Raw genomic sequence first — 63,391 nt, 5'->3', positions numbered from 1 at the left:
GAAATCCTGCAGTGCATAGAGAATGCCAGGGCAATAGATTACAGATGTCTCAAAGCAGTTTTCTAAGTTTTCTAAGGATATAATGAGTTCCCAATGTCTAGATAGGATCATAGAGGGGCTTCTTGCTTTAGGCTGGTCTTGATGGCCTCTGAATATTCTTCTTATTCTGAGATGTTATGATTCTATGATAACATTGGGATATAAGGTTATTAAAGGAGATGGGCCAGCCATGTGGTGAGAACAGGAGATATCAAAGTATGCCAAAGGCAGGAAAATTCTAAAAAGTGACCTCAAGGAAGGCCTTAATCAAGTAGGATTGACTTACTTTCTGTGTCAGATATAAGGAAGAATATGAATAGAAATCACAAAGGATGGGAAAGTACAGGTGGGCTGTGATCCACACAGTGGATAAAAAGAATACCCATATCAATGAAACTCTGGATTCACTAAAGAAAGATTAGAGAAAAAGGACTTGAGAAGAAAAATATAATAGAAAAAAGCAGGAGATGAAGGACCTGAGGAGAGGAAAGGAGTAGGAGAAAGAATGGCAGTTGTGATGACACAATGTTATAGAGGATATTATGGTTACTTGTGGAGAATGAGGTGGTCCTTATGACTAGTTAAATGTAAGAGAGAGGTCAGCAAAAGGAAATTTGTTGTTGGCCATCGTTAAGTAGTACTACAGAGCTGCTGATGAAGCTGTCATTGTTGTTTGTCCTTCATTTTTGAAGAGGACTGCTGATATCATGGGTGATAGCTTGACTTGTGTGTGAATTGGATTTAAATGAAGCAGAGTTGCACAAAGTTGTGGACCTTACTATGTCTTCCAGAGTCATCAATGTCCAGTGACAAGAAAAAATCAGGACAACTGTGTTGAGTTAAGGGGTGAACAGAAGGTGTGGAGGAGTTACAGTACTGTGGTAGAAACAACTGACTCTCAGTTTTCCAAAGCAGTTCTTCAGGGGGGCTACAAGCAAGAAAGACAAGAACTAAGGAACTCACTTTCAATAAATATGGAAAATTGGAAGAACTTCTCACTGACATTTCTTGGGTGTGTAAGGTTTGTATTTCTGCATTGCAAAATGATTTCCGTTTATGCTGAAACAGCCAACTGATCTCTGCCTTATTAGGAAAGATAAAAGGTTCAAGGAATATGTCTTTCAACATAGGATTAGGGCCAATGATGTATTCCTTTAAAATACATAAAGAAAGGTTTCCATGTAAAAACAAATAAGAAAAGGTAACTGAAGAGGCAGAGGGGAATACTTACCAATGTTAGAAGATTTAAAGGCGAAAAAAAGGAGAAAGGGAAGAAGAAGGAGCACTAGGCAACCGAAAGAAAAGGAGAGATGACTGATTCATGTTTTACTTCTCTTTGCCACAGGCAATGGCTTTTTGACAGTTCCAAGGACACAGTAGAATGCCCCACCTTTCTCCCCTCAACCCCTTAGCATCATTGACTTCCCTCAAGGTTCCAGTTAGGTGCTAACTCCTATATGAAGCCTTTCTCTCCCCTCCACCCCAGACATTAAGGAGCAGTAACTAAAACAAGTAAGGAGATAAGAAGCCAACTAGCAGTCCTACACATGCTTACGCTACCTGGGCTAGCTGAGCTGTAGCCTGAGTTACTGAAAGAATGAGCAGATATTATTGTTGATCTTTGAGAGATTGTGGAGAACAGGACAGGGAACACAGCACTGGAAAAGGGCAACTTTCCTAATTATGAAAGAAAGGCAAGGGATTGACTCCTTAAAGCTAGAAGTTAGTGAGCTTAATTTCCATTTAGGTACTGTGATTAAAGGAATGGTTACAGCTGGAAAAGGAAGTAGCAAATAACAACTAGAATGACTTCATTTAGAATAGGACATGGCAGGCTTTTTTGTTGGGGTAATTAAACAAGATCAGGAAATGACGTATATATGGTTTGCTTATCACTGAGCAACATGCTTGGTTAATTTTTCTAGTCCTATTCTTATGGAAAAGACGGAAAAAAAGTAGACCAGATGCTTGTTCAATGAGATATATTCAGAACTGGTTGATTGATGTCATTTAAACTATTAATGAGCGGTTAAATGTCAACTTCAATTCAATTCAATAAATATTTAAGTACCCACTATGTGCCAGGCACTGTGCTAAGTGCTGGTTACAAAAAGAGGTAAATGACAGTTCCTGCCCTCAAGGAGCTTACAATGTAATGGAAGGGGAAATATGCAAACAAATATATACAAAGCAAGCTTATGCAAGATAAAGGGGAAATAATCAACAGAGAGAAGGCACCAAAACTTTTTTTTGGTTGCAAAAAATCACCTTTATTTTTAGACAAACAACAAATATTAATGTAATCATCAGTACTCAATATATGCATATTTTGTTCAAAATCCAATAAACTAAAAGATGACCAGGGGAGCTAAACCACGCAAGAAGGCACCAAAATTAAGAGGGATTGAGGAAGGCTTTCTGTAGGAGATGGGATTTTAGTTGGGACTTAAAGGAATCTAGGGAGGACAGTAGTCAGAGTGGAGGAGGGAGAGCATGCCAGGCATGGGGAACAGCCAGAGAGAATGTCCAGAGCTGAGAAATGGAATGTCTTGTGTCGCAGCCGCTGCTGTAGAGAGCATGAGACCAGCTCAATGCTCCGTAACCCGGAGACGCATGGATGAGGCGGGAGACAGTAAGATGGCAGAAGCTCCTGTTTATTGTTAGCTGGGTGTGGCCTTTATAGCCCTCAAGGCACCTTGGGATCGCATGATCAGAGCCCTACAGCCAGTCCTAGCTATCCCACTCCGCATGAAAGCCTCAGGTCCGGGGTGTGTCCGGGGCATGCAGGGAGGCACTCAACCAGTCAGAGGAGGGCCGAGCCAGTCATGATTGCTGCGTGTCCACAAAGGAGAGGTCAGCTAAGACTTCCTTGCTTTCATGCAACAGACTGTGACCCTCAACTCCCCACAGGGAGGAACCCTAACGTGGCAGAGCACCATTCCCAAACGAATCCCGTGACAGTCTTGTTTGTGGAACAAGTAGGAGGCCAGTGTCACTAGATCAAATAGTACATGTTGGGGAGTTAGGTGTAAGAAAACTAGAAAGGTAGGAGGAGGCTAAGGTATGAAGGACTTTGAATTCCAGAGCATTTCATATTAATTCCAGGAGATGATGGGAAGTCACTAGAGTTTATTGAATAGGGACTGTCACTTTAGTGCTTGAGTGGAGAACGAATTGGAGTGGGGAGAAACTTGAGGTAGGCAGACCCACTAGCAGACTATTGCAGTAATCAAAGAGTGAAGTGCTGAGGGACTAAACTAGAGTGGTGGCAGTATTAGAGGAGAGAAGGGGGGATATTCAGGAGATGTTGCAAAAATGAAAATAGTGGAGCTTAGCAACAGCTTGGATATGGCAGGTGAAGGGGGAAATTGAGAGACAGTGAATAATCCAGTATGAAAGAAGTCTCCAGTGGAGTATCCCAGGGATCTGTGCTTGGAACTGTGCTATCTTATTGTTTTATCAGTGAGTCATATGAACACATCAATAGCATTCTTATCAGATTTACAGATGACAGGAAGTTGAGAAGTATATCAAACATACTACAAGAATCAAGATCGAAAAAGAATTTGATAGGCTAGAACAAAGGGCTAAATTAAATTATACGGAACCCAATAATATAAATGCTGTCTTATTTTCAGTGAAAAATGACACAATACTTGATGATTTTTCATTCAATTGGAGATTGGGAATAGCAAGTAAGAAGGTAAATGTAATAAAAGATAACCTGCGACAGAGTCAAAGATAAAATACAACAATACTGCTCAATAAATATTTATGGATATAAATTATATGCAGTGTATATGGACACATTTAATTCAATCCATTAAAATAATTATTAAGCACCTACTATGTTCTCGCTATTGTTATGTATTCTGTGGTTACAAATACAAAACAGCATAAAACAGTGTCACTCTCTAAAAGATGCTATTCTTCTGGGGTGGGGGCAGAATGTAACATAAACATGTAACATTAATACAAAATAATTTGAAGTTAGGAGAGAAAATTAGTTACTGGGGATGAAAAGGAAGAGAAAGATTTCATATAGCACTTAAGTGGAGCCTTGAGGGAAGTGAAGGATTCTAAAGGGCTGAGGTGAGGAGGGAGGGAATTTGTGTGAAGAATACATTTTTGAATTATGCCCAGTCAAGCTAATGGAGAAACTGGCAGACAGTTCAGGGAGTTATGCAGCTGGAGCACTTACACTCCACTGAAGCTCTGAATACTCAGGATACCACCTGCACATACTCATTCCCTAAGTGGGATCTCAGCCTCACTCTTAAAAAGATATAGTTCCTGCTCCTTGGGGATCCTGAAACCTCAAAATTAATAGAACTTTCTTCTTTCCTAGTAGGTGTAGTTCTCTCTTAATTTCAACTCATTATAAAATGCTTTCTTGTTTACAACAATGGAAGGAAGGTAGGCTGACATCAAAATACTTTGTGATTTAAAAAAGTGATGATGAGTATAAAGTCATGGTGGCAGACGGTCCTTCAAATCCAACTTGTAAAGCATTTACTGTATTCTAAATTTGTACTCATGGCAGACTTGTGCACATATATTTAGCTTTCAAAAAAGGGTGGATGCTTTTTAATAATGAGAAATATATTTATAAATTATCTCTATTAAAATATAAGGAATCTTTACTACAGTCAACTACTGTTGGTGTTGTACAACAGATATCTTCTATTTTAGTTGTTAAGAAAAGGCTACAAGTTAAAAATGCATGAAGGTGAACAACCTAAAATGGGAAAGGTAGGGTGGAGAATAATTATGCAGGGAAGTAAAGACTAGGGTGAGGAGTTTATGTTTTATCCTAAAAGAAATATGGAACCACTAACAATTTTAACTGAAATGAGATTAAAGCATGGATTCTTAACCTTTTTTGTGGTATGGATTCCTTTGCCTATCTGATGCACCCTGTGGACTCCTCAGAATAATATTCTTAAATGCATAAAATAAAAGGCATAGGATTACCAAAGAAATTATATTGAAATAGTTATTTTTTTCTTAAAACCCAGACCCCAGGTAAATGACCTCTATCTTTAGGGAAGAAAGGAACATAAGAAATAGCAATGTAGATGGAATGCATTCTAGGCATGGAAATAAGGCAGAGAGAATTGAGATGAAGTGACAATTTGACTTATAGGTAATAGGAGACTTTGGCTAGAACATGGAGTATGTAAAGCAGAGTAACATGAAATGAATCTGGAAAGGTAGTCTGGATCCAAATTGGAAAGGTGTATGAGTTTATATTTAATCCTAGAGGCAATAGAGAGCTACAGACAATTTTTAAATAGGGGGATGGCATGCCTTAGAAAGTTTACTTTGGCAGCTTGGTGGGGGAGAATGGCAATGAGGAAGGAGATGAACTGGAGGTAAGAGGAGCTGAAAACTGATGTGTAGGGCAGAGATTGGGAATTTTTATTTATCTCTGGTAAACATCTCTGAAGATTAAAAACTGAAGAAATGGGTTTGGATGAGATCATGGGGTGGGGGAGAGTGGAGAAGAGAAGATGGCAGAAGACAGAATATCTATTTTTTTCTTTTTACTCTCTCATTCTCATTAAATCATAACATCTCACAATTGGAAGAGAAGTCTAAGGCTGTAAAATCTGATGTGAAACAAGAAGCACTTTCACGACACTCTTGAAAGCTGATCATCCAGACACAGGAAGCTCATCATATCCTTAGGTGTAATTTCCATCTTTGTGGTCTGTTGCCCCAACATTCTCTGCTTATATGCACTATTGTAGGATTAGAATGTGTGCGTGTGAATGCAAGTGCCCAAGTGGAGCATCCTGAACAATTACAGAGGGAAAAACATTCTATATGTCTAACCAAAGACATTTTAGAACTTACATTATTTCTTACAGCCAGATCTCAAAATAGTACTACAAAAATAACATTCCAAGCAAGTTATGCTGACTAAATTCTAATTATTTAGCAAATGAATAGAAATATTTCTTGTGGGCTGTTTTTAAATATAATTGTTTCTCAGACTGTAGAAAAGAGGGCTTCTATTGAGGCCAACTGTGGTGTGCAAGAAAGTCACCCCTTAACCATTATCGGTTCAGGTACCAGAACCCAGAAAAAGCTATATGTACACGATTGTGGCATAATGCATGCTGACTATCTTGAGGTGGGAGGAATAGGTGGAGAATGCTTTCTTTGTCTCCTCTGTGGTACAGATCTTTAGGATGCGAGAGATGATGAAGGCATAAGACACCAGAGTGAGCACAAAACTGAGCACCCCAAAATACATATTTGCAATGACTATCATGATATTCAGGTATGTGGAGCTACAGAATTTCACATAGGGAATTTCACATAGGAGGGGATTTCACACAAGAAGGGTTTAATTTTACTGGGACTGAAAAAGGCTAACTACACCATCAGACCAGAGTGTACTGATGAACTGAGTGTAGCAGTGGCCCACACAATACTCACTAAGAGTGTGCAAGCCATCCTACTCAAATATAGTACTATAATGTAGGGGATGGTAGAAGGCCACACATCTGTTAATCCATGGGTATAAAGAGCAGGAGCTCAGTATCCAAAAACCAAGAGAAGAAAACTAGCTGACTCATGTTACCATCAAAGAAGATGACTTTCCTCTGGACAACAAGGTTTTTCAGTAAATTAGGTAGAGCAGTCTACATACAGCCAACAACTAAAATGGCCAAGTTGGTAAGGAAAATATATGTGGGTGTGTTGAGATCTGAATCCAGACTGATTGCCATGAAAATGAGCTCTTTTCCTACGACAGCTGTAAGATAAAGAAAAAGTGAGGAGCTAAATAGGAAAATCTGGAATAGACGTGTCTCTGAGAAACCTTGAAGGACAAACTCTGTCACCAGTGTTTGATTTTTCAGTGCCATTTGACCATGTTATATGTCTTATACGATTCAGAGGAACTCTTGCTCAACACGGGATTGTAAACAAGTCAATTGGGCTTTATCTGAGAAAGAATGCACAGGTTGTATTGAAGTTTGAAATATGTTTTAATAGTAGACAAAATGGTTATCCTGCCCTAAACAGTAAATGTTCCAATGTTCTCAATCCTCCCCAAGAACCAACTAATGAAGATAATAACAGTAACAACATTCCAAAATGAGGAAATGATCGAAACATTCTCCTTCATCAGTTCTCTTTACAACCAACATTCTTTCTTTTCTTTTTTTTTCACCCTCTTAATTTCTATCCAACATGGTAATTGTCCTAAATGTTTTTGGCTTTGCCTTTTTGTCCTCTCTGAGGAAAAGGTTTGGGTCATATGTCTTTCTCATATCTGTGGTGGTATTAGGGAGCCCCTGGAATTTGTTGAGTAGAGGGGTTATATGATCAGACCTACTCTTTAAGAAAAAATACCTTTGGCATTTGAGTTTAGGATGGATTGGACTACAGGCTTGAGACAAAGGACATTCATTGGAAGGCTGTTTCAATAGTCCAAATGAGAGAGAATGAGGGCCTTAACTAGGGAGTGATGCTAACTAATTAGTGATGATGTAGTAGAGAATGGGGTATATGTGAAAGTACAGAAGCCTCAGAATCACACAGGCAACAGAGAATATGGTAGTATATACTATTTAGGAGAAAGTTTTTTACAAAGATTCAGTAGACAAGAATCAGAAATAATAAAATTAATATCTGACATTCATATAGCTATTTTCTTCTGTTATTTTATTTGATGCACATAAAAAACCTGTGAGATTCATAGGAAAGATATTACTGTATTTATTTTCATTATGAAAAACTGAATAAAATGCAAAGGGATTAAATGAATTTCTGAAGGTCATTTGATTAGTAAATGACAGAGCCAGGCCTTGAAATCCTCTTTGAAAAAAAGTATGGAAGCTGAGAAAGTCACATGTTTTAGAGCAAATATAGTATATATAATATAATATCACTTCAGTTCCATTAAAAACAGGCTGGTTAATAATTTTAGCAAAGTAGCAGGATATGAAGTAAAACCATATAAGTCATCAGCACTCCTATATATCACAAACAAAACCCTAAAAGAAGAGATAGTAAGAGATATTCCATTTAAAATATCTCCAGACAGTATAAAATACCTGGGAATACACCTGCCAAAACAAACCCAGGAACTATATAAACAAAATTATAAAAAAAACCCTTTTTATACAAATAAAATCAGATTTAAATAATTAAAGAAATATTAATTGTTCATGAGTAGACAGGGCCAAAATAATAAATGACAATATAATAAAAATGACAATTTTACCTAATTTATATATTCAATGCAATCCCAACTAAGTTGCCAAAATTTATTTTACGGAATTAGAAAAAAATAATAACAAAATATATTTGGAGGAACAAAAAGTCAAATATATCAATAGAACTAGTAAAAAAATAACTAAAGGAAGGTGGTTAAACAGTACCAAATCTTAAACTATATTATAAAACAGTAATTATCAAACCTATCTGGTATTAAGAAATAGAAACGTAGATCAGAAGTAGATACACAATTTACAGCAGCAAAAAAATATAGTAACCTTGTATTCGACAAGTGTAAAGACTTAAATTTTTGGGATAAGGATTCATCATTTGGCAAAAATTGTTGGGAAAACTGGAAAGCAGTATGGCAGAAATTGGGCACAGACCAATATCTTATACCATTTACTAAGGTAAGGTCACAATGGATACATGACCTAAATATAAAGAGAGATATTACAAGAAAAGTTAGAAGAACGTGGAACATATTACTTATCAGACTTATGGATAGGCAATTTATGAATAAAAAGAGACAGAGAGCACAGTGAAGTATAAAATGGATAATTTCAATTACATTAAATTACAAAGTTTTTGTACAAATAAAAAAATGTAGCCAAGATCAGAAGGAAAGCAGAAAATTGGGGAATTTTTTTTATAGACAGTTTCTCAGATAAAGGTCTCATATCTCAAATATACAAAGAACTTTGGCAAATCTATAAGAATGAGTCATTGCCCAATTAATAAATGGTCAAAGATACGAATAGGCAGTTTTCCAATGAAAAAATCAAAACAATTTGTGGTCATCTGAAAAAAAAAACACTCTAAATCGTTATTGATTAGAAAAATGCAAATTAAAACAACCTTGAGATTTCATTGTATACCTGTCAGATTGGTTAAAATGATTGAAGGGGAAAGTGAAAAATGTTGGAGGGGATGTGGAAAAATTGAGACATGTATTCACTGTTGGTGGAACTTTGAACTGATGCAAACATTTTGGAGAGCAATCTGGGATTATGCCCAAAGAGTTATTAAACTGCCTTTACCCTTTAACCCAGCAATACCACTACTAAGTCAATTTCCAAAGATGATTAGGGAAAAATGAAAAGAACCTATGTGTTCTAAAATGTTTATAACAGCTCTATTTGTGGTGGTAAAGAACTGGAAATTCCAAGGGTACCCATCAATTGGTGAATGGCTGAACAAGTTGTGGTATATAATTGTGATGGAATACTAGTGTGCTATAAGAAATGATGAGCTTGATGATCTTAGAAAAATATGGAAAGACCTGCATGAAATAACAAAGAGCAAAATGAGCAGAACCAAGAGAATGTTGTATACAGTAACAGTAATATTGTTTTAAGAACAATTTTGAACAACTAAACCATTTTGAGTATTGTAAATATCCAAATAAACTACAAAGGTCTTATAAAGGAATTCACTATCTGCACCCAGAGAAAATATTGACAAATAGAAATATATATAGAATTTCTTTATATATATGTGTATATATATTATATACACACACATATACACACACATTCATACATACATATTTGTGTCTAATTGTAGTCATCTCTAGGGAGGGGGGAGGGGAGAAAAAATTACATGATAACAATTATATATTTAAAAGAAATTGCAAGTTGTATACAATAGATTTGCAGTTTCATGAGCAATTTTTTTTTAATTCTACTGTTATGGAAATGCTTGTTTCATAAATTAAAAATAAAATCAATAAAAAAAAAAAACAAAAAAAACCAGGCTGGTTCAGTCCAAGGTGGTTTGTTTTGACAATGAAGAATGTTTGAGTTATTTGCAAAGAAGAAAATAAGTAAACAGCAAGCAAATGATCAGAACATAACATGCCTCCATTCATGGGACTGAAGTCATTTTGATCAACCATTGAATGTTGATGATTTAATCACTTCTGTACTGGCCGCACCGACCTTGTGCCGGCCGCACCGTACACTCTCCTCCTATAAGGAGCAGGCTGCCAGAGTCATACTTACCAGTCTTCGGTGCTTACCCGGAAACACACACAGAGACGACCCATCAGGAGGCTGCCAACACCCGAGCTTTATTCAGAGGCCATCACAGCAAGGCCAAGCAGGAAGGCCAGAGCAACAGAGCAGGAGCAAAGAGAGCGCGCTCCGGACCACGACCGTTCCTCAGTACCTACTTAGCCCCTCCTCCTCAGCCCGCCTACTAGTCAATGATTGTTGGGTCAGATACCAGATACCGGAAGGGACAGTCTGAGTTTAGCGCACCAAGGGAGAGGGAGTGACGCAGGAGGCTAGGACTGGATACAGGAAGGAGGCGTCTGGGATTAGTGCATAGACAAAGAGTACGTGACCCAGGAAGTCAGGCTCAGATACCGGGAGGAGGCATCTGGGGTCAGTGCTACACAAAGGGAAGGTACGTGACCTAGGAAGTCAGGAAAGACACAGGAAGGAGGCGTCTGGGGTTGACGTTGCACTTAGGGAGGGGACTAAGCAAAGGGAACTCGTCCTCTGTCGTCCCACTCCCACATGGCACAGCCCCTTGCCTCAGGAGCGCATGCTCTGGCTACTTCCTTGTATACTGTACCTTCCCCAGCTTATCTCACGTAGCACTGCCCACTGCCTCAGGGCTTCTCCATATCCAGCCCATCCCAGTTCACCACAACTCTGCCTACCATAGCCCCTGCCTCGACTTTCAAATACCCAGATTCTACCCCAATCTTGCCACAATGTCCACCTGGCAGTAGCCAACATCAGACAGTCCCTCACAACTTCTACCAATAGTCTTTAATATATAGGACTTAGATTTGGAAGGGACATTAGACATTATCTAATCCAAACTCCTTCTTTTACAGATAAGGAAACTGAGACCCAAAGAGGTTAAGTTATCTGCCCTAGGCCCCAGAGGTAGTGACAGAGCTTGAATTTGAACCCAGATCATTTGTCTCCATGGACAGTATTCCTTCCATAGAGCAGGAAGGGAAGTTAGAAGTCATCTAAACCAATACTCAACAAGTGATTTAGTAGGCAGTTTGTTGTACATCAGCTTAAGCCATATAGATATTATTCTAGAATTCTCTTTTTATTCAGAACAGGAAGATTTTGAGGCATTTATATTTTTCCTATAACAACATTAATAGTGTTACTGATTAGCATTCAGGGACTTTCTTTCTAAATGCACAGCCCTATCAACCATCATGTGTTAATTAGTCAGCCAGTCCTTTTCCTTCACTGAATTTGACATTTCAGTAAAAGTATCACTGAAGCTGATTACATTATTGATGACCTTTCATTTCAGTCATTGTGGCTGATAGACCTGTAATAGCTAATAGCTACCATAGGTGTGTGTGTGTGTGTGTGTGTGTGTGTGTGTGTGTGTGTGTACATGCACACAAATGTATGACTTTAAATTTTACAAGGAGCTTTACAAATATCTCATTTTATTCTCACTACAACTTTAAAAAGTAGGTGCTGTTATTATATCTATTTGATAGATGAGAAAATTGAGGCAGAAAGAAGTGATGTGGCTTGCACAGACAGGGTCACATAGCTATGAGTATCTGAGGCAGGATTGCAACTCATGTCTTTCTGACTCCAGGCCCAGCACTCTACCCACTGTGCACCTAACTGCCCTATGCTATACCTGGGGATATAGCCAGACACTTGCCCACTACTACTTTGTGTATCCTTGGACACCAGGCCAGAAGCTTTATCAAATGCAAACAACGTTCCTTCTGTTCTTCCTTGATTGATGCCTGGATACAGTACCTTTATTATTAAATCCAAATAAATTGCTGATCACTTTTTACGAACAATCTCAGATGCACAAACGGATTTCTGGAAATGCAGTTGGTTCTATGTAATTACGGCAGTCAAACTCTGCCTTAACTGATCCTTTAGGCGCCAATGTAACATTCATTTTGTAGTGGTATCCCAAATGTACAACTTCTTATCCTTCCAACTAATTTTACTTTCCCCATGGCTCAAATGTCCACTTAATATTTTCAGTTAATGGACAGGCAGTGCATTTATTAGGAGTGGAGGAAACTCCTTACTTAAATAAGACCAGAGACTGAGTAAGAAAAATTTTTTTTTCTCTCTACCAGTTGTAAGAATTTTCTTCTTCATTATTTGAAAAAAAGTGTTCATTCTATATAGCTCTTGTGTTTAAAAAATAAATGAAGTCCTATTGGACTTCAATGCAATGATGGACACTTGCATTTTGGTCTGAAATTGGAAAATCACATTCCTTAAACTTGATTTTTTTTTTCATTTCTAAGAAACAAGCAACAAAAGAGGAACACCCTCTGGTCCAGATTAAGAAGAGCAGTGTCATGGCCAGAGAACTGGATTTGGAGTCAGAGAGCCTGGGTTCAAATTTCTGCTCTGTTTTATGCTACTTATATGACTTTGGGTAAGGTCCTTACCTTCTTTGGGCCTCAGTTTCTTCCACTGTGTAACAAGGGGTGTATGAAGTTTAGGGTCCATTTCAGCCCTGAATCTTATGTTCCTAGAGATACAAAGCAGCCTGAGAAAAAGAGCAAGAACAATTTTGTGTGCTCTAAATTCATGAAAAGCATGGGGAGCAAATGGCTTATCTGGTTCCATCTTATTAAGAATTCCACGAGGAACATGCACTAGCTTGCTCTTACTGTTGTTCTCCATAAGAAGGATTAACAGTGCAGCCAAAGAAGGAGCAACTGTCCTGCTATCAATTACAAATGCAGAATTGGAGTAAGAATCTCAGAGGTCGGTTAGTCTGACCCACAAGTGAACAGTGACCCTTGCTGCATCATACCCACCAAATGGTTATCTAGGTTTGCTTAAAGATCTCCTGGGAAGGGAGGCCCTCTTTAAAGGAATGTGATTCCACTTTATGATTAAAAAGATTTCCTGTAAATTGGGCATAAACTTTATCTCTTTGCAATTTCTGCTCATTGTTCCTGTTCTGTTCTTCAGGCTTAGGTAGAACAAATCTAATCCCTCTTTCCCAGGTAGCCCTTCAAAGGCAGATGTACTCCCCACTCTGCCCCCTTCCCACTCCTCAGATCTTCACTTCTATGGACTAAATACAGCTCAGTTCTTTTAGCTAATCCTTTTCACCCTCATGCCTGGAATGGTCTATTTCCTGACCTTTGGCTCCTCTTCATGACACTCATCTCTCTCTCTCTCTCTCTCTCTCCTTCTTCATACATATATATATACACAAGAAGCCTATCCCTGTCCCCCCTTCCAAATGCTGATGCTTTTCTTGCTATGTTACTTTTCATTTATCAGGCATACATCCCCATATGTATATAGTTGTTAGCATATTATCAATCACCACGTGAACTCCAGGAGGACCAGACTATGTTTGTCCATTTCTTTGTTTCCTCAGAACTTAGTGTAACACCTGGAGTAGAGCAGTGTTTACTAAATGCTTCCTGACCAACTAACTGACTGCTCTGGCAGTTACTCAATGCCCTTTGCCACCTTAGCTGACCTCCTCTGATCAAACCAGGGCAGAGGGCAGCAAGCCTATTTCCTCTTTAGCCCTGGGCACTGTGCTTGTCAGTGCTGCCTTAGCTTTATTGGTTCTCCATACTATTGATTGGCCTTGAGAATCTGGTCCCAGCAACGTACAAGTCTTTGTCAGATGAACTGATGTCTAACTCTAGCTCCCTATCTTGCACTTACGAAGTTGATTTTTTGAGCCCAGTTGTAAGACGATGTTTTATTTTTCCCAATTTAGCCCAGTTGTATCCTGTCAAGATTTTATGAATGTCGACTGTCATTCACTGGGTTAACTATTCCTGCCAGCTTTGCCATCATAGGCAAATGCATTAAGCATGCCATCAGAACCTTTTTCCAAGCCATTGCTAAAAATGTCCAATAACCAAGAGCCAAAAATAGCAATTCCTGGGGCAGATGGATGTTGTGCCTGTCCTGAGTCCCAAAGTCTTAAGTGAAGAAATGTCTAAATGATCATTTATTGACTCTGTCTGTAACAGAGTTTAATTTGAGTCAAAGTATTGCTATTATAATTAACTATAAGAAGGAAAAGCATAGTGGCACACATACATGCAAACCTTCATGCTTTTCAATGTACTTTTATCTACCCTCTGAGGTAGATAGTGGGAATATTCATTTTTGTTATTTTTATTACTGCTAATTCTAAAACTCCAATTAGAAAAAAATGAGTGAACCATAACTAAGAAACTGAAATGGTCAAAAATGAACAGTTTTTAAAAACTCCATAAATCAGTACATAAACATAAAGTAAAAATGAATTGTAAAGTAACCTAAATAATTCTTTGACAATGAACACATAATTTTAAGTTTTCACCACTCCTGGCGTGATTTTTTTGGGGGGGGAGGATTTTTTTTTTATTTGGAGGAATCCAAAGGGAAGACATAGTGTGGATTTGAGTGACTGCCATACTTTTCTTTTTTCACTACTCTGTTCATTTCATAATGTGGAGAATCAGATGCTAAACACAGAGATGAAAATTCTTTAAAAAAAATCACATATATAGACAGGATGTCTCAAAAGTCTTAGAGTAATTTTAGCTTTAATAGGCTAAGAAAAGAATGAAAAATACATTAAAAAACCTTTTCAACTTTTAATAACTTGAAACTGTACTAAGACTTTTGGAACAGCCTGTATATGGAAAACAATTTCTCTTATAATGAACTTAATTTTATTTCCTTACCATTTCTTTTACTTAGATTTTCTCCTTGAGTCCTTTCAACAGCAAGAAGGTTAGGATAGTTGAGCTATGGAGTACAGAAGGCAATAACTTTCCTGCACTGCCTTAATGAGGACCTTTATCATCTCTTATTCTGAGGTTGCCTGCACATAAAAGCAGGGAGAGCTGGGGCAGCTGGGCTGGTGTTTGTTTGGGTGTACTTTGCACCTTGGTGCTTGTTAGGGTGGCCCTTTCTGCAATTATTTGTCTTTGGAAGAAGGAATAATACCAAGACAGCAGAAACTACTTTGTGATGGAGCAATTGAACTTCAGAGAACTGTAATACCTTGGTCATTTCCCCAGAGTCTTTGTATTCATATCTGTTGCATGTGTATCTGGGGAGGTCTTGTGTGGATACTAGAGAGCAATGAAGGGTGTGAATAATGATGATGCCTTGGTGATCCAAGGTCATTAGGAGCTATGTCCTTAATAAAACCTTTTGGGTTCTTCTCTATTCTCCTAGGTATGCCCTCGCCAGATATCATTAAATCTGGTAGCAAGGAAAATACTGGAAGAAACAGTTTCATGGATTGTTGGGGAAGCAGAGCCCCGTCAACTGGTCAAGGCTTTGTGATTTTGTTGGTGGTGTATCTAATGCAGACGAAAACAATTATTTAACCTCATAGGTAAAGTTGAAAGAATTGTCTGAAGCTCAGAGAGGTTATCACTCACATCAGTTCAGATACCTACTAAGTGTCAAAGGCAAGATTGAACACAGGTCTTTATTATGCAATACTTTATAAACTATACCAGCAGTCCTCACATTTTTTCATCTCTGGAACATTTTGCATTGTTAAAGATTGAGGACTCTGAAGAAGTTTTGTTTATGTCAGTTCTATCTATTGATATTTGCCATATTGGATATTAAAATAGAGGAATTTAAAATATTTAATTAACTTAATATACCCATTTATGTTAACACAAATAACATATTTTTAATGAAAAATAATTATATATATTTTAAAAAGTAGTGAGAATAGTGGCATTATTTTATGTATTTTTGTAATTCTCTTTAATGTCTGGTTCAGTAGAAAATAGCTAGTTTTGCATATCTGCTTCTGATTTCAATCTCTTGTGATAAGTTGCTCTGGCTGAAGTAAATGGAGGCAGTTAGGTGGTGCAGTATGTAGGTTGCTGGACCTGGAGTCAGAAAGATCTGAGTTCAAAACTAGCCTTAAATATTAACTGTGTGACCCTGGACAAGTCACTTAATTTTTAAAAATTTAATTTATTTTATTCTGAACTTAAGAAACAAAACAATCATTTCCATGATAATAAAATAGAAATATATGTCTAATATAATAAAATAGAAAGATGATTGTACATAAAAGCAAAAATCTATTATGTACAACTTGCTATTCCTTTTTAAATATATAATAAAATTATCATGTAGCTTTCTTTCCCCCTCTTTTTTTCTCCCCACTGTACCTAGAGATGGCCACCATTAGACACTAATATGTCTATATGTGTATTATATATAATATTATAACTATATTAATATATTATAATACATTATAATGTATATTAATTATAATGTGTAACATAATATAATATATTATAATATTATATATATATATGTATATAAAATCATTCTATATATACTTCTATTTATCAGTTCTTTCTCTGGATACAGATAGCACCTTCCTTCATATGCCCCTTGTAGTTAATTTGGGTATTTATGACAGTCAAAATGACTTGGTCACTCAAGGCTGTTCTTAAAATAATATTGTCATTACTACATACAACATTATCTTGGTTCTGCTCATTTTGTTGATTATTATTTCATGCAAGTCTATCCATGTTTTTTCTGAGCTCATTGAGGTCATCATTTCTTCTAGCACAGTAGGACTCCATCACAATCATACACCACAATTTGTTCAGCCATTCCCCAAATGATGGGCATTCCCACAATTTTCAGTTCTTTGCCACCACAAAGAAAGCTGCTACAAATATTTTAGAACATACCAGTTCTTTCCCTTTTTCCTTAATCATTTTTGGAAACAGACCTAGTAGTGGTATTGCTGGGTCAAAGGGGATAGGCAATTTAATTACTCTTTGGGCATAATTCCAGATTGCTCTCCAAAATGATATGAATAGTCACTTAATTTCTCTCTGTCTTATTTTCTCCATAGGTAAAATGGGGATAATGATAGCACTTTGTTGTGAGATGAAATGAGATAATAATTGTAAAACATTCTGAAAATGTCAAAATGTTATATAAATGCTTTTATGTTCAGTTGTTTTCAGTTGTATCTGACTCTTTGTGACCTCATTTGGGGTTTTCATGGCAAATATACTGGAGTGGTTTGCCATTTCCTTCTCCAGCTTATTTTACAGATGAGGAAACTGAGGTAAATGAGCTTAAGTGACTTGGTCAGAGTCACAGAGGTAGTGTCTGAGACCATATTTGAACTCAGGAAGATGAGTCTTCCTGACTTCAGGACTAGCATTCTATCTACTATGGAACCTAGCTATTATTGTGTGAAGAAAATTTTTTCTCACACAAATTTGTAGTTTGAAAAGGAAGAAATATTTTAAAAGGTAAATAATATCTTAATATTATTATGAAAATAGTTTTGACTTTGAAGATTCACTGAAAGGATCTTGGGAAATCCAAGGTGTCTTCAGGACACCTTTGAGAACCAATGAGCTCAGCCATGTGTGCTTTCAGAGACTCGTTATCATGTGATCAAATGATAGAATAAATAAGTAGGGGAGAGAAAAAGAATCTAGCCTGTAAACCCCAAGATATCTTGTGAGGTTTCAGTGGTGAAAATTTATATTCCTTTGGGCAGAGCACCCACAGGTGAGGGTATGATTCCGTATATGGATAGAGGGAGGGATTGAGGGGCGGACAGGGAGGGAAGGAATGAAGGAGGGAGGGAGGGAGAGAAAGAAGGAAGGGAAGAAGGAACAGCGTTGTCCAACTGGAACTGGCTAGTCTAGTGGGGTCCCCAGTGGGGCAGGTACTACCACTAACAAATTGTTGTTTGTCCTTTGCTCTCAAAGAGGACCAATGATATCAGGAAGGTGATGTTTCAACTTGCAAGTGAATTGGATTTAAGTGAGGTAAGGCCATGCAAAGTCATCAGCCTCACTCTCTCCTCCAGAGCCATCTGTGTCCAGTGGCAAGATATAGACCAAGATGAACGGAGATGGCTGACAATACAGAGGGAGACCTTTGACTTTTTAAGCTATGGTCTTTCCCAGGTTTCAGTTTGTCTGAGGTAACACCCAATCAGTGATTAAGGCTAGGTAAGAAATGAGGCCAAAAAGGGCTTCTTTTACTTACTAAAAAAAAAAAATCAATCTGGGAGGGGAAGACCCTCAGGGTTTCCAGCCAGAACAGAAACAATTACTATTTACACTCACTCTGAACCATCAAAACCCAAACAATGCTTAAGTGAAGCTAGGGCTGGGACCTAAAAAACCTGGGGCAATTAACTCTTTTGCCCCACATAGTTTTATTTGTGTTTTTTTGAAATACAGCACTGAAAAAAAACAGGCTTTGATAAAGCCCACTGGGATTCAAATGGAGTGACTTAACCACCTCTTAAACCCAAATCACTCTAGTTCTTACTTACTGGCCAACAATAGGTCTCAGCCCAAGCCTTACTTGGTCATTTGGGTTTTGATGGCTAGGAGTGAGTGTAAATAATAATTGTTTCTGTTCTGGCCAGAAACCCTGAGGGTCTTCCCTTCTCAGATTGATTTTTTTTTTTAGTAAGTATAAGAGGTCTTTTTGGGAATCATTTCTTACCTATCCTTAATCACTGGTTGGGTGTTACCTCAGACAAACTGAAACCTGGGAAAGATGTTATCTTAAAAAGGCCAAGGTCTCATTGTATTCTCAGCCATCTCCATTCATCCTGATCTATATCTTCCCACTGGATCCAGATGGCTCTGGAGGAGAGAGTGAGGCTGATGACTTTGCATGGCCTTACCTTGCTTAAATCTATTTCACCTGCAATTCAGGACATCCCCTTCCTGATGTCATTGATCCTCTTTGAGAACAGAGGACAAACAGTAACAATAGCAACAATCATGCGATTAGCAGAAGTCCCCATCTCAGATGCATACTGTCTTAGTGCCTTTGGATAAATCCCTTAACCTCTTAGGGCACCAGGTTACAAAGCAGATGCCAACTTGTATCTGCTGATCCTCATTGGGAGCTCCCTAAACCAGTTAAACCATAGATCTGGTAAAAAAAAAAGTGCATATTTTGGGTTCTGAAGATTCAAAGCCAAAAATGGAACAATGTTTGACTTCAAGGCGCTTATTGTAGTTTACTGGTGAAAAGAACAATTCAAATTCCCCAGTATTTTGAGAGTTGATCTCCTTCATGAAGATCAATATCATTGATTTTTGGAGAAAGACAGTGTGCTATGATGGAGAAAGACAGTGTGCTATGATGGAAAAAGACAATGGGAATGGAGTCTAAGGACTTGAGTTTGAGTTCCCAGCTCTCTTCTGAACTCTTGGGCAAGATATTGAACTTCTTTTGGTTTCAGTGTCTTCATCTGCAAGATAAAAGGTTGAACTGAATGACCTTTAAGTACATTTCCAGCTCAGTGAATAAAAATAGCTAATCAAAAGGAATCAGATGTCTTCCTGGGCTATTTATCTCAATCTTTAATTACATGAATCCCTGTGAGGGACTGTCTGATGTTGGCAGCTGCCAGTCGGGTACTGTGGCATGGGTAAGGTAAGATCTGGGTATTTTGGAAGTTGAGGCAGGGACTGTGGTAGGCAGAGTCGTGTGTACTGGGATGGGCTGGATACGGAGAAGCCATGAGGCAATTGGGCAGTGCTCTGTGACATAAGCTGGGTGCAAGGAAGTAGCCGAGCCTGAGCTCCTGAGGCAAGGGGCGGTGCCACGTGGGAGTGGGATGGCAGAGGACTGAGTTCCCTCTGCTTAGTCCCCTCCCTATATGCAACGTCATCCCCAGATGCCTCTTGTGACCTTCCTGACCTTGTACAGCACTGACCCAGTCCCCTCCTGAGTCTGACTTCCTAGGTCACGTACTCTTGTCTATGCGTCAATCCCAGATGCCTCCTTCCTGTATCCAATCCTGGCCTCCTACGTCACTCCCTCCCCCTTGGTGTGCTAAACTCAGACAGCCCCTTCCGGTATCTGACCCTACAATCATTGGCTAGTAGCGGGCTGGGGAGGAGGGGCTAAGTAGGTACTTAGGAACAAGCGTGGTCAGAACACACGTGCGCTCTCCCCTGGCTCCTGCTCTGTTGCTCTGGCCTTGCTGCTTGGGCTTGCTATGATGGTTTGCTGTGTTGGCCTCTGAATAAAACTCTGGTGTTGGTGCCTTCCCATGGCTTGTCTCTGTGTGGTGATCCTGCTGAGGACCGAGGACCCAGGCATGGGTAAGACTCTGGCAGTGCACTTCTTTTAAGGGAAGTGGGTACTGGCGCACGACTGGCAGAGGGTCGGCGTGCGGCCCGTACAAATCCCAAAATTTATTTCTGACTGAATTCCCTTTTATTATGTGATTCAACACAAAATCATGAAGTTCTATATTTAAAAATAATGATGAAATTATTAATTATAAATTATATGTATATGATACTTTATAATTCGCAACATGTATTTTTTATTCATTATCTAATTTGGTTCTCATGACAGTGCTGAATTCTCATTTAACAGGTCAGAAAATTAAGGTTTGGAGGGAGATGATACAGATGATTCCACAATTAGTGACTTGTAGAAGGGGATTTAAGGCAGAAAACATCTGATACCAACCAAGGTCAAATTTTGTTCTCATTGATGACAAACTTGTAAAGCATAATTTACTACTAATATTCAATCCATTTTTTCTTATTTTAATAGGCTATAATTAAGCTGAAAAGTGAATGGAATCTCTAGGACATAGTCCAAACCACCCATAGTCTCCCACCCAATGGCATGGATGAACCAGACACTGGTCACTGAGTTCTTTGTGAAAGGATTCTCAGAAACTCCTCACCTTCAGCCCTTGTTCTTTGTCTTTTTCCTCTCCCTCTACACAGTGGCCCTCTCAGGGAATATCCTCATCTTTGTTACAATCAGTTTTAATTCCACATTACACACACCTATGTATTTCTTTCTAGTCAACTTAGCTGTGGTTGATATCCTGTGCACCTCCACAATTTTACCAAAGCTGCTTGGAAACATGGTGGGTAGAAAGACCATATCCTATGAAGGTTGCATGACCCAACTGTATTTCTTCACTTGGTCCTTAGGAGCTGAGTTGCTGCTTTTCACAGCTATGGCTTATGATCGGTATGTGGCCATCTGCCGTCCTCTCCACTATAGCACCATGATGAGCAAAAGGGTCTGTATGCTGTTAGCTGCTGGTGTTTGGTCAATCAGCATTCTCAACACCAGCATTAATAGCAGCCTTATGTTTCAATTGTCTTTCTGCCACTCCAATGTAGTCAATCACTTTTTCTGTGAGATCCCCGCTTTACTGAAGCTGTCCTGCAGCCCTACCTACCTGAATGAAACCATGGCTTTCACAGCAGATGTATTCCTAGCGGTGGGGAATTTCATGATCACGATGCTCTCCTATGCCTGCATTATATCCAGCATCCTGAAAATCCACACCACTGAGGGCAAAAAGAGAGCCTTCTCTACCTGCTCCTCCCACCTCATTGTGGTCAGCATGTATTACAGCACTGTAATTTACACCTATATACGGCCATCTTCCAGTTACTTGTTGGATAAGGATAAGGTTGTGTCTGTGATATACACTTCAGTCGCTCCTACCCTCAACCCTCTCATTTACACCTTGAGGAATAAAGAAGTCAAAGAGGGACTCAAGAAAGTGTTCTCTTTCTTCAAGAGATGTTGAGCCCTCCAGATGCTGAAGCTGTGAATGAGGAGACTTTCAAATGGCCTTCCAATAATTCTGGCTTTGTATTAGTGATTGAGCATTACTGATGTTACAAAGTCTTCTAATTCAAGACACACCTCTCAACTTTCAAAAACATTGTTGTTCTTCTGGAAACTTATAGAAAGTGAGTGTTTCTCCCACCTCCTTATGTTTGGAGACATAATTTTTCTAGAGATTCCTTTGGTACTTTCTTCTCTATTATCTCTTGTAATAGGGAAATAAAACTTTTAAGTCTTTTTTAAGAATAATACACAGTTCAGAGGTACACTTGAATACTTCATTTGTAAAAGTCTTTACAGTTATTTGTTAAATCCCATTAGAGGGGCCAAGGTGTAGTAGATAACACCATTTTCAGACATTTGTGTAATCAAATTGCCTTTTTACCCTCCTCTTTCTGTGTAGTTCTTTCCCTGTGCAGATTTTGCATTGTTGTTTGTTTCTTCAGAAAAAAAAGTCATTCTATGAATTAACTGCCATGTGGACTTAAAAAAAATGTCTGCCACTAACTAGTTGTGTGCTCTTGGACAAATCATTTACTTTTTCTGGACTTTGGTTTCCTCAACTGAGGTATGCCCTGACTTTTTCACAAAGTAGTGGACATTGATTGAAAAATAATTTCTCATTTCTTTTAGGATTTAATACTTAAAATTGACTTTTACAAACATTTTATTTGATCCTTTCAACAACGCTATAGAATACATATTAGTTTTTCTATTTTTCATATGAAGAGTTAGAGGTTCTAAATGATTAAATAACTTATCCAAGACAATGAAGATAGTAAATAAATGTCAGCAATGGAACACAAGTCTTCTGTCCCTATGTCCAGAGAGATCTTTCCCCTAAGTCACTCTATCTTCATGAAGTATAGGAAAGTGCATGGAAAAATTTCAAAGTAGTATATAGGATAAAAGATTCTTCCCTGTGGAGGTTACTTAACCTCTATTTGCCTCAACTTCCTTAACTACAAAATAGGGATGATAATAATAGAACCTACCTCCTAGAGTTGTTGTGAAAATCAAATGAAATAATATTTATAAAGTGCTTAGCACAGTACCTGACACATAGTGGAAACTTAATAAATGCTTATTTCCTCCCTCCATGTTTCCTTCCTTCCTTCTTAAAACGCTGATATTCTTTGTTAATTTGTTTGTTTGTTTTTTTGGCTAGGCAATGGGGTTAAGTGACTTCCCCAGGGTCACACAGCTAGTAAGTGTCAAGTGTCTGAGGCCAGATTTGAACTCAGGTCCTCCTGACTCCTGGGCCAGTGCTCTATCCACTGAGCCATCTAGCTGCCCCAAAACACTGACATTCTTGAGAAGGGTGACAGATCAGATCATTATAAATTTATTAATACTGTGACATTTAATAGGAGTAATTATAAAATATGAAATTGAGTTCAGAAAATAGATGATTAGACTACTCATGTAAAAGAGACTTTTGGTTTTAGTGGATGGCTAGCTCAATGTAAGTAAACACTGTTACAGGACAGCCTTTTGAGGGGAAGGGAAAAATAATCCAGCAGAAAGCAAAGACACACTCCCCATAGACAAAGAGAGGCCACAAGGAAGCAATACCTTCTATAGGAAGCTTTTCCAGATTCCCCTTAATTCCAGTAATTTTCCTCTGTTGATTGTTTCCCATCCATGCTGTCTATAGTTTGTGCACACTTCTTTGCTTATTGTTTCCCTCATTCTATTGTAGCTCCTTGAGAGCAGACTCTTTTACCTTTCTTTGTTTCCCCAGCACTTAGCACAGTGCCTGACACATAATGGGTACTTAATAAAGGTTTATTGACTCACCAACAGTTTCCCTCTCTCAATTGCATTTGAGTAATTTCTTTATGATGTCATTAATGAAAAGGAAGGAGGAATAAGCCCTGCTGATGTTGGTCATGGTATGATAGGATATGGCCAGTTGGTATGATGCTGGTGCCAGTCAGTTTCCTATTATCCTGCTGCCTAGCTTTCAAGGACTCTGAGATGCATGCTGTAGGGAGTTGGGACAGAGCACACACACTGAATATATTTATGTTTTATACTTTCCCATTTTAAGGTGGTAGGATAGAGAAGCTACCTGATGAAAACCATTCCAAGTTGGGTGGTAGTTAAGTCTCATAGACTGCTGTCCCAGAAAGCCTCACACAAGCCAAATGCACCCCCCCATTTGTGCACCTGCACCCCTCATATCCATCTCATGGTCTCCCAAAACTAGTTAGCTCCAGAATATCCAGTCACTTTACTGATCTTTCAGGGAACCCAGGATTAACACACTGGTACCCCACCCCACTCCAGATCCAGAGCCAGAGGGAAGTAAGCACTTTGAGAATTGGCCTCTACTTAGTAATGATTGATTCCCAAAATGATGATCCGTTGAGCTAAAAATCCATGTTTTGGGGATGTTTAAGACAACCTAGCCAACTGAACATGGTGTTGGAGGTGGGCAGCATTGGTAAGTATGTCTTTGAGTGACTAGGAATGAGGAGAGTTTCATTTGGTCATGAGTGCCAGGGTCCTCTAGTCTTGTAGGACAACTCTTCTGTACCCAGGGGTAAAGAGGCCCTGTTTCTCCCTAGGCAATTAGGGCACTAAAACCTCATAACTATCTTCCTTTCAATGAGGCTTATATATTTTAGATGATTCTTTCTATTTCATTTTTTCTTCCTCTTGCCCTGTGAAGGGAATCATCTTTTTTATAATAATTGATATGATATGCGTAATGAATATACTAATAGATTAGATTTTTCAGAATTGCCTCTTTGTGAGTCAGAAGCTCACAATGCAGTTGAAACGATCAATCAAACCTCTGATAATGCTCACAATCACTGGCATCCTTGTGCCTATGTACCTTAAGTGAAGCAAATCAAAGATTGTAGAACCTGTTCCCATCATAGAACTCCGGTCCTGTGACCCACCAAGTCACGATCCCCAAAGACTGGACTCCAGAATTGTATTGTCTCCCACTTGTGGGTTTGTCATGGGAAACAGCTCAAGTCTGGGTAATTGTTTGTGATCCACTTTTCTCCCTACCTTCCCACTTCTGATTTATGTATAAAATCTCTGTCTTCTCTTCAGCAAGGTGGAATTCTGATCAGGAGAATTCCCAATTTGCATATCTGTTCCTCATAATAAAACTAATGAAATGGTTACCTGATTCCTGGCACTTTGTCTCTGGTCTGCTTTTTCCTCATTCTCATGTCAGAGACTGGCTCAGCAAAATACTATTATTATCCCAGAACTCTGCACTCCATATTTGTCTCATAATTCCACATTTTGCAAAATGGGTAAAATATACTTTTTAGAAATGCACAAAATTAAAATCTGTTGTATCTTTTGTTACGGAAGAAATAAGAATAAAAACAACAAAAAAATAGAGAGTGTACGCCTCAAAGCCTGGAAGACCTGGGGTCAAGTCTTGTCTGAGACATATTGTCTGTTTGCCCTTGGATAAGTCAATTCATCTTTTCAACGGAAACTCTTTATGTTGCAATGAAGGTGCTGACCTGTGTTGATAAAGGGAATTTCCCGATCTGAGAGTTACATTTACAACAAAAGAACAAGTCCAGAAGCAATTTGTAATGCAAAGGAAACTTATGGTAAGTATTCTTCCCTCATTCTTACTTGAAGGAGTCCAAATGAGACTAGTTCTAGTATATGTTTGAAAAGAGGATGGAATTGAGTTTAATTTCATTTAGTGCAGTCAATTCATTTTAAAGGAAAAAGAACCAAGATCAAGGTACAAGAAACAATTTTCCTGAAGTCATAAAGTTTCTATATTGAAGAGCTCAGACTAGAGTCACTATTACTCCTTCCTTACTCAACTGTATTTTCTAGTCTACAACAATGGATCAGAAGACCATGAATTTGAACCATGTGGCACAGGTAGGTCCGTGCAAAGGGATCAACAATATTAGATAAAGAGTTGGGAGATCTAAGATAATACCTATCTCTGCCACATTTATTTGTTTTAAGTTTTTAAATTTTATTTATTTTATTTTGAACTTAAAACAAGCATTTTCATAACATAGTAGAATTGAATAAGAAGTTGGTTGTACATGAAACTGCAAATCTATGATGTACAACTTGCTATTCCCATATAATAAAGTTATCATGTAACTTTCTTTTTTGTCCTTTTTTTCTTCCTGCCCTCCCTAGAGACGGCTACGATTAGACACATATTTATGTATGCATGTATTTCTATGTGTATGTGTGTGTATGTATGTATGTAAAACTATTCTATACATACTTCTATTAATCAATTGTTTCTTTGAATATAGATGGTGTTTTCCTTCATAGGTCCTTGGTAATTAATTTGGGTATTTAAAACAGTCAAAATGATTTATTCACTCAAAGTTGTTCTTAAAATAATATTGCTGTTACTGTGTACAGTGCCCTCTTGGTTCTACTCATTTTTCTTTCCATTATTTTGTGAAAGTCTATCCATGTTTTTCTGCAATCAATGAACTCATCATGTTTTCTAGTACAGTAGTACTCCATCACAATAATATACCACACCTTATTTGGCCATTCCCAAAATGACAAGCATCCCTTCAATTTCTAGTTCTTTGCTAATATAAAGAGAACTGTGATAAATATTTTGGAATGTTATTTCCCCCCCTAATCATCTTTGGAAGTAGACCTAGTAGTGGTATTGCTGAGTCAAAGGGTATAGGCGGTTTAATAACTCTTTGAGCTTAATTCCACATTGCTCTTCAGAATGGTTGGATGAGTTCACAGTTCTACCAACAGAGAACTACTGTCCCAACTTTTCCACATCCCCTCCAACATTTGCAACTTTCCTTTCAATCATTTTAGCCAATCTGATAGATAGAAAATGATGTCTCAAGGTTTCTTTAATTTGCATTTTTCTAATGAATAATGATTTAGAGCATTTTTACATGTTTATAAATTGTTTTGATTTCTTCATTGAAAATCTTCCTGTTCATATCCTTTGGCCATTTATCAATTGGGAAATGACTCATAGTCTCATAGATTTGACAAAGTTCTTCATATATTTGAGATTTGAGACCTTTATCTGAGAATCTATCTACAAAAATTTTCCCCCAATTTTCTGCTTTCCTTCTGATCTTGGCTACATTTCTCTTATTCATACAAAACCTTTTTAATTTAATGTACTCAAAATACACTATGACCAGGTAGGATTTATACCAGGAATGCAGAGCTGGTTCAATACTAGGAAAACTATCTATATTATTGACCATATCAATAACAAAACTAACAGAAATCATATGCTTATCTCAATAGATGTAGAAAAAAGTTTTTGCCACAATATAGGACCAATTCCTATGAAAAATACTAGAGACCATAGGAATGAATGGAGCTTTTCTTAACATGATAAACAGTATTTATCTAAAATCTGCAGCAAGTATTATAAGTAATGGAGATAAGCTGGAAGCATTCCAAATAAGATGAGAGGTGAAACAAAGATGCCCATTACTACCACTATTATTCAGTATTACACTACAAATGTTAACTTTAGCAATAAGACAAGAAAAAGAAATTAAAAGAATTAGAACAAGCAACAAGGAAACAAAACTATCACTCTTCACAGATGATATGATGGTATACTTAAGAGAATCAAAGAGAATCAGCTAAACAACTACTTGAAGCAATTAACGACTTCAGTAAATTTGCAGGATAGAACATACATCCAAATAAATTATAAGAATTTCTGTTGATTATCAACAAAGCTCAGCAGCAAGAGATAGAAAGAGAAATTCCATTTAAAGTTACTGTAGACCATATAAACTATTTGGGAGTCTACATGCCTAGACAAACCCAGAAACTATGTGAACAAAATTGCCAAACACTTTCACACAAAGTCAGATCTAAACAATTGGAAAAATATCAATTGCTCATGGGTAAGCTGAGCTAATATAATAGAAATGACAATTCTACCTAAATTAATTTACTTATTCAGTGCCATACCAATCAAAGTACCAAAAATTAGTTTATAGAACTAGAAAAATAATAACAAAATTCATCTGGAAGAATAGAAGGTCCAGAATATCAAGGGAATTAATGAAAAATATGCAAAGGAAGGTGGCCTAGCTGTACCAGATCTAAAATTATATTATATGAAGTGTCAATCATCAAAACAATTTGGTACTGGCTAAGAAATAGAGTGATAGATCAGTGAAATAGATGAGGTATACAAAGCATATTTTTAAATAACTGTAGTAATCTACTGTTTGATAAACCCAAAGACTCCACTTTCTAGGATAAAAACTCACTATTTGATAAGAACTGCTGGGAACACTGTAAAATAGCAAGGCAGAAAGTAGGTATAGAACAACCTCTCACACTGTATAGCAAGATAAAGTCAAAATGGGTACATGACTTAGTCATGAAAGATAATATCATAAGCAATTTAGGAGAACAAGGAATAATTTACGTGTGCAGAAGGGAAGAATTTATGACCAGATAAGAGATAGAGAACAATTAAAATAGAAAATGGATAATTTTGATTATATTAAATTAAAAAAGGCTTTGCATAAAGAAAATGATTTCAACCAAGATTGGAAGGAAAGCAGAAAACTGGGAAACAACTTTGAATTTTAATTAATTTTAGTGAACAATTTTCAATTTTCAAGTCATTTCCCCAATTGATAAATTGTAAAAAAAAAGAATAAGCAGTTTTCAGATAAAGAAATAAAAGTTATCTATTACTGTATAAAACAGAAATGCAAATGAAAACAACTCTGAGTTACTACTTTGCACCTATCAGATTACTAATATGACAGAAAAGGAAAATGATAAATGTTGGAGAAGATTTGAGAACATTGTAATACTAATGTATTGTTGGTAGAGTTGTGAAATGATCTAACTATTCTGGAGACTAATTTTGAACTATGCCCAAAGGGCAACCAAATGGTGCACACCCTTTTATCCAGGAATACCACTACTAGGTCTGTATCTCAAAGAGATGATAAAAATAGGAAATGGACCTATATATACAAAAATACTTATAGCGGGTCTTTTTTTTTGGCAGCAAAGAATTGGAAATTGAGGGGAAGCCTATCAATTGGGGAATGGCTGAGCAAGTTATGGTATATGAATGTATTGGAATACTACTGTGTTATAAGAAATGATGAGCAGGTGGATTTCAGAAAAAAACCTGGAAAGGCTTACATGAACTTATGCTGAGTGAAGTGAGCAGAACCTAGAGAACATTGTATGTAGTAACAACAATACTGTGTGAAGACCAATGTTGATACACTCAGCTCTTCTCAGCTATACAATGATCCAAGACAATTCCAAAAGACTTATGATAAAAAATGCTATCCACATCCAGAGAAAGAATTTATGGCATCTGAATGCAGATTGAAGGATACTATTTTTACATTTTTCGTATTTTTTCTTTTTGCTCTGTTTCTTCTGTTACAGAATGGTTAATGTAGAATTATGTTTTACATGACTGCACATGTATAACCTATATCAGGTTGCTTGCCACCTTGGAGAGGCAAAAGGGGAGAAAGGGAGGGAGAAAAATATGGAATTCAAAATCTTATAAAAATGAATGTTGAAAATTATTTTTACATATAATTGGAAAAAGTACTATTTACAAACAAAAATTAATGTAACCAAAATTGTCCATTTTATACTTCACTTGCTATCTCTTCTTTATTCATAAATTGTTTGCCTATTCATAAGCTGATTGATAATGTATTCCATGTTCCTCTTGTAATATCGCTCTTTATATCTAGGCCATGTGTCCATTTTGATCTTATCTTAGTAAATGGTGTAACATATTGGTCTATAACCAATTTCTGCCAAAGTGCTTTCCAGTTTTCCTAACAATTTTGTTTTTACCAAATAATGAATACCTATCTCCCAAAGTATGTCTTTACACTTGTTGAATACTAAAGTGCTATATTTGTTAGCTGCCATAAATTGTGTGTCTACTCTGTCTCATTCATCTACCTTTCTATTTCTTAGTACCACATAGTTTTGATAATTCCTTCTATTTCTTCTGAATCTTTTATATTGAATTTTCCACTGAGTTCTGGCTTTTTTGCCACAAATACCTGATGTCTTTCAATTCATTAAATGTCCATTTTTTCCCCTCATTCAAGATTATACTCAACTTTGCTGAATAAGTTGTTCTTGTTTGTAATCCAGCTTTTTTGCTTTTTGAAATATAATGTTCCAAGACCTATGGTCTTTTAGTGTACAAGCTGCTAGGTCAGGATTGCACAAGACCTTGTGGCTTCTACATTAAAAGACGATAGGGTGTGGAACATGATATTCTGTAAGGCAAAGGAGCTTGGATTACAACCAAGGATCAACTACCCAGTGAAAATGAGCATGATCTTTCAAAGGAGGAGATGGATATTCAACAAAATAAAGGACTTCCAAACCTTCCTGATTAAAAAGACCAGAGCTCAATAGAAAACTAGATCTTTAAATACAAGACTCAAGAGAGGCACAAAATGTAAATGGGACAGAAAGAAACAACAACATGTTATTAATAACAGCAAACTGTTCACATCCCTACAAAGGAAGATGACACTTGCAACTCTTGAGAACTGTATTGTTTTTATACCATGTTAAATGGATACACATAGAGGGGTGGGTATAAGTTGACTTTGATGCAATGACAAAAAAAAATCTAATCAAGTGGGTTAAATGGAACCAAGTAAGTGGATTAATCTGATCTAACTAAGAAAATGTACTGAGAGAAAAGGAAAGGAGGAGACAGAAGAGGGTAAATTACATTACAGGAAAAGGCACAAAAACCTATTACAGTAGAGTGAAAGAGGGGAGGGAAATGAGCATTGTTTGAACATTGCTCTCACGGGATTTGGCTGGGAAGGGAATAACACAATCAGTTAAGTATAGAAATCTAACTTGCCTTGTGGGCAGTCAGAGGGAAAAGGGGAAAAAAAGGGAGGGGTAACAGGATGGAGGAAGGAAATAGTAAAGACAAAGGGGAAGAATAGGGAGGGGGCTAATAGAAGGGAGGTGGTCCTTAAAAGCTAAACACTAGTGAGAAGGGGAAAGGAGAAAAGAGAAAGAAAACCATAAACAGGGTGGTGAGAAAGGTGGAAAGACAGAGATAGTAATCATAGCTGTGAATGTGAATGGGATGAACTGTCCCATAAAATGGAAGCTGATAACAGAATGGATTAAAAACCATAATCCTACAATATGTTGTTTACAGGAAACACATTTGAAACAGAGGGACACACACAGGGTAAAGGTAAAAGGCTGGAGCCGAAATATATTATGCTTCAGCAGAAGTAAAAAAAAAATAGCAGGGGTAGCAATCCCGATCTCAGACAAAGCAAAAGCAAAAATAGATCTTATCAAAAGAGATAAGAAAGGAAACTATATCCCGCTAAAAGGCATCGTGGACAATGAAGTAACATCATTACTAAATATATATGCACCAAATGATATAGCATCCAAATTCTTAGATGAGTAGTTCAGGGAGTTACAGGAAGAAATAGACAACAAAACTATACTAGTGGGGGACCTCAACCTCCCACTCTCTGAACTAGATAAATCTAACCACAAAATAAACAAGAAAGAAGTTAGGGAAGTGAACAGAATATTAGAAAAGTTAGGTATGATAGACCTCTGGACAAAATTGAATGGAGACAGAAAGGAATATACATTTATGTAGGTGGTACATGGCACATACACAAAAATTGACCATGTACTAGGGCATAAAAACCTCACAATCCAATGCAGAATAGCAGAAACATTAAAAGCATCCTTTTCAGATCATGATACAATAAAAATTATATGTAATAAAGGACCATGGAAAGATAGACTAAAAATAATTGGAAACGAAATAATCTAATTCTAAAAAATGATTGGGTCAAACAACAAATCATAGAAACAATCAATAACTTCATTCAAGAGAATCACAGTAATGAAAGAACATACCAAAACTTATGGGATGCAGTGAAAATAGTCCTTAGGGGAAGTTTTATATTTCTAAATGCTTGTATGAATAAAAGAGAAAAAGAGGAGATCAATGAATTGGGCATACAACTAAAAAAACTAGAAAAAGAGCAAATTAAAAATCCTCAATTAAACACCAAATTAGAAATACTGAAAACCAAAGAAGAAGTTAATAAAATTGAAATTAAGAAAACTATTGAGCTAATAAACTAAGAGCTGGTTTTATGAAAAAATCAATAAAATAGATAAACCTTTGGTAAATTTAATTTGAAAAAAAAAGAAAGAAGAAAACCAAATAACCAGTATCAAGAATGAAAAGGGTGAATCCACCATGAAGGAAGAGGAAATTAAAACAATAATTAAGAACTATTTTGCCCAACTGTATGCCAACAAATTTGACAATTTTAGTGAAATGGATAAATACTTACAAAAATATAAATTGCCCAGATTAACAGAAGAGGAAGTAAAATACTTAAATAACCCCATCTCAGAAAAAGAAATTGAACAAGCCATTGATGAACTCCCTAGGAAAAAATCTCCAGGGCCAGATGGATTTACAAGTGAATGCTATCAAACATTTAAAGAACAATTAATTCCAACACTATAAAGACTATTTGGGAAAATAGGTGAAGAAGGAGTCTTACCAAATTCTTTTTATGATACAAATATGGTGCTGATACCTAAGCCAGGAAGAGTCAAAACAGAGAAAGAAAATTATAGACCAATTTCCCTAATGAATATAGACACAAAAATTTTAAACAAAATATTAGTAAATAAATTACAGCAACTCATCACAAGAATAATACACTATGACCAGGTAGGATTCATATCAGGAAAGCAGAGCTGATTCAATATTAGGAAAACTATCAGCATAATTTATCATATAACACCCAAACGAACAGAAACCACATGATCATCTCAATAGATGTAGAAAAAGCTTTTGAGAAAAATACAACACCCATTCCTATTAAAAATACTAGATAGCATAGGAATAAATGGAGTCTTCCTTAAAATAATAAATAGCATCTTCCTAAAACCATCAACAAGCATCATATGAATGGGGACAAGGTAGAAACATTTCCAATAAGATTAGGGGTGAAACAAGGACATCCATTATCACCACTGTTGTTCACTATGGTACTAGAAACATCAGCTTTAGCAATAAGAGAAGAAAAAGAAATTGAAAGTATTAGAATAGACCAAAAGAAACAAAGCTATCACTCTGTGCAGATGACATGATGGTATACTTAGAGAATCCTAGAGAATCAAGTAAAAAACTACTTGAAATAATGAACAACTTTAGCAAAGTTGCAGGCTATAAAATAAACCTACACAAGTCATTGGCATTTCTATATATTATCAACAAAGCCCAACAGCAAGAGATAGAAAGAGAAATTCCATTTAAAGTTACTGTAGACATTATAAAATATTTAGAAGTCTACCTACTGAAACAAATCCAGGAACTACATGAACACAATTACAAAACACTTTCCACACAAATAAAGTCAGATCTAAATAATTGGGAAAACATCAGATGCTCATGGATAGGCTGAGCTAATATAATAAAAATGACAATTCTACCTAAGCTAATTTACTTATTCAGAGCCATACCAATCAAACTACCAAAAAATTATTTTATAGAGTTAGAGAAAATTATAATAAGATTCATTTGGAAGAACAAAAGGTCCAGAATATCAAGGGAACTAATGAAAAGAAAGGCAGGGGAAGGTAGCTTAGCCATTCCAGATGTTAAATTGTATTATAAAGCAGCAATCATCAAAACTACTTGGTACTGGCTAAGAAATAGAGTGGTGGATCAGTGGAATAGGTTAGGTTTGCAAGACACAGTAGTCAATGACTGTAGTAATCTATTATCTGATAAACCCAAATACCCCAGCTTCTGGGATAAGAAACCACTATTTGATAAAGACTGCTGGGAAAACTGGAAAAGAGTATGGCAGAAACTAGGCATAGACCAAAATCTCACATTATATACCAAAATAAAGTCAAAATGGGTTCATGATTTAGATATGAAGACTGATACTGTAAGCAAACTTGGAGAGCAAGGAATAGTTTACCTATCAGATTTATGGAGAACAGAAGAATTCATGACCAAATAGGAGATAGAGAACATTACAAAATGCAAAATGGATAACTTTGATTACATTAAATTGAAAAGATTTTGCACAAAGCCAATGCAATCAAGACAGTAGAAAGGTAGAAAATTGGGAAACAATTTTTACAAGTGCCTCATTTCTAAAATATATAGAGAATTAAGTCAAATTTGTAAAAATACAAGTCATTCCTCAGTTGATAAATGGTCAAAGGATATGAACAGGCAGTTCTCAGATGAAGAAATTAAAGTCATCTATTGTCATATGAAAAAATGTTCTAAATCATTATTGATTGGAGAATTGCAAATCAAAACAACTCTGAGGTACCACATCACACCTATCAGACTGGCCAACATGACAAAACAGGAAAACGATAATGTTGGAGAAGATATGGGAAAAGTGGAACACTAATGCCTTGTTGGTGGAGTTGTGAAATGATCCAACCATCTTGGAGAGCAGTTTGGAACTACACCCAAAGGGCTATAAAATGTACATACCCTTTGACCCAGCAATAGTAGTTCTAGAATTGTATCTCAAAGAGATCATAAAAATGGGAAAAGGACCCACATGTACAAAAATTTTCATAGCAGCTCTTTTTGTGGTGGCAAAGAATTGGAAATTGAGACGATGCCCATCAATTGGGGAATGGCTGAGGAAGTTGTGGTATACGAATGTAATGGAATCTATTGTGCTATAAGAATTGAAGAGCAGGCAGACTTCTATGCTCTGATGCTGAAAGAAGTGAGCAGAACCAGGAGAATGTTGTACACAGTAAGAGCCACGTTGTGGGATGATTAATATTGATAGACTTAACCCCTCTCGGCAATACAAGGATCTAAGACATCTCCAAAGGCCTCACAATGGAAAATGCTATCCACATCCACAGAAAGAACTATGGAGTTTGAATGCAGATAAAGCATACTATTGGCTATTTTTTTCCTTCTGTTGTTTTTTGTTTCCTCTTTTTGGTGGTTCCTCCTATTGGTTCTAATTCTCCTTTACAACATCACTAATGTGAAAATATGTTTAATAGGAATGTGTATATATATATATATATATGTATATCTCCTATATCATATTGCACACTATTTTGGGAAGAGAGGTTGGAGAGCGAGGGCGCGAAAAATTTAAAACTCAAAACCTTATAGAAGTGATTGTTGACAAAGCAAAATAAATTAATTAAAAAAGTGGAAAAAAAACATTAGATATATTATTGGCTCCTCAACATTCTTAGAAATTTGATTTTTACTTGTTGATTGTCATAGAATTACTGACCTCTCTTTAATCACTCTCTTTAAGTTTCTGTCTCCTAGTTGTGTGGCTTTGTGTAAGTCGTTCAAGGTCTTCGTGTCCTCAAATTCCTCATCTATTAGATGAAGAAGTTGAACTAGGTAATCCCTAAGTTCTTTCTATGTCTAATTATCTATATCATCCCATGGGTGATATGAATGTTTAGAATCACTGTTTAGAAATCTGCCCACATTCCAGTTGGTGATCTCATTAAGCTGGGTCATAATGGAGACAGGGCAAAGAGTCTCCCTTGTGAATAACAAAACCAATAAAAAATGCGTAATGACATTGATGATGACTGGCAATGTGACACCCTCTTTTTCCTCCAGTAAAGTCCCATTTCAAATCAGTAGCCAAGAAATATATGTACCTTGCAGACCCTACTTTAGTGCCCACAGAGCACTAGCGCTCTTCACTTACTACTCTCCTTTCTCAGGTCTTCTTCATGCTGTCTGGGGTAAGGGTCTGCTTCTTCAGGTTAAAGAACACAATCTTATTCTTAAACAAGAGATTCTCATTTCAAAGTATTTCAATCCAGATCATCTCAAGCTGCAGTGATAAGGATGAGGCTGGAGTATGAACTCATTAAGAATTCTCTGGGTCTGGACCCCTTGACCTTCAGAATGGGTATATTCACTTTGGGATATATTTGATGCGACCATTATAGTCCATATCTCTTTTCTTTTATTAGTGACATGACTGCCTCCTATTCCTTGGTAAATGAAGGCACATCCAGAGTTATTATTGGAAGGCTATTTCATATATGTATTTTAGTTTGTAGTTTAGACATCTCAAACATCTCACCAGCTGGATTAGAATGCTGATTTTTCTTGGAAAACATCTTCAACTCTCCCACCTGTGTGCTTGTGTGCTTGTATTCACACATTTCACTCTGCCTCATTGCTCTCTCCATTCCTGTCATATTCTCCATTTTTCAAATTCCAAGTCACATTACCCCTCCTCCATAAAGTTTTTGCAGGTGAACTCAAGCATAATTTTTCTCTCCTTCCATGTAATTTTCATATGATTTTGTTCTTCTCCTGAATATTTCTTATTGTTTGGTTTTATTTTGTGGGCATTTGTGGCTGTACATGTTGCGTCTTTCCTGGTTAACTGGAAACTCTTTCAGAGAAGCAAGTGAGTATGATTAATTTTTGTAATTAACTTCAATATACAACACAGCAGAGTTTGTAGATTTTATGGAAAGTATCTATATACTTCACATGTAATTTGAAGTAGCATTGTCATTTTTCCTTTACCAGGTAGGATTTTATTTAGTTATTTTTTCTGCCTGGGATAAAGGAAAAGAACATTAAATATGGCAACTATAGGTGTTAATGAGGTAACCCTACAGAGAAGGAAGGTCAGAGACTAATAAGGTCCTGGTACAAGGGAAGTAAGAGTCAGGTCCAGGCAGGAGAGAAATTGTCCCTAGGAGAGATTGCTGTTGCAGTTTTATGGGAAGGGTAGAAAATGGGAAGGAAATGTTAGCAGCATCTCAATGCACACACACCTCTACTTCCTAGTTGAAGCTTCACGCTTCAGAGTTCTTTCATGCCTTAAGTTGATATTAAGGAAAACCTAAATGAGAGTCTGAGATTTTGCATTTGAACTATTCTACAGGGCTGAACATGATGCTTAAGGAAGGTATTTCTGCAAAGTCTCACTGAAAATAACCCTAGTCATTGGTACTTGAACCTTGCCAATAGGGCACTAGAGCTCTCTGCAGACTTAATCTCACAACAACTAAATGCTGCCCTGGAGAAGACTGGTTTTTTTTTTTTTTTGGATAGGCAATGGGGTTAAGTGACTTGCCCAGGGTCACACAGCTAGTAAGTATTATGTGTCTGAGGGTGGATTTGAACTCAGGTCCTCCTGCATCCAGAGCCAGTGCTCTATCCACTGCACCACCTAGCAGCCCCTCAGAGCCCTGTCTTACTCTTAAACAATAGAATCTCTTTTCATGTGATTTGAATCCAGATCTATCCAGATTTCTGGAAAGGGGATGTGGCTCTAGAGCTGATTTGGGGTAGGGAATTTGTTGAGTAGAACATAGGAGGCAGATGTACTTTTATAAAATTATTTAAGACATTTTTCATCAGCAAAGTGGTTGGGAACTGGGGAAAGAACTTTTTGCTGTGGAGCTGCCATGGTGACTCTGAAAAATCTAAGACAGAGGCAGTTGTTTTTGGATCCACAAGATGTAGGTTTTTTAAAATTTTTCAATATTTTAAAAATTTAGTTGTTTATTTATTTTTCATATTCACTTAAATTTTTTTTGAGTAATGAACTCTGTCTCTCCATTACATTCCTACCCTACCCATTGAGAAGTCAAGAAATGTGATATTAATTATACATGTGAAATCATACAAAACATATTTCAATATTAGTCATACTGCAAAAAAAGAAAGTGAAAAATTATGCTTTAATTTGCATTATTTCCTTGGAGGTAGACAGCATTTATTTTCATCATAAGTCCTTTGGAATTATCTAGGATCATTGTATTGCTCAGAATAGCTATGTCATTAACATTTGTTGTACAATATTGTTGGTACTGTGTGTGACATTCCCCTGGTTTTGCTCACTTCACTCTGCATCATTTTAGATATGTCTTTTAGGTTTTTTTTGAAACTAGCCTGCTCATCATATCTTATAGCACAACAGTTTTCCATCACAATCATACTACCACAACTTATTCAGCTATTCCCAAGTTGATGGGCATCCCCTCAACTTCAAATTGACCTTATCTTAGTATACAGTGAAGGATGTTGGTTTCTACCTAATTACTCACAAACTGTTTTCCAGCTTTTCCTGTGATTTTTGTCAGATAATGAGTTTTTATCCCCAAAGCTTAGTTCACATTTATCAAACACTGGATTTCTAAGGTCATTTACTAGTGTATATTGCATACTTAATCTATTCCAGTGATCCACCACTCTATTTCTTAGCCAGTACCACATTGTTTTCATGATTCCCACTTTGAAATACAGTTTGAGATTTGGTATTACTAGTCTACCTTATTCCACATTTTTTTCCCATTGATTTCCTTGTTACTTTTGATATTTTGTTCTTCTAGATGAATTTTGTAATTTTTTCTAGGTCTAGAAAATAATTTTTTGGTAATTTGATTGGCATGTCACTGAATACATGAATCATTTAGGTAGAATTATAATTTTTATGATACTGGTTCATCCTACCCATGGACATTTAATATCTCTCCAATTATTTAGATCTGACTTCATTTGTTTGAAAAATGTTTTGTGATTGTGTTCATATAGTTTCTGGGTTTGTCTTGGCAGGTAGACTCTCATGTATTTTATATTGTCTGTAGTTATTTAAAAATGTATTTTCTCTTTCTTCTCTTCCTGTTGGACTTTGTTGGTGTTATATGGAAATGCCATGGATTTATTTTATCCTACAATTCTGCTAAAGTTGTTAATTGTTTGAACTATTTTTTTTAGTTCATTCTCTAGGTCTGTAAGTATACCTTTATCTGCATATAAGTATAACATATCACGTGTAAAGAGTGATAGTTTTGTTTCATTTATTTTTTCTTTCTTTTATTTTTATTCATTCAATTTTGTTCTTGTTTTATTGCTAAAGCTATCATTTCTAGTATGTTTTTGAACAATCGAGTTGATAATGGACTTTCTTGCTTTACTCTTCATCTTATTGGGAAGGCTTCTTGCTTATTCTCATTACAGATAATGCTTACTGATGGTTTTAACATATACAACTTATCATTTCAAGGAAAATTCCATTTATTCTTCTGCTTTGTAGTGTTTTTAATGCCAATTAATGTTGAATTTTGTCAAAAGATTTTTCTGCATTTTTGAGATGATCATTTATTATTGATATGGTCAATGTGATGATAGTTTTCTTAATATTAAAGCAGCCCTGCATTCCTGGTATAAATCATACCTGGTCACAGTATAATAGTGTATAATCTTTATGATTTTTTTTTGTAACCCCTTTAGCTATCATTTTATTTAAATTTGCTTCAATATTCATGAGGGAAATTGATCTATGGTTTTCTTTGTTTTTCTTCTTTCTGGTTTAGATATCAGTATTATATTTGTGTCATAGAAGTTATTTGGTAGTAGATCTTTTTTGTCTACTTTCCCAAATAGTTTTCCAAAATATAGTATTGAAATTAACTATTCTTTAGATGTTTGGTAGAAATCACATGTTAATCCACGTGGTCCTGGGGATTTTTTATTTGGGGTTTCATTTATGGCTTATTCAATTTCTTTTTCTAAGATAGGGTTACTTAAAAATCATATTTCCTCTTCTGCTAATCTGGGCATTTTATATTTTTAAAATATTCATCAATTTCATTTAGACTGTCATATTTATTGATGTATAATTGAGCAAAGTAATTTGCTTTAATTTGATTTTCTTCTTTCTTTCTTTTTTAAAAATAAAATTAACTAAATGGTTTATTTATTTTTATTGATTTTCTCACAAGACCAGCTTTTAGTTTTATTAGTTCAATGGTTTTTTAAATACAATTTTTGTTAACCTTTACTTTGATTTTTCATGGTTTTTCAACTTGGTGTTTAATTGATAATACTATTTGTTCTTTTTCTAGTTGTTTTTAATCACTTAATCAATTCTTTTCTTTCTTTCTTTTTTTTTAGCAAGGCAATGGGGTTAAGTGACTTGCCCAGGGTCACACAGCCATTAAATGTCAAATGTCTCGAAGTCAGATTTGAACTCAGTTCCTCCTGACTCCAGGGACAGTGCTCTATCCACTGTACCACATAGCTGCCCCATGCATGCTCAATTCTTAACCTGCCCTTTCTCTATTTTATTGATGTAAGCATTTAGAGATATATAATTTCCCCTAAGCACTGCTTTGGCTATATCCCATAATTCTTGATATGTTCTTTTATTGTTACTCTCATTAAAGAAAAACAATATTGTTTCTTTGATTTGTTCTTTAACCCATTCATTCCTTAGGATTTGATTATTTGGTTTCCAATTAATTTGTAATCTATATTTCCATGGCCCTTTATTCAATGTAATTTTTATTGTATTGTGGTGTGAATGTGATTCATTTAATATTTTTGCTTTTCTGCCTTTGTTTATGAGGTTTTATGCCCTAATATATGGTTAATTTTTGTGAAGGTGCCATAAACAGCTTAGAAAAAGGTATACTACTTTTTATTTCTGTTTAATTTTCTCTAGAGGTCTGTCATATCTAACTTTTATAAAATTCTATTCATCCCCTTAATTTCTGTATTATTTATTTCATGCTTAGATTTATCTAATTCTGAGAGAAAGTTAGGGTCCCTCACTATTATAATTTTAATCTTTATTTCTTCCTGTAACTCATTTAACTTTGCCTTTAAGAATTTGGATGCTATGCCATTTGGTGCATAAATATTTAATATTGATATTACTTCATTGTCTAAAATAACTCTGAGTAAAACGTAGTTTCCCTGCTTTTAATTGGGTCTATTTTTGCTTTTGGTTTGTCTGAGATCATGATTGTGACCCTTGCCTAAGCAAATTAGATTATGCTCCACCTGCTTATTTTCTGTGTGTCTGTTTCAAATGTGCTTTTTGTAAACCACATATTTTTTGATTCAGGTTTCTAATCCATTTTCCTATTTACTTCCAAGTTATGGGTGAACTCATCCCATTGACATTTAGTTATGATTAGTGTCTATTTCCCTTTATCCTATTTTGTTCTGTTTCTTCTTCTTCTCTCTCTTTTTATCATTTCCCTCCTCAAAAATCCATTTTGCTTCTAACTACTGCCTCCTTTTATCTGTCCTCCCTTTTATCATCCTAATAAGATCACACTGGATAAGATACATTTTATCACACAACTGAGTATGTATATTCCTCTCTGAACCAGATCCGATGAAAGTGAGGTTCACCATTGCTTGTTAATCCCCCATTTCCCTCTCTACTGTAAAAACTCTTCTTTGTGCTTTATTGTGAGAAATATTCTCCATCCTACCTCCCCCCTCCTCCTTCTCAAAGTGTATCCCTCTTTCTAACACCTTCAATTTTTAAAGACCTTTCCAACATAATTAACTCACCTCCATGCCCTCTGTCTATGTGAACTCTTTTTAACTGACCTAATAATGATAAGGTTCTAAGGAGTTAAATGTGTCATCTTCACACATATGAATTCAAACAATTGACCTTTATGAAATCCCTTATGTTTTCTCTTTCCTGTTTACTTTTTCATGCTTTCTTGATTCTTGTAATTGAAAGTGAAATTTTCTATTCAGCTCTTCTCTTTTCATCAGGAATGCTTGAAAGTCCTCTATTTCTTTACATATATATTTTCCCTTGAAGGAATATAGTTCATTTTCCTGTGTAATTTATTCTTGGTTTTCATCCTAGGTCTTTTGCCTTCTAAACTATCATATCCCAAGCCCTCCACTCCTTGAAAGTGGTAGTTGGTAAGTCTTGTGTGATCCTGCCTATGGCTCCATCATATTTGAATCTTTTTCTGTCTGCTTAAAGTATTCTGTCTGATCTAGGAGCTCTGGAATTTGGCTCTAATATTCTTGGGAGTCCTCATTTTAATATCTCTTTCAGGAGGTGCTCAGTGGATTCTTTCATCATCTATTTTAACTTTCTGGGTTTAAGATATCAGGGCAGTTTTCTATGATAATTTCTTCAAATATTATATCTAGGCTTTTTCTTTGATCATGGCTTTCAGTTAGTATAACAATTCTTAAATTTCTCTTTGATCTATTTTCCAGGTCAGTTGTTTTTCTGATGAGGAACTTTACATTTTCTTTTCTTTTTTTTCATTCTTTTTGACTTGTTTTTATTGTTTCTTGATGTCTCATGGAGTCATTAGCTTCCACTTACTCAATTCTATTTTGGGGGGGGGAATTCTTTTCTTTTCTTTTTTTTCTGTTGAGGCAATTGGGGTTAAGTGACTTGCCCAAGGTCACACAGTTAGTACATGTCAAGTGTTTGGTCTGAGGCTCGATTTGAACTCAGGTCCTCCTGACTTCAGGGCCGGTGCTCTATCCACTGCCCCACCTAGTTGCCCCTGGGAATTATTTTCTTTAGTGAGCTTTTATTCCTCTTTTTCCATTTGACCAATTGTATTTTTAAGGATTTCTTCAGTGCCATTTTGTGACTTTTTTACTAAGCTGTTCTCTCTGTTTCATAATTTTCTTGAGTCACTCTCATTTCTTTCCCCAATTTTTCCTCAACCTCTCTTATCTGATTTTTAACATCTTTTTCAACTCTCCTAAGCATTTTGATTGGACTTAAATCCAATTCACAGTTTTTCTTTGTGGCTTTGCTTGTAATTGTTTTGATATCATTAACTTCTTCTGAATTTATGTCTTGATCTTCCTTGTCACCATGGTAGATTTTTAATGGTCTCATTCTTTTCTTATTCTTTGCTTACTTTCCAGCCTATGTCTTAACTTTGAGCTTCATGTTAAAGTTAGGCTTTCTTCCTGAGTTGGAAAGGGCATTCTCCCAAGCTTCAGTTTTTTTTTAATGTGCTGCTGTTTTCAGAGCTAGTTCTGGAATTCTATAAGTATTTGTGTTTCCAGGTTGGTCTGATTCAAGAAGAGGTGTGGTCACTGCTCCTCTGGCTTATGCTCTGGTCTTTAACTAGGAACAGATCTTGCTCCCCTGCAGCCGTATGTGCTAGTTCCATGGACTCGGAAGTATAAACATGTTCCCTGCTCTCCTGCAATCAAAACTGCTGGTGTTGCTTTTGGCCTTGTAGCTGAGCCAGAGAGCCTTAACTCCCTTATGTAGAATTATAAGAATTCCTTATAATTATAAGGATTAATAATTATAATTATTAATATCATAAAACATTAATAATTATAATTATAAACCTTTCTCTCCACCCTGGAACTGTTGCCAGGGCCTTTTTTATTCTTTTTTCTTTTTCTAAATCTTTCCAGATCCAGATCTCTGATATAAAATTTAATAGTATTTTATTCTCAGATGGAAAAATCAAGGCTCAAAGAGGTCATATTTATTTGTTTAATGTCACAGAGCTTAATAGTGTCAGAGCTGCAACTCAGAACCAGGTCTTCATATTCTAAGGCCAGTGGTTAGTTGTTGTTTCTCTTTTTTCTATACTATTTGTGACAGTCTTTTTCTTATCTGTATCCCCAGTGCTTATCATAGTGCCTGGCACATAGTAGCTACTTAATAAATGTTTATTAGACTTAATAGGAAGAAGTAATATAAGTAATATATGGTCCTTGTCCTCAAAGAGGCAAAACAATGGGAAAAAGGTATAGTGTGAAACAGAAGAAAGAGAGTTGTTCAAGAAAAGGATATGCATATTTAAAATGTGATATCACTTACAGGTAGAAGGTATTGGTTAGGGAGTGAATTTTACATTAATCTCATTTGGGACAGGTGCTAATGTTGTTATTTTCAATATGTGTTTTCAACAGTTGGCAACAATTGTAATTTTGTATATATGTACTCCAACCTATTTCTACCCCAAATAGTTTTTGTATTTTGATGTAAATATGTACATTTTGTTTCTGCTAAAGTTCAGCTCTCTCATTTATTACCACATTAGGGAGCATCTCCTTTAGAAGACATCCACTGGTGGATCCAGGAGGCATCTTCTGGGCTAATGGCAGTGAGCAATCAAACAATGGTGACTGAGTTTATCCTGCAGGGTTTCTCTGAGTCACGTCCACTTCAGCTTGCCCTCTTCTGCATCTTCTTCTTCCTTTACATCATGGCCCTGGCAGGCAATGCTCTCATTGTGTTGGCCATAAGACTAGATTCAGGTCTCCATACTCCCATGTATTTTTTTCCTTGCCAACCTGGCTATCTTAGATATTGGCTGCACAACCACAGTTCTGCCCAAATTGCTGGAGAACCTTGCAGACAAGAAATCCATCCCCTATGTTGGGTGCATGACTCAGTTGTATTTCCTTACATGGTTTTTGGGTACTGAACTGCTGCTCTTCACAGCCATGGCTTATGACAGGTATGTGGCCATCTGTCACCCCCTCCATTACACTACCATGATGAGCAGAATGGTTTGCATCCTCTTAGCTGGTAGTGTGTGGGCTGTTAGTGCCATCAGTTCATCAGTACACACTGGCCTTATGATTCAGTTAACCTTCTGTGGCCCAAATAAAATTAATCACTTTTTGTATGAAATCCCTACTTTGCTACTGCTCTCCTGCACCTCCACATACCTGAACAATATCATGATCGTCATTGCAGATATATACTTTGGGGTGATTAATTTTGTGCTCACTATGGTGTCCTATGGCTTCATCATTTGCAGCATCCTGAAGATCCGCACCACAGAGGGCAAGAAGAAAGCCTTCTCTACCTGTTCCTCCCACCTCATCGTGGTCATTATATATTATACCACAGTTATATACACATACATTCTCCCAGGCTCTGGGTCCTCCATGGACAATGGCAAAGTAGTGGCTGTCCTATACACCGCTATCAGCCCCACTTTAAACCCTCTCAATTACACTCTATGCAACAAGGATTTCAAAACAGCCCTCAATAAAATGTTTCCATTCAATAAATAAATAATTGTAATTTGTGCACATGACTTGGTTGTAATTTTATTTCTGAAAATCTAGTATGAAAATATGATGTAAAAGGCAATTTAGGTTCCATGTCTCAGTCATTGGATTTATAGAATAATTTTCACTCAGAATCTCAGAGCTGGAATGAATCTCCATGACCAACTTGAGCCTCTGTTCAACATCACACCTCTGTTCTACTCCTAATCTTCATATTTTAGTTTGGGGCCTCACAGCACCCTCTCACTCACCATAAGCTTAGATATTTTTGTCCTCTTACCATGTGTTCCCAATGAATCAGTTGCCAACCAAATTCTGTTGATCTTTTCTCCACAATATCTCTCACACCATTTCCCTTCTCTTCACTCAAATCATATATCCCAGGTCATGTCCCCATCATTCATATCATTTAGAGCATAGCTAATTACTCTAATTGCCTCTAATGTCTTGCTCCCTTCTTCTATGCAATCTACTCTTCATACATAGCTCTCCTAAAGTCCAAGTTTAACCATGCCATTTTCCTACTAAAAAGTTTTAGAAGATCCTTATAACAATTGTTCACCTTCAAGCTCAAGGCTCTTTCCAGTCTCTCTATCTAAAACCATATGTTTTTATCCATGTTTTACATTATTCCTTTATACACATTCTATTTTCCAGCCAATCTGTGCTGCTGGTTTTGTGTTAAATGCAGTTAGGTGGCATAATGAAGAGACCATTGGACTTTGAGTCAGGAAACCCTGAGTTTGAATTCTACCTTAGATATCTATTAGCTATGTGACCCCAGACAATTCATTCAACTTCTGTTGATTTCAGTATGCCCATATCTCAAATGGGGATAATAATATTGCCTTTTTCACAGGATCATTGTGAATATGCAGTGAGATAATTGATATGCAAAGTGCCTTTTAAATCTAAAAGAGCGATATCAGTATTAGCTATTACTTTTACAATTGATGAATAGCTAGGCAAAAAATACTGGATTTGGAGTCAAAATATAGGCATTCAAATCCTAGCTCTTCTACTTAATACTTGTGTGACTTTGAGCAAATCCTTTCATCTCCTTGAATCTCAGTTTTCTCAGCTATAAAATGGGAGTCTTGGACTAGATGATCTTTGAGGTTTTTCAGGTATAAATTAATGAGGCTATGATGTCTTTCAGCTCTAAGTTTGTGGTTACTTCATTTCCATAAATTTATACAGATAGTTCCAAATGCCTGAAATTCACTTCCTATTCATCTCTGGTTTTCTAAATTAATCTTTCCTTTCTCACCTCAGGCTGACCTCAAATGCCATCACCTAAACATCTTCACTGATTCCCTTCAGCTGAAAGCATTATCTCCCTCCCAATTTTTAAACAATGTATTTCCTTAAATTTTTCTTAATTATATGCAAACATTTTCCACATTTGTTTTTCAAAAATCTGCATTCCAAATTCTCTCCCTCTCTTTCTCTCTTTCTCCTTCCTTAGAAGTCAAGCAATTTGATATACATTATACAAGTGAAGTCATGCAAAACATATTTCCTTATTAGCCATGGTATAAAAGAGAACATATACGCATTAAAAAAGAGTAAAATAAAGTTTCCCTCAACTTGCACTCAGAGCTCATCAGTTCTCTCGTAGGTGGATAGCATTTTTCACCATGGGTACTTTGGAATTGTTTTAGATCAGGGAACCTGCTGCCTTGAGGCCACACAGAGATCTCTGTATCCTAAAATGTGGCCTTTTGACAATCTAAACTTCACAGAACAAACCTGTCTAATAAAATGATTTATTCTGTAAAACTTGAACTCAGTCAAAAGGCCAAACCAAAGTAACTAGAAGGCTGCATGTAGCCTCAAGGCTGCATGTTCCCCACTCTTGTTTTAGATCATTGTCTTGATCAGAATAGCTGTCTTTCACAATTGATCTTTCTTATAATATCTCTGTTATTGTGTAATATGTTCTCTTGGTTCTGCTTACTTGCCTTTGCATCTGTTCATACAGGTCATTCCAGGCTTTTCTAAAACCACCATGCTTATCATTTCTTTTAGTAAAATAGTATTATGTCATAATGATATACCACAAATTGTCTTGTCATTCCTCAATTGATGGACATTCCCTCAGTTTCCAAATCCTTGCCACCACTAAGAGCTGTTATCAATATTTTTGTATATATAAGTCCTTTTCCCTTTTCTTTGATCTCTTTGTGATACAGCCCTAGTAGTGGTATTGCTGGGTCAAAGGGTATGCCCAGTTTCATTGTTTGGGGGGGCATAACTCCAAATTGTTCTCCAGAATTGTTGTACTATTTCACAACTCCAGCAACAATGCATTAGTGTCCCAATTTTTCCACACACCCGCCAGAATTTGTCTCTTTCCTTTTAGGTCATATTAGCCAATTTGATAAGTGTGAGGTGGTATCTCTGAGTTGTTTTACTTTGCATTTCTCTAATCAGTAGGGATTTAGACTATCTTTTAAATGTGACTATAATAGGTTTGATTTCTTTTTCTGAAAAAACTGGTTCTTCATGTCATTTGACCACTTATTGATTAGGGAATGACTCTTGTAATTTTGGCTCCATTTCTAATATATTTGAGAAATGAGCCCCTTATCAGAAAAACTTGCTATAAATTTCCCCCACTTTTGTGGTTTCCTTCTAATTTTTGCCACATTAGTTTTATTTGTACAAAAACTTTTAAATTTCCTTCAATCGCAATTATCCATTACACTTCCCATGATCCTTTCTATCACTTGTTTGGTCATAAACTCTTCCCTTATCCTTATATCTAACAGGTGTATTTGCCCATTCTTTCCTAATTTACTTAGTAATATTATTTTGTAATATAGTTTGAAATCTGGTACTACTCCTAATTTTTCTTCAAAATCTTTTGTCTGGATTTCTTCTCTTTGCCCATTGCATTCTACATTGTATTAAATTTATCTATACATATATTTTCTCCTTAATGGAATGTAAGCTTTTGCCTTGAGGGCAAGGATTTTTGTACCTTATGAGTAGCATAGTGATTACTAGCTATCATTAAATTAGGAATAGAGAAAAGGAATAGCTGTAGGAAAACGAGCACATTAATATACTGTTGGTGGAGCTATGCATTGGTTCAGCCATTCTGGAATGAGATTTAGAGCTATGCTTCCAAAGTCACTAAACTGTGTAAGTTTTGACCCAATCATACCAGTATTAACCATATCCCTCAAAAAGATAAAAAAAGAGGAAAAGAACTTACATGTATAAAAGTATTTATAGCAGTACTTTTGATGGCGGTAAAGAACTGGGAATAAGGCAGTAAATATAAACTAGAAAATGGCTGAAGAACTTGTAACATAGGAATGTAATGAAATACCCTGGTGCCATAAAATATGACAAAAGGTATGGTTTCAATCAAGCTGCATAAGACTTGAATGAAGTAATGCAGAATGAGTAGAACAATTTCTAAAATAACAACATTACAAAAAATCAACTTTCAAAGATTTAAGAACTCTGATAAATTTAATGATCAGCCGTGATGTTAGAGGACTGATGATGAAGAATGCTCTCTATCACCCAACAAAGAGTGGGCAAACTAAGTAGACAGAATAAGACATGCAATTTTGAACATGGAAAGTGTAGGAATTTTTCTTCCCTGAATTTGCAGATTCATTCAATAATTTTTTTCCCTTTACTAGTGGCTAGAGTGGGAGGGAAAGAAGAAAATAATTATTAACTGAAAAAATAATAAAAATTAATAATAAAATACATTGTTGATGATCTTAAATCATAATTGGGTAAACAAATTCAAAGTATAAGCTTCCAAAATGATCCATATACATATGACCATTTTTCTTTCACAATGTGGATGCTCTATTCACATTGGAATTCCAAATATTAGCATTCAATGTAAAGATATAGATACAATATAAAGATAAAAATATAACTTGAACCCAATCTAGTACATAATTTACCAAAAGACCAGGTAAGAAGCACCAATTAAATAAAAAAGTATTTAATTGAGATATACTAGCAATGTAAATAGCCAGGAAAAGTAAAACAATGAAATTATTCTCAGCCACTCCATTATCAGTTAGAAGAATTTTCCAGATAGTAAATTTCCAGAAAATTAATGCTTTGAGGTAAGGTTGCATTTACATTTCTGTACAACCTTCCTTGTGTCCTGGATAGAAGATTTCTCCTTCAAGGATCTCTAAATTCTTCTCCAAGAAACTGATTGTGTACACCTCAAGGCTAGGAAGACCTGGGGTCAAGTCTTGCTCTGAGAAATATTGTCTGTGTGTCCTTGAATAAGTCAATTCACCTTTGCATGTCCTAAAATGGAAACTCTTTATGTTGCAATGAAGTTGCTGACCTGTAATGGTAAAGGGAATTTGCTCCTCTGGGAGCTGTTTCCATATTAGGAAAACTATCAGCATTATTGACCGTATCAATAACAAAACTCACAGAAATCATGTGCCTATCTCAATACATGTAGAAAAAGCTTTTGACAGCATACAGAACCAATTACTATTAAAAACACGAGAGACTATAGGAATAAATGGAGTTTTCCTTAACATTATAACTTGTTACCATTCTTATCATGGGGATAAGCTAGAAGCACTCCAAATAAGATGAGGGGTGAAACAAAGATGCCTGTTACTACCAATATTATTCAATATTATACTACATATGTTTACTTTAGCAATAAGACAAAAAAAGAAATGGAAACAATTAGAATAGGCAACAAGGAAACAAAACTATCACTCTTTGCAGATGATATGGTATAGTTAAGAGAATCAACTAAACAACTACTTGAAATAATTAACTACTTCAGGAAATGTGCAGGATATAAAACACATCTACATAAATTAAAAGAATTTCTGTTGATTACCAACAAAGCCCAGCAGCAAGAGATAGAAAGAGAAATTCCATTTAAAGTCACTGTAGACCATATAAAATATTTAGGAATCTATCTGCCAAAACAAACCCAGGAACTATATGAACACAATTACAAAACACTATCACACAAATAAAGTCAGATCTAAACAATAGGAAAAATATCAATTGCTCATGGGTAGGCTGAGCTGATATAATAAAAATGACAATTCTGTCTAAATTAATTTACTTATTCAGCTCTGTAGCAATGAAACTACCAAAATTAGTTTAAACAAAATTCATCTGGAAGAACAAAAGTTCCAGAATATCAGGGGAATTAGTGAAAAATATGTAAAGGGAGGTGGCCTAGCTATACCAAATCTAAAACTATATTATATGATGTGTCAATCAACAAAACTATTTGAAACTGGCTAAGAAATAGAGTGGTAGATCAGTGAAATAGATGAAATATACAAGGCATAGCAGTAAATAACTATAGTCATCTGCTGTTTGATAAACCTAAAGACTCCAGCTTCTGCGATAAGAACTCACTATTTGACAAAAACTGCTAGGAAAACTGGAAAATAGCATGGCAGAAAGAAGGTATAGAACAATCTCTCACATGGTATGCCAAGATAAGGTCAAAATGCTTACGTGATTTAGCCATGAAAGATGATACCATAAGCAAATTAGGAGAACAAGGAATAATTTACCTGTCAGATCTAGGCAGAAAGGAAGAATTTATGACCAGACAAGAGATAGAGAACATTAAAAATACAAAATGTCTAATTTTGATTGTATTAAATTGAAAAGGTGTTTGCATAAACAAAATGAATGCAACCAAGATTAGAAGGAAAGCAGAAAGCTGGGAAACAACTTTAAATTTTAATTAATTTTAAATGAATTTAATTAATTTTAATGAACAGTTTTCAATTTTCAAGTCATTCCCCAATTGATAAATTGTCAAAAGATATGAATAGGCAGTTTTCAGATGAAGAAATCAAAGTTATCTATTGTCATATGAAATAGAAATGCAAATTAAAACAACTCTGAGGTACTATGTTACACATACCAATTTGGCTAATATGACATAAAAGGAAAATGATGAATGTTGGAGAAGATTGGGGAAAATTGGGACACTAATGCATTGTTGGTGGAGTTGTGAAATGAACCAACTATTCTGGAGACTAATTTTGAAGTATGCCCAAAGGGCAATCAAACTGTGTATACCCTTTGATCCAGGAATACCACTACTAGGTTTGTATCTCAAAGAGATGCTAAAAAGGGGAAATGGACCTACATATACAAAAATAATTATAATAGCTTTTTTTTTGGTGGCATAGAATTGGAAATTGAGGGAATGTCCATCAACTGGGGAATGGCTGAACTAGTTGTGGTATATGAATATAATGGAATACTATTTTGCTATAAGAAATGATGAACAGGTGGATTTCAGAAAAACTGGAAAGACTTAAATGAACTGATACTAAGTGTAGTGAGCAGAACCAAGAGAACATTGTACACAGTAACAACAATATTGTGTGATGACCAACATTGATAGACTTAGCTCTTTTCAGCTATATAATGATCCAAGACAATTCCAAAAGACTTATGATCAAAAATGCTATCCACATCTAGAAAAAGAATGTATGGAATCTGAATGCAGATTGAAGCATATTTTTTTTTTACTTTTTTCATATTTTTCTTCCTTTTGTTCTGTTTCTTCTTTCAGAAATGGCTAATGTGGAATTATATTTTACAAGATTGCAAATGTATAACCTTTATCAGGTTGCTTGCCATCTTGGGAAGAGGAAATGGGAGAGCTGGAGAGAGTAAATTATGGAACTCAAAATCTTATAAAAATGAATGTTGAAATTTGTCTTTACATGTAATTGGACGAAACTAAAATACTATTTACAAACAAAAATTAACATAATCAAAATTGTCCATTTTACATTTCACCTGCTGTCTCTTCTTTCTTCATAAATTGTTTGCCTATCCATAAGTCTGATTAATAATATATTCCATATTCTTCAAATTTTCTTGTAATATCTCTCTTTATATCTAGGGCATGTGTACATTTTGATCTTATCTTAGTAAATGATGCAACATATTGTCTACACCCAATTTCTGCCAGACTGCTTTCCAGTTTTCCTAAACTTTTTTTTTTTTTTTACAAATAATGAGTACTTATCTCCCAAAATATGTCTTTATACTTGTTGAATACAAAGTTGCTATATTTATTTGTTGCTGTAAGTTGTATGTCTACTTTGTTCCATTCATCTTTCTATTTCTTAGTACCAGATAGTTTTGATAATTCCTTCTATTTCTTCTGGATCTTTTATATTGAATTTTCCAGTGAGTTCTAGCTTTTTTGTCACAAATACCTGATGTCTTTCAGTTCATTAAATGTCCATTTTTTTCATTCAGGATTATACTCAATTTTGCTGAGTAGGTTACTCTTGTTTGCAACCGAGTTTTTTGCTCTTTGAAATATAATGTTCCAAGACCTATGGTCTTTTAGTGTAGAAGCTGCTAGGTCTTGTGAAATTCTGATTTTATCTCTGCAAAATTTAAATTGTTTTTTTTTTCTTGCTGCTTGCAACCTTTTCTCCTTAACCTGGGACACTTGGCATGTTTTCCTCCTGCAGTCTCTGTCAGGTGATAAATGGATGATTTTTTCCTATTTCTAATTTGCCCTCTTATTCTAGAACTTCAGGGCAATTTTCCTTAATAATTTCTTATAATATGGTATCAAGATTCTTTTTAAAATCATAACTTTCAGGCAGTCCAAGAATTCTTTTATTGTATCTCCTTGATATTTTCTCCAGATCAGTTTTTTTTTCTAATGAGATATTTCAGATTCTCTTCAATTTTTCTAGCTTTATTATTTCTTGGTGTCTTATAATATCTTTTCATCCCCCTTGCCCAATCCTAATTTTCAAGGAGTTATTTTCTTCCTTAAGGTTTTGTATCTATTTTTCCAAATTGTTTACTTTTCATATTTTTTTGTATTACTTTTATTTTTTTTCCTAATTTTTCCTCAATCTCTCTTATTTTATTTTTGAATTCTTTTTTAAGTTCTTCCAAGAACTCTTTTTGGTACTAATTTAGTGTATGACCTTGGTCAGATCATGTCATTTCTCTGAGCCTCAGTTTCCTTGTCTATAAAAAGAAGCTGTTGCATTCAATTATCTCTGAGATCTTTTCCTATTCTATAAATCTAGGAACACAGGATCATAGAGGTAGAAATGGAAGTGACCTTAGAGGATTTCTAGTCTAATCCCTTCATTTTACAGATGAGGAAACTGAGGCCTAGAAAGGCTGTGATTTGGCCCAAGTCATTTGGCCAGGAAGCATTTGAAGCCAGGTGCTCTGATTGTAGGGCAAGAGTGCTTCCTTCTAAATCTCCCCATCTCTATGAATTTTTCCTTGGGGACCTGAACTGGAAATAAATTCTATATCCCTAAAGTTTTCACTGTACCAGAGCTGGCACTTAATTGCTCCTTTGGCATCCTTCCCAGGAAAGTACCCTTCAGAAAGTCTCAAGTGGCATCTCTTAGTATATCCCCTTCAGGTCTCATGTTATCTGTCCCTTTAAAGGCTAGCTCATTGTTTGCTCCTTAGCAGATTACTCTGAAGGTGGTGTTACAAGAATTCATATAGTTATTATGTCCTCACTGAACATTGTTTTGCAATTGAATAAAGTCTTTTGTTTACCTCTTTTCTCCTAATACTAGGAGCTCAGTGTCAGAATCCAGAATCTTGGATCTTTCAAACTGAAAAAAAAATTCTCAGGTGAGCACCTCAGGACTATGGGGTTCTATGAAATTTATTTATTTGTAGTAGATAAAAAAAAAAACTCTGGTAAGAGACCAGCATATTCTACATCCTGATGGAGAGGTGATGGATTCAAGATCAATTACACATATTTATTATATGTGGTTTATTTTTCTTTTTTTTAATGGAATGGAATGAGGGATAGAAAATAAATGTTTGTTAATTGAAGAAAATAAAAGAAAAATGTTACTGTAATCAGTATTGGACTCTGAATCAGAATATTGGAGTTGAAGTCCTGGGTCTCTCCCCTAACTGGCAGTACTACCTTCAGCAAGTCAGTTTTTCCTCTGTGAATCTTAGCATGCTCATGTTTAAAATATGTGGCTTGGCAATAGATGATAATTAATGTTTCTTTGAAACTCTAATGTTCATTGACTAAACACTATGTTCCTATTGGTGGCTAATGATAAATCATTAGATATGTCAAGGGATTGTCAGCATTCTTGGAAATTTGATTTTTACTTGTTGATTGTCATAGAATTGAGGACCTCTTTTTAATCACCCTCATTCTTTAAGTTTCTGTCTCGTAGTTGTGTGGCTTTGGGTAAGTCATTGAAGGTCTTTGTATCTCAAATTCCTCATCCGTTACATGAGGAAGTTGAACTAGGTGACCTCTAAGATTCTTCTGATATCTAATTATCTATAGTTCTTCCTTGGGTGATGTAAATGTTTAGAATCACTGTTTAGACACCTGCCCACATCCCAGCTGGTGATCTCATTAACCTGCGTCATAAGGGAGACAGGGCAGAGAGTCAACCTTGTCAATAATAAAACCATGGAGAAATAAATAATGACATTGATAATGACTGGCAATGTGACACCCTTTTTTTCCTCCAGTAAGGTCCCATTTAAAATAAGTAGTCAAGAAATGTATATACCTTGCTGACCCCTATTTTAGTGCCCACAGAGCACGAGAGCTCTTTACTTATTACTCTCATCTCTCAGGTCTTCTTCATGCTGTCTGGGGTAAGGGTCTGCTTCTTCAGGTTAAAGAACAGAATCTTATTCTTAAACATGAGATTCTCATTTCAAAGTATTTCAATCCAGACCATCTCAAGCAGCAGTAATACGGATGAGGCTGGAGTTTGAAGCCACTAAGAATTCTCTGGGTCTGGACCCTTTGACCTTCAGAATGGGTGTATTCACTTGGGATATATTTGATGTAACCATTACAGTCCATATCTCTTTTCTTTTGCTAGTGACATGACTGCCTCCTATTCCTTGGTAAATGAAGGCATATTCAGAGTCATTACCGGAAGGCTGTTTAATATATGTATTTTAGTTTGTAGTTTAGACATCTCACCAGCTGGATTAGAATGCTTATTTTTCTTGGAAAACATCTTCAACTTTCCCACCTCTTCAACTTTTCCCAACAGGCCTGTGTGCCTGTTTGCCTGTGTGCCTGTGTTCATACATTTCACTCTGCCTCATTGCCCTCTCCATTCTTGTCATATTTTCCATCTTTCAAATTCCAAGTCACATTACCCCTCCTCAATAAGGTTTTGCAGGTGAACTCAAGCATAATTCTTCTCTCCTTCCATGTAATTTTCGTATTATTTTGTTCTTCTCCTGAATATTTCTTACACTGTGGTTTTATGTTGTGGGCATTTGTGGGTATGCATGTTGCATCTTTCCCGGTGAACTGGAAACTTTTTAGGAGAAGCAAATGAGTGTGATTTATTTTTGTAATTAGCCTCAGTATGGGACAGATAGAAGAATTTGTAGATTTTATGGAAAGTATCTGTAGACTTCACATCTAATTTGAAGTGACATTGTCATTTTTCCTTTACACGTGGGATGTTTTAAAGTTATTTTTCTGCCTGGGATGAAGGAAAAGAACATTAAATAAGGCAACTACAGATGTTAATGAGGTAACCCTACAGAGAAGGAAGGACAGAGACTAATAAGTTCCTGTTATGAGGGAAGTAAGAGTCAGGTCTGGGCAGGAGAGAAATTGTCCCTACAAGAGGTTGCTGTTGCAGCTTTATGGGAAGGGCAGATCAAGGGAAGGAAATGCTGGCAGCATCTCAATGCACACACACCTCTAATTCCTAGTTGAGGCTTCACCCTTCAGAACCCTTTCGGGCCTTAACTTTATACTAAGGAAAGCATAAATGAGAGGCTGAGATTTTGCATTTGAACTATTCTACAGGGCTGTACATGATGCTTAGTGAAGGTATTTCTGCAAAGTCTCACTGAAAATAACCCTAGTCATTGGTACTTGAACCTTGCCAATAGGGCACTAGAGCTCTCTGCAGACTTAATCTCACTACAATTACTTTTAATGCCACCTTGGGGAAGACACTCTGAATTTTTTTTTTTTTTTGTATTTCAGAGTTCTGTCTTACTCCTAAACTAAAGACTCTCTTTTCAAGTGATTTGAATCCAGATCTATCCAGATTCCTGGAAAGGGGGCATGCATTGGGTTCTGGGATTTGTTGAATGAAGCACAGGAGGCAAATGTATTTTATAAAATTATTTATGATATTTTTCATCAACAACCTGGTTGGGAACTGGGGAACAAACTCTTGCCTGTGCAGCTGCCATGGTGACCCTGAAAAATCTAAGACAGAAGCAGTTTTTCTTTGGATCCACAAGACACAGTGTTTTTTTTATTTTTATTTTTCAATATTTTAAAAATTTAGTTTTTTATCAATTTTTCAGATTCACTTACTTAAATTTTTTTGAGTAATGAATTCTGTTCCCCCATTCCATCCCTGCCCTACCCATTGAGAAGTCAAGAAATGTGATATCAATTGTACATGTGAAATCATACAAAACATATTTCAATATTAGTCATACTGCAAAAAAAAAGAAAATAAAAATTATGCCTTAATTTGCATTATTTCTTTGGAGGCAGACAGCATTTCTTTGCATTATAAGTCCTTTGGAATTATGTAGGATCGTTGTATTGCTCAGAACAGCTATGTCATTAACAATTGTTGTACAATATTGTTGTTACTGTGTGTGACTTTCTCCTGGTTCTGCTCACTTCACTCTGCATCATTTTGTATGTGCCTTTTAAGTTTTTCTGAAACTAAGTGACTTGCACAGGGTCACACAGCTAGTGGGTATTAAGTGGTTGAGACCAAATTTTAACTCAGGCCCTGCTGACTCCAAGGCCAGAGCTCTATCCACTGTCCTACCTAGCTTCCCCTTTAATTTTGTTTGTTTTTTGTTTTTAGGCAATTGGGGTTAAGTGACTTGCCCAGGGTCACACAGCTAGTAAGAGTCAAGTGTTTGGTCTGAGGTCAGATTTGAACTCTCTATCCACTGCGCCACCTAGCTCTACCTGCTCATCATATCTTATAGTACAACAGTTTTCCATCACAATCATATTACCACAACTTATTCAGCCATTCCCCAATTGATGGGCATCCCCTCAAATTCAAGTTGATCTTATCTTAGTAGATAGAGAGATGTTGGTTTCTACCTAATTTCTCACAAACTGTTTTCCAGCTTTTCCTGTAATTTTTGTTAGATAGTGAGTTCTTGTCCCCAAAGCTTAGTTCACATTTATCATACACTGGATTTCTAAGGTCACTTACTACTGTGTATTGTGTACCTAATCTATTCCACTGATCCACCACTCTATTTCTTAGCCAGTAACAGACTGTTTTCATGATTCCCACTTTGAAATACACTTTGAGATTTGGTATTACTAGTCTACCTTATTCCACATTTTTTCCCATTGATTTCCTTGTTATTTTTGATATTTTGTTCTTCTAGATGAATTTTGTAATTATTTTCTAGATCTAGAAAATATTTTTGGGGTAATTTGATTGGTATAACACTGAATGCATGAATTAATTTAGGTAGAATTATAATTTTTATTATATTGGTTCATCCTACCCATGGATGATTAATATCTCTCTGATTGTTTAGATCTGACTTTATTTGTTTGAAATGTGTTTTGTGATTGTGTTCATACAGTTTCTGGGTTTGTCTTGTCAGGTAGACCCCTATGTATATTTTATTGTCTGTATTTGTTTAAAACGGACTTTCTCTTTCTTTCTCTTCCTGTTAGACTTTTTGATAATGTATGGAAATGCTATGGATTTATTTTATATCCTGCAACTCTGTTAAAGTTGTCAATTGTTTCAACTATTTTTTTAGTTGATTCTCTAAATCTGTAAGTACATCATCATCTGCATATAAGTGTACCATATCGTGTATAAAGATTGATAGTTGTTACCTCATCATTTATGTTTTTTATCCCATTATTTTCTTGTTTTATTTCTAGTATGTTATTGAACAATAGTGTTGATAACGGACTTTTTTGCTTTACTCTTCATCTTATTGGGAAGGCTTCTTGCTTATTCTCAGTACAGATAAAGCTTGCTGATGGTTTTAGATAGATACTACTTATCATTTCAAGGAAAGCTCCATTTATTCATGTGCTTCCTAGTGTTTTTAATGCCAATGAATGTTGAATTTTGTCAAAAGCTTTTTCTGCATTTTTTGAGATAATCATTTATTATTGAGATGGTCAATATGATGATAGTTTTCGTAATACTAAAGCAGCCCTGCATTCCTGGTATAAATCATACCTGTTCGTAGTGTAGTAGTGTATAATCTTCATGATACATTGCTGTAATCCCTTTAGCTATTATTTTACTTAATTTTTTGCATCAATATTCATAAGGGAAATTGGTCTATAGTTTTCTTTGTTTTTCTTCTTCCTGGTTTAGATATCAGTATTATATTTGTGTCACAAAAGAAATTTGGTAGTAGATATTTTTTTGCCTACTTTTCCAAATAGTTTTCTAAAATATACTATTGAAATTAATAATTCTTTAGAAATTTAGTAGAAATCACATGTGAATCTATGTGGTCCTAGGGATGTTTTATTTGGTGTTCCATTTATGGCTTATTCAATTGCTTTTTCTAATATAGGGTTACTTAAAAATTATATTTCTTCTTCTACTAATCTGGGCATTTTTATATTTTTGTAAATATTTATCAATTTCATTTAGATTGTTATATTTATTGATGCATAATTGGGCAAAGTAATTTGCTTTAATTTGATCTTCATTGGTGGTGCATTCAACTTTTTCATTTTTGATACTGGTAAATTGGTTTTCTTCTTTTTTAGAAATAAAATTAACTAATGGTTTATTTATTTGTATTGATTTTCTCACAAAACCAGTTTCTAGTTTTATTTTTTAGTTTAATGGTTTTTTAAATTCAGTTTTATTAACCTTTCCTTTGATTTTTCAGGGTTTTCAATTTGGTATTTAATTGGTAATACCATTTGTTCTTTTTCTAGTTTTTTTTTAATTGCATACAGAATTCTTTTTCTTTCTTTTCTTTTTTCTTTTCTTTCTTTTTTTTTTTTTTTTTTTGACTAGGCAATGGGGTTAAGTGATTTGCTCAGGGTAACACAGCTAGTAAGTGTCAAGTGTCTGAGGCCAGATTTAAACTCAGTTCCTTCTGACTCCAGGGCCAATGATCTGTCCACTGTACCACCTAGCTGCCTCATGCATGCTCACTTCTTGACCTGACCTTTCTCTATTTTATTAATATAAGCATTTAGAGATATATAATTTACAATTAAGCACTGTTTTGGCTATATCCCATAACTTTTGGCATGTTGTTTTATTGTCATTCTAAGTAATGTAAAATTTTTTTATTGTTTCTATGATTTGTTCTTTGACCCACTTATTCCTTAGGATTTGATAATTTAGTTTCTAATTAATTTGTAATCTATGTTTTCATGGCCATTATTAAATGTAATTTTTATTGTATTGTAGTCTGAAAGAGACTTATTTAATATTTCTTCTTTTCTGCCTTTGTGAGGTTTTATGCTCTATTATATGGTCAATTTTTGTGAAGGTTCCACAAATGGCTTAGAAAAAGGTACACTATTTTTTATTTCTGTTTAAGTTTCTCTAGAGGTCTGTCATATCTAACTTTTATAAAATTCTATTCATATTCTTAAGTTCTCTCTCATTTATTTTATGGTTAGATTTATCTACTTCTGAGAGGGGAAAGTTATTGTCCCCCAATATTATATTTTTACTGTTTATTTCTTCCTGTAACTCATTTAACTTTTTTGTAAGAATTTGGATGTTTTATCGTTTGGTGCCTAAATGTTAAATATTGATATTACTTCATTGTCGATGATAACTTTTTACAACATGCAGTTTGCCTGCTTTAAATTGGGTCTATTTTTGCTTTTGGTTTGTCTGAGATCATGATTGCTACCCTTCCTGAAACAAATTAGATTATGCTCCACCTGCTAATTTTGTGAGTGTGTCTGTTTCAATTGTGCTTTTGTAAACCATGTATTTTTGGATTCTGGTTTCTAATCCATTTTCTTATTTACTTCCAATTTATGGGTGAACTCATCCCATTGACATTCATTTATGATTAGTGTCTGTTTACCTTTGTCTTATTTTATTCTGTCTCTTCTTCTTCTCTCTCTTTTTATCATTTCCCTCCTCAAAAATCCATTTTGCTTTGAACTGCATCATCCCTTAATCTGTCCTCCCTTTTATCATCCTAATAAGATCACACTGGATAAGATATGTTTTTACACACAACTGAGTATGTATATTCCTCTCTGAACCAGATCTGATGACAGTGAGGTTCAGCATTGCTTTTTAATCCCCTATTTCCCTCTTTACTGTAAAAGTTCCTCCTTGTACTTTAAAATAAGAAAAATCCTTCATCCTACCTGTCCCCTCCTCCTTCTCAAAGTGTGTCCCTCTTTCTAACACTTTCATTTTTTAGAGACCATTCCAATATAATTAACTCACCTCCATGCCCTCTGTCCATGTAAACTCTTTTAAATTGTCCTAATAATGATAAGGTTCTAAGGAATTAAATGTGTCATCTTCACAATGTGGATGCAAACAGTTTAACTTTATTAAATCCCTCATGTTTTCTCTTTCCTGTTTACTTTTTCATACTCTCTTGATTCTTGTATTGAAAGTGAAATTTTCTATTCAGCTCTGCTTTTTTCATCAGGGATGCTTGAGAGTCCTCTCTTTTATTAAATATGTTTTTTCCCCTGAAGGAGTATACTTAGTTTTCCTCAGAAGTTTATTCTTGGTTGTCATCTCAGGTATTTTGCCTTCTAGAATATCATATCGCAAGCCCTCTGCTCCTTGAAAGTGGTAGTTGGTAAGATCGTATGTAGTGACTTGCGTGATCATGACTATGGCTCCATCATATTTGAATTTTTTTCTGTCTGCTTAAAGAATTCTATCTGATCTAGGAACTCTGGAATTTGGCTATATATTATTGGAATTTTTCATTTTGGGATCTCTTTCAGGAGGTACTCAGTGGATTCTTTCAACATCTATTTTAACTTTCTGAATTTAAGATATCAGGGCAGTTTTCAATGATAATTTCTTGAAATACAATGTTGAGGTTCTTTCTCTGATCATGGCTTTCAGTTAGTATAATAATTTTTAAATGATTTCTGTTTGATTTGTTTTCTAGGTCAGTTTTTTTTTTCTGATGAGGAACTTTATATATTTTTTTCTTTTTTTCATTCTTTTGACTTGTTTTATTGTTTCTTGATGTCTCATGTAGTCATTAGCTTGCACTTGCCTAAAGCTACTTTATTTTTTTTTAGGAATTATTTTCTTTAGTGAGCTTTTATACCTCTTTTTACATTTGGCCAATTCCATTTTTTAAGGATTTCTTCAGTACCTCGTTGTACTTTTTTTTACTAAGCTGTTTTCTCGGTTTCATAATTTTCTTACATTGCTCACATTTCTTCCCCCAATTTTTCCTCTACCTCCCTTATCTGATTTTTAAAATCTTTTTCATCTCTCTTAGGCATTCTTATTGGGGTCACTTCCAGTTCACACTTTTCTTTGTGACTTTGTTGTAACTGTTTTGATATCATTGTTTTCTTCTGAGTTTGTGTCTTGATCTTCCCTGTCACCATAGTAGATTTTTAATAGTCAGGTTTTTTTTTACTCTTTGCTTACTTTCCAGCCTGTGTCTTGACTTTGAGTTTCATATTAAAGTTAAGCTCTGTTCCTGGGTGGAAAAGGCATTCTCCTAAGCTTCAGTTTTTTTTTTAATGTGCTGCTGTTTTCAGAGCTAGTTCTGGAATTCTGTAAGGTTTTGTGCTTCCAGGTTGGTCTGATTCAAGAAGAGGTTTGGTCACTACTCTTGTGGCTCATGCTCTGATATTTAACTAGGAATTGACCATGCTCCCCTGCAGCCACAAGTGCTAGTGCTGTTTTTGGACCCAGAACTGTAACAATGTTCCCTGCTATCCTGCCGTCAAAAGTGCTAGTGTTTCTTTCTGCCTTGTAGCTGAGACGCAGAGCCTTTACTCCCTTATGTACAATTAAAAGCATTCTTCTCCACCCTGGAGCTGTGGCCAGGGCCCCTGCTCCCCTGAGGTCACCAGAGCTAATGCTCCTCTTTACCATGGAAGTGTGACATGGAAATATGTAGAGACAATGCAACAGAGTCCTCCACCTCTTGCCAGCAAAGCTCCCCTGTAATCTCTTTCTGACCAGTTGTCTGACCCTCTTATTGTCTTTGCGATGAGAGTTCCCAAACCTGCTTTTACCCCTGTTGCAGCTGCTTCCATAACCTGTTACCTTTGTTGCTGCTCTGTGTGTTGTACTCAGACAAAACACCATTCTGCTGTCTCAGACCTCTCCTGATGATCTCCTAAGTTGTCGGGCTGGAAAAATGTCTCACTTGACTTTTTATTGGCTATGCCACTTCAGATTTCAATTTGAATTGTTATTTAATATTACTTAGAGGGTGATATTGATGGAGTTTTACTGAGTTGCTGCCTGTATTTTGGCATCTTGGCTCCACCCCCTGATCCAAACTGCTTTTCATAAATACTGAGACATTTTAATTTTCAATAAGGTAAATATTGGTAGCTCTAATCCACATAAACAAAAACTCTTCGGGGGTCCACAATGATTCTGAAGACTGCAAAGGCATCCTGAAAGCACAATGTTTGCACAACTGCTGCACTTACTGGCCTTTGAGATTTGTTCTAGCTCTCTCTGTATGATCTATTGCACCTCATGATCTTTGAAGTTCTCTCAACACTAAGTTCATGTGGTAGATTGTACTCATTATACTCTTCTAAGATGTTTGGGTGAACCTTATATGAATAGCAAGTTTAGATTCATAGACTCTAGTTTTGAGGTTAATGAGCAGAGAAAAATCATATTCTCTTATGTTAAAGTAAAAAATTCTAGGAAGTGGAGTCTTCCTTATCTACTTCATGGGTATGTTTTGCAGCTTCAGTCATACCTATATACTTATATTTTTGATCCCACAGACTGACCCTAGTACTACTCAGAGAAAAGAGACATATCCAGCTTGGTGTTCAAAATGAATAAATGGCAAGTTTCATGGGTTTAATCTGTGACTTTTTGTTTTGTTTTGGTCTTTTGTTTTGTTTTGTTTTGGTTTGTTTTAGTGAACAAGACTGGGCAGTCTAAAAAACATTCAAAACAACTCCTAAGAGGAATATTCAATTAAATGCTCAATAGTGGTAACTATGATTTATGTAGTACTCTAAGGCAGAAGTGTCAAACTCACCAGTGGGCCTACAAAACTCCCACAGTGAGCCCCAAGAAGATTAAAAAATAATTGGAAAATGTTTAATAATAAATACTAATAAGCTACAACATAAATAACGTTAATTAGGGGTTTTCTAAGTCAATGTGTGGCCCATTTGAATTCAACACCACTACTCTAAAGTAAGGTAACTTGCAATGGTACCATGATAACATGCCCCTTGTCAAAGGGGACTGTCTCAGCTTGTAAGGTGCAGACTATTTGGTGAAGGGAGTTTTCCCACCAGAGAGTTCCCTTTATTGGTGAAGTCATATGTGTCACAAGGTCAATATTTGCACCCACTCCTTCCTGAATGTTCTTCATGCCTAGCAGAACATTTGAATCACAACAGGTGCTTAATATACAGTTAATAAAAGACTTTGTTAACTGTGGAATTAGGTCCTGTTTTAAA

At 35.8% G+C, this 63,391-nt stretch overlaps 1 protein-coding gene and 1 pseudogene across 1 annotated transcript; both read left to right on the top strand.

Annotated features, from left to right (window-relative positions):
• The first annotated feature begins 20,907 nt into the window (after positions 1-20,907).
• LOC114042571 (olfactory receptor 13G1-like) lies at positions 20,908-21,840 on the top strand. The gene has a single exon (XM_027861253.1). It carries the CDS (start codon positions 20,908-20,910, stop codon positions 21,838-21,840), a length of 933 nt encoding a protein of 310 aa, XP_027717054.1.
• A 21,968-nt stretch (positions 21,841-43,808) lies between these two features.
• On the top strand, positions 43,809-44,742 carry LOC114042565 (annotated as a pseudogene).
• The last annotated feature ends 18,649 nt before the right edge of the window (positions 44,743-63,391 follow it).

This window comes from Vombatus ursinus, unplaced genomic scaffold (genome assembly GCF_900497805.2).
Source record: "Vombatus ursinus unplaced genomic scaffold, bare-nosed wombat genome assembly UNPS02014601.1, whole genome shotgun sequence".
Lineage (NCBI taxonomy): Eukaryota > Metazoa > Chordata > Mammalia > Diprotodontia > Vombatidae > Vombatus > Vombatus ursinus.
Note: the sequence above shows the minus strand (reverse complement) of the source record. Positions and strands in the feature narration are given on the sequence as shown.

Bases quoted from the DNA above. Each gene is read 5' to 3' on its own strand.
- LOC114042571 (XM_027861253.1), top strand. From the start codon at position 20,908: ATGGCATGGATGAACCAGACACTGGTCACTGAGTTCTTTGTGAAAGGA.